Source organism: Triticum dicoccoides, chromosome 5A, assembly GCF_002162155.2.
Source record: "Triticum dicoccoides isolate Atlit2015 ecotype Zavitan chromosome 5A, WEW_v2.0, whole genome shotgun sequence".
Classification (NCBI taxonomy): Eukaryota; Viridiplantae; Streptophyta; class Magnoliopsida; order Poales; family Poaceae; genus Triticum; species Triticum dicoccoides.
In genome coordinates this window covers 345,609,433-345,681,075 of record NC_041388.1, presented here as the reverse complement: position 1 = coordinate 345,681,075, position 71,643 = coordinate 345,609,433, and the positions used below count along the sequence as shown (strand labels likewise).

At 44.5% G+C, this 71,643-nt stretch overlaps 3 protein-coding genes across 4 annotated transcripts; all 3 read right to left on the bottom strand.

Moving 5' to 3' along the window:
• Positions 1 to 18,601: 18,601 nt before the first annotated feature.
• LOC119301432 (MND1-interacting protein 1-like) lies at positions 18,602 to 23,038 on the bottom strand. Its single transcript, XM_037578392.1, has 2 exons — positions 21,431 to 23,038; positions 18,602 to 19,415 (listed from the first exon to the last, which is right to left on the bottom strand). Exons 1-2 carry the CDS (start codon positions 22,886 to 22,888, stop codon positions 18,894 to 18,896), a joined length of 1,980 nt encoding a protein of 659 aa, XP_037434289.1. The 5' UTR covers positions 22,889 to 23,038; the 3' UTR covers positions 18,602 to 18,893.
• A 7,196-nt stretch (positions 23,039 to 30,234) lies between these two features.
• LOC119301433 lies at positions 30,235 to 35,200 on the bottom strand. 2 transcript variants are annotated; one of them, XM_037578393.1, is made up of 4 exons: positions 34,991 to 35,200; positions 32,603 to 33,630; positions 31,070 to 31,934; positions 30,235 to 30,616 (listed from the first exon to the last, which is right to left on the bottom strand). In XM_037578393.1, exons 2-3 carry the CDS (start codon positions 33,569 to 33,571, stop codon positions 31,077 to 31,079), a joined length of 1,827 nt encoding a protein of 608 aa, XP_037434290.1. In that variant the 5' UTR covers positions 33,572 to 33,630; positions 34,991 to 35,200; the 3' UTR covers positions 30,235 to 30,616; positions 31,070 to 31,076. The 2 variants fall into 2 exon arrangements, with proteins under 2 accessions (XP_037434290.1, XP_037434291.1); XM_037578394.1 differs by having other exon boundaries at positions 35,006 to 35,200.
• A 719-nt stretch (positions 35,201 to 35,919) lies between these two features.
• On the bottom strand, positions 35,920 to 41,344 carry LOC119301434 (serine-threonine kinase receptor-associated protein-like). Its single transcript, XM_037578395.1, has 7 exons — positions 40,928 to 41,344; positions 39,084 to 39,219; positions 38,034 to 38,115; positions 37,613 to 37,788; positions 37,365 to 37,502; positions 37,140 to 37,279; positions 35,920 to 36,528 (listed from the first exon to the last, which is right to left on the bottom strand). The coding sequence occupies exons 1-7, from the start codon at positions 41,043 to 41,045 to the stop codon at positions 36,296 to 36,298; spliced, it is 1,023 nt and encodes a 340-aa protein (XP_037434292.1). The 5' UTR covers positions 41,046 to 41,344; the 3' UTR covers positions 35,920 to 36,295.
• Positions 41,345 to 71,643: the final 30,299 nt, after the last annotated feature.

The following is a 71,643-nucleotide window of genomic DNA, read 5'->3' as shown; positions in this document are numbered from 1 at the left end:
ATATTACTTAGCATAAGTTGTTGGTGCACATAGGTGAGCCTAGTTGTTTTAGGTTTTGTGCTTGACAAATTAAACGCTAGTTTTATTCCGCATTTGTTCAAGCCTAAACCATAATTATTTTAAAGTGCCTATTCACCCCCCCCCTCTAGGCGACATCCACGATCTTTCAATTGGTATCAGAGCCTCGTCTCTCTTTATTAGGCTTTACCGCCTAGAGAGTAAAGATGTCGACTAGGGGATTAGGATTCTCTGGCACTCTTAGTTTCGATGGCACAAATTTTTATGTTTGGGTAATTCGCATGCTTAATCTCTTTAGGGTCATGGACCCAAATTTAGAGCGAATTGTAGATATGGATTTTTCTCCTCCAAAGGATCCCCAAAGATTATCTTTAGAGGATGAGAAAAACTCTTATCTCAATGCTCAAGCTTCTAATGTGCTTCCATGCTTTGAGCAATGTAGTTATATTTCAACTCATGCTGTTCTGGGATGCTCATGAGTTGTGGACAAAGATTCAAGATAAATATGGCGTGTCCAAGTTTTGTGGGGATGATTGTCATCCCTCCACCTCCGGCCCTGTTGTGTTCTCAACTTCTTCTACTTCACCTACATATGGTTTGCCACAAGGTAATGACATGGTGAGTAGTGGTGTTCTTTGCAATGATGATAGTGGGCTTGTTGTTGATAATCCTTCATCACTCCCTTATTGCAATGCTTCATCTTTGGACTTTAGCACTTCAAGCACTCCAAATGTTTCACATGCTTGTGTTGATAGTCCTTGCATATCATGTAGAAATTGCTTGACTAAATCTCATGATGATATGCTTACTATGTCTTGGTGCCATGATAAAAATGCATATATTTCCTCGAATTGTTGTGCTAACAATGTAGAGGAAACCCAACACTCCATGGAACAATATGTGGTCTTGAATGGTGCTTCAAGAGATCCTACATCATCATCTATTGCATTTTGCCTTATGGCCAAGGCTTCAAAGGTATCTCCCACTTTGAATCCCAATATATCTTGTGATGATATTGATGATGGCAAGAGTGATGATGATGTTGATTATGATGAAGAGAATGATGATGTTGCCTCCTTAAAATTAAGGGGGAAATGATTTTTAAAGCTCTTCTTAAGAATAACATTGCTCGTTCCAACTTCATGGAAATCATGTCTATTGCTATTGAGGGCAAGAAATATATTGATGAGTTGGAATCTCGTCTTGAGGAGCATGAGGTCACCATTGATAAAATGGAAGGTCATGAGCGTGATTACGCTAATGAGATTGCGTACCTCTCTCAAGCTCTTGAATTTGAACAAACCACCAAGGAATCTCTTGAGGAGACTTTTGCTCTAGAATTATCTAGAGTGAAGGAATCTCATGATGGAGCTCTTAAGGTGGCCAGTGTTTTTGAAACTAAAAATGCTAAGCTTGAAGTTGCTCATGCTAGACTCCTTGAGGATTTCGAGCACCTCGAAAATGGCTCAAGGTTCATAAGGGTGGGCTCATCAAACTCACCGAGTCTCATGCACAACTTAAAGCCTCATATTCAAAAGATCCTGTAAAGTTGCCTTCTCCGCTTGCTATTATTGATGATGCTTGTGCTACTAACTCTATTACATGTGAAGCATCCATTTTGAAGGAGAATTTTGAGCTATGATCTCAACTTGAGTTGCTATCTAGCAATTATGGGAAATTTGAAGAAAGCCATGAAAAGCTCTCAAGCTCGCATGATGATCTTCTAGTATCCCATAATGTGCTAAAGATAGCTCATGAGGACATGCTTGCTAAGGTAACATCTAGTGAGCCTCATGTGGATACTAGCACTAGTTCTAGTCAAAATGCTATATTGCCATGTGCTAGTCCTTGTAATTCATCTACTCATAATGTTGGTACATCTTGTGATGAATTGCTTTCCTTGCCTTGTTGCTCTAATGATGAAGCTTATCCTTCCTCTAGTACTTGTGTTGAGACTAACCGTGTAGAGGAAATCAAAGAGCTCAAGGGCCAAGTTACTTCTTTGAAGAAAGACTTGGAAAAGAGTCATGAAGGGAAATTTACTCTCAACAACATCTTGAGCGTGCAAAAATCCCCCAATCACAAAGGTGGACTTGGATTCAACTCCAATACGAAGAAGAAGTCCAAGAGCAACAAGAAGAAGGGCCAAAAACAAGTCAAGAATTCGGCCAAGATCATTTGCTTCAAGTGCAAAATTGAAGGACATCATGTTAGATCTTGCCCTTTGAAGAAGAAGGCCATTAGTGACAAGCAACAAGGGAAGCGGCCACAAGTTCATTCTCATGCTCAACCTCAAGTTGAAGAAAGGCCTCTTCCCAAGAAACCTCAAGCTAGTGCTTCTCAAGTTGAGAAATCAAGTGAGAAGATAGTGAAGAGTAGACGTTGCTACCTATGTCGTGAGAAAGTTCACCTTGCCTCCTCATGCACTAGTGGTAACTTATCCAACCCAATTATTATTGATGATATCTATTCTCTTGGGAAGGATAAGGGTGGCAATGTGTTTGCCAAGTTTGTTGGTACTCAAAGTGGTGTCAAGCAAAGAACCATTTGGGTAGCCAAGCCTATTGTGACTAACCTCCTTGGACCCAACTTGGTTGGGGACCAACTAGCTCAAACTTGATCAATAGGTGTCTACGGAGGGCATTGGAGACTTGGCTACATTATGAAGAATTAAGGGGGTTTTAACCATTCATATTGTCTCAAGCCAAGTCATTCGGATTATCAAGTTTCTATCTTATATCCAATGTTCCTCCTTACGGTAACTTGTACTTAAATTGCTTACATTAAAAGTTACTTGTCCCCTTGCATGTTTTGGTTTTGTTCCTTGCATGTGTTTGTATACGATGTGTCTCAAATTGCTTTTGTGTATGTTGGTTTGCACATCATGTACATGTGTGTCGTTCGTTGAGCCTTTGTGCATCTTGGTCATATCTTAGTTGGCTCTTGTGAGAGATTAATGGAATATCGGGAGTGATGTGCTTTGTGCACTTCACAATCCTATAAAGGTGGGTACATGGATAATACCACTTGGTATTAATATTACAAGATTATCTAGTCGCTATGTGGTATGTCTTCTCATGAGAAATTCAAATTCTAAATAGTCCATTAATTATCTCTTGTTGGATCCTTTTAATTGCCTCTTGTCTATCTTTTATTAGTATCACATTATGGGGGAGTAATGTGCTATGTGCATATTACAAGCCTAAAATTGTGTACTTTTGAGATATTGTCACCTAGAATTGATATTGTAACTTATCTTTTTCCTAGGTGGCATGTTAGCTCTACAAGTTGCAATTTGGTTGTATTTGGTGTAAATATGATGTTGGATATCCTTGCTATCTACCACCGGGAATTATTTCCAAATACTTCTTGTCTTTTGACAATGGGTACTCTCTTATGTGTGGTAGAAATTTTTGATCATCTTTGCATTGGCCTTTGCTTTTATTTGCCTTATCTCTTGCCTAGGATTATGTCAACTCCCATTGTATTCCATACCACTTGTGGATCTTATTATTTCCTTGAGCTTGTCTAGTGTTTTTTAGATATAGTGAAAGTGGTGATCCCTGTTGGGGAACGTGGCAGAAATTCAAAATTTTCCTACGTGTCACCAAGATCTATCTATGGAGAAACTAGCAGCGAGGGGAAGGAGAGTGCATCTACATACCCTTGTAGATCGCTAAGCGGAAGCGTTCAAGTGAACGGGGTTGATGGAGTCGTACTCGTCGTGATCCAAATCACCGATGACCAAGTGCCGAACGCACGGCACCTCCGCGTTCAACACACGTACAGCCCGGTGACGTCTCCCATGCCTTGATCTAGCAAGGAGAGAGGGAGAGTTTGAGGAAGACTCCATCCAGCAGCAGCACAACGGTGTGGTGGTGGTGGAGGAGCGTGGCAATCCTGCAGGGCTTCGCCAAGCACCATGGGAGAGGAGAAGGACTTGGGAGAGGGGAGGGCTGCACCAAAGGCAAAAGGTATGGCTGCCCTCCCACCCCCACACATATATATAGGGGCAAGGGAGAGGGGGGCGCAGCCTTGGCCCTTCCTCCAAGGAAGGGTGCGGCTAGGGAGGAGTCCCTCCTCCCCAAGGCACCTCGGAGGTGCCTTCCCCCTTTAGGACTCTTCCTTTCCTTATCCCTTGGCGCATGGGCCTCTTGGGGCTGGTGCCCTTGGCCCATATAGGCCAAGGCGCACCCCCTTACAGCCCATGTGGCCCCCCGGGGCAGGTGGCCCCACCTGGTGGACCCCCGGGACCCTTCCGGTGGTCCCGGTACAATACCGGTGACCCCGAAACTTGTCCGGTGACCAAAACAGGACTTCCCATATATAAATCTTTACCTCCGGACCATTCCGGAACTCCTCGTGACGTCCGGGATCTCATCCGGGACTTCGAACAACATTTGGTAACCACATACAAACTTCCTTTATAACCCTAGCGTCATCAAACCTTAAGTGTGTAGACCCTACGGGTTCGGGAGACATGCAGACATGACCGAGACGTTCTCCGGTCAATAACCAATAGCGGGATCTGGATACCCATGTTGGCTCCCACATGTTCCACGGTGATCTCATCGGATGAACCACGATGTCAAGGACTTAATCAATCCCGTATACAATTCCCTTTGTCTATCGGTACGATACTTGCCCGAGATTCGATCGTCGGTATCCCGATACCTTGTTCAATCTTGTTACTGGCAAGTCTCTTTACTCGTTCCGTAACACATCATCCCGTGATCAACTCCTTGGTCACATTGTGCACATTATGATGATGTCCTACTGAGTGGGCCCAGAGATACCTCTCCGTCACACGGAGTGACAAATCCCAGTCTCGATTCATGCCAACCCAACAGACACTTTCGGAGATACCCGTAGTGTACCTTTATAGCCACCCAGTTATGTTGTGACGTTTGGCACACCCAAAGCACTCCTACGGTATCCGGGAGTTGCACAATCTCATGGTCTAAGGAAATGATACTTGACATTAGAAAAGCTTTAGCATACGAACTACACGATCTAGTGCTATGCTTAGGATTGGGTCTTGTCCATCACATCATTCTCCTAATGATGTGATCCCGTTATCAACGACATCCAATGTCCATGGTCAGGAAACCGTAACCACCTATTGATCAACGAGCTAGTCAACTAGAGGCTTACTAGGGACATGGTGTTGTCTATGTATCCACACATGTATCTGAGTTTCCTATCAATACAATTCTAGCATGGATAATAAACGATTATCATGAACAAGGAAATATAATAATAATCAATTTATTATTGCCTCTAGGGCATATTTCAAACAGTCTCCCACTTGCACTAGAGTCAATAATCTAGTTCACATCGATACGTGATTAACACTCAAGGTCACATCCCCATGTGACTAACACCCAAAGAGTTTACTAGAGTCAATAATCTAGTTCACATTTACCATGTGATTAACACTCGATGAGTTCTGGGTTTGATCATGTTATGCTTGTGAGAGAGGTTATAGTCAATGGGTCTGAACCTTTTAGATCCGTGTGTGCTTTACAAATCTCTATGTCATCTCCTAGATGCAGCTACCACGTTCTATTTGGAGCTATTCCAAATAACTGTTCTACTATATGAATCCAGTTTACTACTCAGAATAATATGGATTAGTGTCAAAGTTTGCATCGGCGTAACCCTTTACGACGAACTCTTTTACCACCTCCATAATCGAGAAAATTCCTTAGTCCACTAGTTACTAAGGATAACTTTGACCGCTGTCCTGTGATCCATTCTTGGATCACTCTTGTACCCCTTGACTGACTCATGGCAAGGCACACTCCAGGTGCGGTACACAGCATAGCATACTGTAGAGCCTACGTCTTAAGCATAGGGGATGACCTTTGTCCTTTCTCTCTATTCTGCCATGGTCGAGCTTTAAGTCTTAACTTCATACCTTACAACTCAGGAAAGAACTCCTTCTTTGACTGATCCATCTTGAACACCTTCAAGATCATGTCAAGGTATGTGCTCATTTGAAAGTTCCATTAAGCATTTTGATCTATCCTTATAGATCTTGATGCTCAATGCTCAAGCAGCTTAATCCAGGCTTTCCATTGAAAACACTTTCCAAATAACCCTATATGCTTTCCAGAAATTCTACGTCATTTCTGATCAACAATATGTCAACAACATATACTCATCAGAAATTCTATAGTGCTCCCACTCACTTCTTCGGAAATACAAGTTTCTCATAAACTTTGTATACACCCAAAATCTTTGATCATCTCATCAAAGCATACATTCCAACTCTGAGATGCTTACTCCAATCCTTAGAAGGATAGCTGGAGCTTTGCATACTTATTAGCATCTTTTAGGATTGACAAAACCTTCCGGTTGTATCACATACAACCTTTCCTCAAGAAAAATCGTCGAGGAAACAATGTTTTGACATCCTATCTACAAGATTTCATAAATAACGCAGTAATCGCTAATATAATTCCAACAGACTCTTAGCATCGCTACGAGTGAGAAAGTCTCACCGTAGTCAACTCCTTGAACTTGTCGGAAAACATCTTAACGACAAGTCGAGCTTTCTTAATGGTGATACTTACCATCATTGTCCGTCTTCCTTTTAAAATCCATCTATACTCAACAGCCTTACGACCATCGAGCTGTTCCGCCAAAGTCTACACTTTGTTTTCATACATGGATCCTCTCTCGGATTTTATGGCCTCGAGCCATTTATCGGAATCCGGGCCCACCATCGCTTCTCTATGGCTCGTAGGTTCATTGTTGTCTAGCAACATGACTTCCAAGACAGGATTACGTACCACTCTGAAGTAGTACGCATCCTTGTCATCCTACGAGGTTTGGGAGTGACTTGATCCGAAGTCTCATGATCAATATCATAAGCTTCCACTTCAATTGGTGTAGGTGCCACAGGAACAACTCTTTGTGCCCTGCTATACACTAGTTGAAGTGACGGTTCAATAACCTCATCAAGTCTCCACCATCCTCCCACTCAATTCCTTCGAGAGAAACTTTTTCTCGAGAAAGGACCCGATTCTAGAAACAATCCCTTATTGCTTTCGGATCTGAGACAGGAGGTATACCCAACTGTTTTGGGTGTCCTATGAAGATGCATTTATCCGCTTTGGGTTCGAGCTTATCAGCCTGAAACTTTTTCACATAAGCGTCACAGCCCCACACTTTTAAGAAATGACAGCTTAGGTTTCTCTAAACCATAGTTCATACGGTGTCATCTCATCGGAATTACGTGGTGCCCTATTTAAAGTGAATGTGGTTGTCTCTAATGCCTAACCCATGAACTATCGTGGTAATTCGATAAGAGACATCATGGTATGCATCATATCCAATAGGGTGCAGTTATGATGTACGGACACACCATCACACTATGGTGTTCCAGGCTATATTAGTTGTGAAACGATTTCCACAATGTCTTAATTCTGTGCCAAACTCGTAATTCAGATATTCATCTCTATGATCATACCATAGATATTTTATCCTCTTGTCACGATGATCTTTCAACTTCACCCTGAAATTACTTGAACCTTTCAATAATTCAGACTCGTGGTTCATCAAGTAAATATACTCAACATCTACTCAAATCATCTGTGAAGAACATAACGATATCCACTATACGCCTCAGCACTCATTGGACTGCACACATCAAAATGTGTTACTTCCAACGAGTTGCTATCTTGTTCCGTCTTACTAAAACGAGGCTTTCAGTCATCTTGCCCATGTGGTATGATTTGCATGTCTCAAGTGATTCAAGATCAAGTGAGTCCAAACGGTCCATTTGCATGGAGTTTCTTCATGCATATACACCAATAGACATGGTTCGCATGTCTCAAACTTTTCAAAACGAGTGAGCCCAAAGATCCATCAACATGGAGCTTCTTCATGCGTTTTATACCGATATGACTTAAGTGGCAGTGCCACAAGTAGGTGGTACTATCATTACTATCTTATATCTTTTGGCATGAACATGTGTATCACTACGATTGAGATTCAATAAACCATTCATTTTAGGTGCAAGACCATTGAAGGTATTATTCAAATAAACAGAGTAACCATTATTCTCCTTAAATGAATAACCGTATTGCGATAGACATAATCCAATCACGTCTATGCTCAACGCAAACACCAAATAACAATTATTTAGGTTTAACACCAGTCTCGATGGTAGAGGGAGAGTGCGATGCTTGATCATATCAACATTGGAAACACTTCCAACACATATCGTCAGCTCACCTTTAGCTAGTCTCCGTTTATTCCATAGCTTTTATTTCGAGTTACTAACACTTAGCAACCAAACCGGTATCTAATACCCTGGTGCTACTAGGAGTACTAGTAAAGTACACATCAACACAATGTATATCCAATATACTTCTATCGACCTTGCCAGCCTTCTTATCTACCAAGTATCTAGGGTAATTCTGCTCCAGTGGTTGTTCCCCTTATTACAGAAGCACTTAGTCTCGGGTTTGGGTTCAACCTTGGGTTTCTTCACTAGAGCAGCAGTTGAATTGCCGTTTCATGAAGTATCCCTTCTTGCCCTTGCCCTTCTTGAAACTAGTGGTTTCACCAACCATCAACAATTGATGCTCCTTCTTGATTTCTACTTTGGTGTCAAACATCGCGAGTATCTCAAGGATCATCATATATGTCCCTGATATATTATAGTTCATCATGAAGCTCTAGCAGCTTGGTGGTAGTGACTTCGGAGAAACATCACTATCTTATCTGGAAGATCAACTCCCACTCGATTCAAATGATTGTTGTACTCAGACAATCTGAGCACAAGCTCAACAATTGAGCTTTTCTCCCTTAGTTTGCAGGCTAAGAAAATCGTCGGAGGTCTTATACCTCTTGACGTGGGCACGAGCCTGAAATCCCAATTTCAGCCCTCGAAGCATCTCATATGTTTCGCGATGTTTCAAAACGTCTTCGGTGCCTCAACTCTAAACCGTTTAGCATTATGCACTGAACTATCATGTAGTCATCAAAACGTGTATGTCAGATGTTCGCAACATCCACAGACGACGTTCGAGGTTCAGCACACTGAGCGGTGCATTAAGGACACAACCTTCTATGAAGCAATGAGGACAATCCTCAGTTTACGGACCTAGTCCTCTTAATTGCTACTATCAACTTTCAACTAATTTTTCTCTAGGAACATAACTAAACAGTAGAACTAAAGCGCGAGCTACGACATAATTTGCGAAGACCTTTTGACTATGTTCAGGATAATTTAGTTCATCTTATGAACTCCCACTCAGATAGACATCCCTCTAGTCATCTAAGTGATTACATGATCCGAGTCAACTAGGCCGTGTCCGATCATCACGTGAGACGGACTAGTCAACATCGGTGAACATCTTCATGCTGATCGTATCTACCATACGACTCATGCTCGACCTTTCGGTCTTCTGTGTTCCGAGGCCATGTCTGTACACATGCTAGGCTCGTCAAGTCAACCTAAGTGTTTGCATGTGTAAATCTGTCTTACACCCGTTGTATGTGAACATTGGAATCAAACACCCGATCATCACGTGGTGCTTTGAAACAACGAACTGTCGCAACGGTGCACAGTTAGGGGGAACACCTTCTTGAAATTTTAATGAGGGATCATCTTATTTACTACCATTGTTCTAAGCAAACAAGATGCATAAACATGATAAACATCACATGCAATCAAATAGTGACATGATATGGCCAATATCATATTGCTCCTTTTGATCTCCATCTTCGGGGCTCCATGATCATCATCGTCACCGGCATGACACCATGATCTCCATCATCATGATCTCCATCATCGTGTCTTCTTGAAGTTGTCTCGTCAACTATTACTTCTACTACTACAGCTAATGGTTAGCAATAAAGTAAAGTAATTACATGACGTTTATGTTGACACGCAGGTCATAAATAAATTAAGACAACTCCTATTGCTCCTGCCGGTTGTCATACTCATCGACATGCAAGTCGTGATTCCTATTACAAGAACATGATCATCTCATACATCACATATATCATTCATCACATCCTTTGGCCATATCACATCACATAGCATACCCTGCAAAAACAAGTTAGACGTCCTCTAATTGTTGTTTGCATGTTTTACGTGGCTGCTATGGGTTTCTAGCAAGAACGTTTCTTACCTACGCAAAGACCACAACGTGATATGCCAATTGCTATTTACCCTTCATAAGGACCCTGTTCATCGAATCCGATCCGACTAAAGTGGGAGAGACAGACACCCGCCAGCCACCTTATGCAACTAGTGCATGTTTGTCGGTGGAACCGGTCTCACGTAAGCGTACGTGTAAGGTTGGTCCGGGCCGCTTCATCCCACGATGCCGCTGAATCAAGATAAGACTAGTAATGGCAAGCATATTGAACAAAATCAACGCCCACAACTACTTTGTGTTCTACTCCTGCATTTAATCTACGCAATAGACCTAGCTCATGATGCCACTGTTGGGGAACGTAGCAAAAATTCAAAATTTTCCTACGTGTCACCAAGATCTATCTATGGAGAAACTAGCAATGAGGGGAAGGAGAGTGCATCTACATACCCTTGTAGATCGCTAAGCGGAAGCGTTCAAGTGAACGGGGTTGATGGAGTCGTACTCGTCGTGATCCAAATCACCGATGACCAAGTGCCGAACGCACGGCACCTCCGCGTTCAACACACGTACAGCCCGGTGACATCTCCCATGCCTTGATCCAGCAAGGAGAGAGGGAGAGGTTGAGGAAGACTCCATCCAGCAGCAGCACAATGGCGTGGTGGTGGTGGAGGAGCGTGGCAATCCTGCAGGGCTTCGCCAAGCACCACGGGAGAGGAGAAGGACTTGGGAGAGGGGAGGGCTGCACCAAAGGCAAAAGGTATGGCTGCCCTCCCACCCCCACACATATATATAGGGGCAAGGGAGAGGGGGGCGCAGCCTTGGCCCTTCCTCCAAGGAAGGGTGCGGCTAGGGAGGAGTCCCTCCTCCCCAAGGCACCTCGGAGGTGCCTTCCCCCTTTAGGACTCTTCCTTTCCTTATCCCTTGGCGCATGGGCCTCTTGGGGCTGGTGCCCTTGGACCATATAGGCCAAGGCGCACCCCCTTACAGCCCATGTGGCCCCCCGGGGGAGGTGGCCCCACCTGGTGGACCCCCGGGACCCTTCCGGTGGTCCCGGTACAATACCGGTGACCCCGAAACTTGTCCGGTGACCAAAATAGGACTTCCCATATATAAATCTTTACCTCCGGACCATTTCAGAACTCCTCGTGACGTCCGGGATCTCATCCGGGACTCCAAACAACATTCGGTAACCACATACAAACTTCCTTTATAACCCTAGCGTCATCGAACCTTAAGTGTGTAGACCCTACGGGTTGGGGAGACATGCAGACATGACCGAGACGTTCTCCGGTCAATAACCAATAGCGGGATCTGGATACCCATGTTGGCTCCCACATGTTCCACGATGATCTCATCGGATGAACCACGATGTCAAGGACTTAATCAATCCCGTATACAATTCCCTTTGTCTATCGGTACGATACTTGCCCGAGATTCGATCGTCGGTATCCCGATACCTTGTTCAATCTCGTTACCGGCAAGTCTCTTTACTCATTCCGTAACACATCATCCCGTGATCAACTCCTTGGTCACATTGTGCACATTATGATGATGTCCTACCGAGTGGGCCCAGAGATACCTCTCCGTCACACGGAGTGACAAATCCCAGTCTCGATTTGTGCCAACCCAACAGACACTTTCGGAGATACCCTAGTGTACCTTTATAGCCACCCAGTTACGTTGTGACGTTTGGCACACCCAAAGCACTCCTACGGTATCCGGGAGTTGCACAATCTCATGGTCTAAGGAAATGATACTTGACATTAGAAAAGCTTTAGCATACGAACTACACGATCTAGTGTATGCTTAGGATTGGGTCTTGTCCATCACATCATTCTCCTAATGATGTGATCCCGTTATCAATGACATCCAATGTCCATGGTCAGGAAATCGTAACCATCTATTGATCAACGAGCTTGTCAACTAGAGGCTTACTAGGGACATGGTGTTGTCTATGTATCCACACATGTATCTGAGTTTCCTATCAATACAATTCTAGCATGGATAATAAACGATTATCATGAACAAGGAAATATAATAATAATCAATTTATTATTGCCTCTAGGGCATATTTCCAACAATCCCATCTTGTGCTTTTTGTATTCAAATGATAAAAATCCTCGATCTTTCAATTGGTATCAGAGCTCGTGTTCTTCCTCCATTGTTGACCTTCTTCGAGCTTGCTAACTCTCAATCCCTTCATGAATTCTTGCTAGTTTTTTAGGGAAAAGAGAGAGGAGATCTAGATCCACATTTCCACCAATCACTTTCTCTTCTATGTGAGGGGAACCCCTTGGATCTAGATCTCGGAGTTCTTGGTGTTCTCCATCTTGTTTATTTCTTGATCTTGTCTAGTGTTTTCTAGATATAGTGAAAGTGGTGATCCCACCTTGTGCATCCTGTATTCAAATGCAAATTCTCTATAATGCACCAGTCTTGGGGAAGATATCCTATTTTCTATAAAACACTCATCTTGCGATCCTTATCAAGTGTGTGTTGGTGGAAGGCAAGCCGTTTTCGTTTTGGTACTTTGTGCCATCATGAAACTTTGTAGAGAGCTTGGTTTGTTTGGAACCATCCTCTCTTTTGGGAGTTTGATATCTTTTATTTTGAGTGTATCAATGGATATCTCATTCCTTGATATATCTTTTATGGATATCCTCCAAGTGATGTTTTATTCATTTGGTATCTTTTTTTCACTTGGTTTTTCTTTGTCTTTTGGTTTCGGTCCTTGAAAGTCTTGAACATGCATATTAACTTCATGTAGTCTCTTTGGCATGATTTCTTTCTTTTCTTGACCCAATATATAGGGGAAACTCCACCAAGTCTCAAATTGGATGAGATGTGCATGAAATTCTATTTCATTTCAATGTGCACATATTTATGTAGAGTTTGTACTATGTATTGGTGTTTCTAACTCTATGGTCCCAATGAGTTTGAATGTCATTTTGTTTGTGTTGTTGTTCTAGGAACAATTGGAGATGTATTGATCAATAGGTGTCTACGGAGGGCATTGGAGACCTGACTACATTGTGAAAAATTTCAGGATGAAATGCATTGAAATGCGACTAATAAAAAAGAAAAATTCATGGTATGTGAGGATGAATAGTATCAGTGTTAAAAAGTCCTAGATTTGTCTTTTTCTGCACACACCTCATTTCAACGTATTTCATCCTGAAAATTTACACAACTGTAAACCATGCTTTCATCTATCTCTGCATTTTTTAGAATTTTTTGAAATGTAAAAATATCTTTTTTATGAATTTTGAATTTTACATTTGAAGGCCTCCATGAAACTCGGCCTCCAAAAGCAATTCAGTTTTTTCAACATCGTGTAAATAGGTTTGCAGTGTACCAACCATGGTGAAACTTTCGGTATACGAAACCATGGGACGTCGTTGGCTTCGCTGCCAAGGCTTGGGGAGGCCGAGTTTCATGAAGGCCTTCAAATGTAAAATTCAAAATTCATAAAAAAAAATCATATTTTTACATTTCAAAAAAATCTAAAAAATACAAAGATAGATGAAAGCATGGTTTACAACTGTGTAAATTTTCAGAATGAAATACGTTGAAATGAGGTCTGTGCAAAAAAAAAAACAAATCTAGGACTTTTTAGCACTGATACTATTCATCCTTACATATCATGAATTTTTTTTGTATTGGTCGCATTTCAATGTATTTCATCCTGAAATTTTACACACATATGCCTCACATCCTTGTTTACTTGTATAAAAAATGATTTTCTTGAAACCGAATTTTTGAATTTTGAGTTATCCGAAAAAACGGCGAGGCCGAGAGCCGAAACGCCATTCCCGTGAAAAAATCTCTTTAGATGACTACTGTACGTCTCAGCTGCACCAGCACCACGCTCTCTCTAAATCGAGCAAGGTGCTCGATGTTTGCAATTGGGAAACACTAAACACAAGCCGGGATTAGTACTCCGTCAAGCGTAACCGCTACGTAACCGTTCATTATGGGGAGCCTTCATTATGCGGTCTTAATCGCCGGAATCATTTCCCTTTTCACTCCTTGAAATACGGCGATAATACCATGCGGAGACGCAAGACTCATTGGCGACACCCATCGTCGACGACGAGGCCACCGTCGCAGCTGCAACCTGCAATGGACGAGGGCCCCGCCGACCTCGTGGTGGAGATTCTGCTGCGGCTCCCACCGAGCGCCCGGCGACGGTTCCGCCTCGTCTCCCACCTCTGGCGCGACCTGGTCGACCGGCGGACCGCCGAGATGCGGAGCCGCCCCAAGGCCCTCGTGGTCGCAAGGGGCGCCGCGTACGTCGCCGGCGTGGCGGAGCAGGGCCGCAGGGAGCTGTGGACAAGCGACGAGGACCACCCCTGCGGGCGCATGGAGGTGGTCGGCACGCGCAACGGCCTGCTCTGCCTGTGCGACAACACCAAGCCCGGCGGCGCCATCGCTCTGGCCAACCCGGTCACCGGAGCGGTGCTGGCCATCCCGCCGTTGCCGTGCGACGGCCTGTTCACGAGTCAAGCCCAGAGCTCGCATGAGGCGTACAGCTTTGCGTACCACCCGGTGATCGGCAGGTACGTACGCCGTCGTCCATGTCCCGTGCAGCTTCGACCGGCTCTGGGAGTTCGACAAGGTGCAGACGTTCACGCTAGGGGAGAAGTCGTGGCGCGATGTGGCGGTGGCCGTGCCTAGGAGCACGAGCTGCAGCCTCGCCGTCGGGCTCACGAGCGTCGACGGCTCGACGTACATGGTCACGGAGGGCACCGAGAAGGTCATGTCGCTCAACCATGAGGACGAGTCCGTCACGTTCATCAAGCCACTACCCAAGCCGGCCAAGCTGGTCGACCTCCACCTGACGGAGGTGCGCGGGAGGCTGGGCATTGCCGTCACCCACGACACATGGACATTGAAGAACATCGAGGTAGACCCAGCATTATCATCAAGACGAGACACCACCATATGCATCATCTTCAAGCTAGAGTTTGTGCGGACGCGGATCCCAAGGCCTCGGTGGAACTGGTGGCAGCAACTCGCGCTGCCGCATTTTCTTCATGGTGATTAAATACGTCCTAACGTGTGGACGGAACCATGATAGGAATTCCGAATTTACTTTTGTGTTGTGCAAGCACAGGCCGAGCGATTCGAGGAGGTATCGAGCGGGTGTAGTTCTGATTGTCCATCATCGTTAACTAAAGTTTCGTGTGATTATATTGTACTAACACGTGCGTTGCAACGACACCGATAATTGTCATGGGGTCTGTCTAGGACACGTCTAGATGTGACATAATTATTTCACATCTAAGCTGATGTTCATTCTGTTTGTGGTCTTTTTTTTGTTCTAGTTTTTTTTGTTTCTTGTTGATGCATTATATATATTTGTGGGAGCTTAGATGTGGCATCCTTAAAAAACATCTAAATGTGAATTAGACAAACTGATTGTCATGTGCATCAAAATATCCATCGATGTGATGGGGCAACATCGGGTAGGTGTCCACTAAAACGGCATCAACACGGCACGACAACATCCATCGGTGCAGCAAGGAGGCGCACATGAAAGTCTTGACGAAATGTATGTCGGCGACGCATTAAGACACATGCTACACATACAATACTTTCAGTAGTACGATTTTTATACAGTAATTTTGATCACACCATACAATATAATTTATTCCGTGTTCACAAGTCGTAATACACAAACAAACGCCAAATCCATTTCAGTTAAAACGAACCGAATTTATAGTCTGGTGTGTTCCTAGCACATTGATGTTGTTTTTTACACTCTGACACCACAAAGACTTTCTCAACACTGTCTACAAGGTAGTACGTAAGCCTAGTGTCCAGGCAGCTAACACCTACGAGGCCTTCCGAAGACTTCGAAGCTAAGCTAGGTCCCCTGGCTTCTGTATGTACAAATGTTTCACCGTTGCTGAAATGCCACAAAATGCCCACGTTTCAGGTGAAAAAAAAGGCAGGAATGAAACCTCACACAACATCATGAGACCTTCGCAACTAGTCCACCTGCCATGGTAAAACATAACAGAAGAAACCACCCACCGTGCGACTGAGACAACAATGCTTTCTAGCACTTGTTTGAAACGCACCAAACTGATTGTAAAGAACTCTCGTGGTTTCAAATGCGTATACATAAGAGCATCTACAACCGGAGCCTATATCCCCCAAATGTCCGGTCAGCCTACCCGGTCATTGTCTGAAAGAAAATTGCCATCCAACCTGGCAAATGCATCCTAAATGTTCGGGTTGACGGGTGTCTCCCATACCTGATCCATATGTAGGTAGAATATACTGAAACTCCTGGACGCGTCCGCCACGTCAGGGTTGACGGATGGGCCCACACTGAAACCCGTCGGTCTGATGGACGCCTCCTCCAGCTAGTTGAGGACACATTCATGTCGCTGCTCCGGCGCCCCGCCTGAGGGACAAGTCTAGCTATTTAAGTCAGACGGCGACGCAACCCTAGACCCGTCCCATTCTCATCCCTCATGTTTGCGTTGTCGTTGCCCCCTACTCTCTCTCTCTATTCCACTTTGAATCTAGGGTCTGCCAACACCGACGTCGTCCTGGTCCGCAGCAAGATCACCTACCACAAGCTCCTGACGCCGGATCGTCGGGCGGAAATCCAGACGGAGATGCACGCCGTCGAGGAGGCCCGCTCCACACGTTGCATCGCACACATTGCGGTCGGCCGCCCTCCGGATAGTCCGAACGAGGAGGTGTCAGAGCATGAGAAGGTGGAGCCACCAGCACGAGAAGGTGTTGTCGGAGCAGAAGGAGGTGGGACGGAGACGGTGGCGCTAAAGCAAGAGGAGGAGGAGCCGCCATCGGACGAGGAGGAAGAGGCATGGACGCCGAAGTAGGCTGAATTGGGGATAGAGGACGCGCTTGTGGAGTTCGACCTCGCCCAATCGAAGGAGGCGACGGAACAGCAGGCCATCCTCGACTCCATCCGGTCCAAGACGAAGGTCGAGGCAAACCATCGCTTCCTCCACGAGTCACACATGGAGCTTGAGGAGGCCTTCGCATCCGAGGAGGACGACGAGGCCAGCGGCTCCAGCACGAATGTCATCGACATATCTGATAACGAGTAGTGTAGGTGGTAGTGAACGTGGTGTTTTGGCTCTCGGTGCACCCAAGGTGAACAGTAACTTTGTTTAAAATGGTAAAAAATCAAAATATTTGATTATTTTTTTTGTGATGCTAGATGCTTATGTGCGTGAAGTATGTGTCAAATTTCGTCGAGTTTGGACATTTCAGTAGCTCTCAGAAAAAAATAGATAGATTTTGGGGCTGTAAGAAAGTTTACTGTCCCGTAGTGTTTTGACCAATTTTGTCATTTTGCCGTGAGCCCCTCAGATGTTCGAACAAGCTGAAATTCTGCACGAAGAACACGCATTGAAACATCTTCCACCTAAAAGAATTTCAGATTTTTTGAAGAAAAAAATAGTTTTTTAAAATTTATTGTTTACCGAGTGCAGATGAGCCTGGGCATCGAATTGAATATCTGAGGTGATAGTTTGCTAGTTTCTACTACTCACTCCATCCCATAATATAAGACATTTTTGCAAGCTAACATAGCTTGCATAAATGCCTTATATTGTGGGACGGAGGCTATGTGATCATAGATGTTGCATGTCTTTGTATGAAAATGGAAATCCTCAAATTATGGGTGTGCTTGTGATGTGTAAAATATAAGGGAAGTGAGTGTGGTTGTGATGTGTGAAATTTAAGAGGTGACCGGGCGTTGTCCGTGAACGCGACCGGACACGTTGCGAACATTTGTTGGCTCACTTGCTTTTGGGGGGAATTCAGATATTTTTATTCAACAGAAACCGCCCCATCATCATCTGCTAGGGGGCAAGTTACAAGTAGGCGTAAAGTTCATCCCGCAAATCTGTGACCTCCAGTGTGCTTGCTTGTTTGGCATAAAGGTGGGCAACAGTATCAGCTGTTGAACACAAAAAGAAATAAACGATCCCCAGTTTCATCTAAGATAGGCGCCATTGAACTTCTCGAATCAAGGCAATCAGTCTGCATAATTATCTTTCCATAGCCCCGGAGCTTGGCAAAAATAATACCATCGCGAAGAGCCAAAGCTTCAGAAATAAGAGGGTCAGTAGTAATCCCTAGGTAGTGTTTACACCAATCAACCAGCAGAGTGGAGCCAGTTCTCGCCACTCCCCCGCCCCTCCTCTTCTTGCGTCCACTGCAATGCTACCATCTGTATTGATCTTTATGTAGCCTTCATCTGGAGGACACCCCCATGGCCATGGCCAGGCAAAACGCAAGCGCGCAGGTGCGTAAAACAAGAATACCTGCTTTACAGTCACCATCGACGGCAAGGAGAGGCCAAGCTCCTCACTACCAAAACCTATTTCCTCAGGGTACAGCCTGCGCGAGATATCTCGCCCAAAATTTCCCCGCCAGCAAGAACATCAAGCACATCTACAAAAATCAAGCAATAAACTAGAGAACAGACACACCAGTTTAAGTTCAATTGACTCATATCCCCAAGGGTTCCTCAGTTCCTGTTCAACTTCTCGACCAAAAAAGGTTTGGCATGTACCCATATACCCCGACAGAACTGCAGCATTCAGCATATATCCATGAACAGCTGAACCAGGTAAAACTTATGAGACGGAGGTGACTCTTTCTTCACAAAGGTAAAAAAAGAAAAGGCAAAGATGACCACGAGTTCAGTTTTTCTTTGCCCCAAGCGAAACCAAGTCTGCAGCAGCAGCATCACCAGGTGCCTCAGTTGGAGGAGGCACCGAAAACCCTGATCCTCTCCTCGATCTTGGCGTTGCAGCTGGGGCAGCGAACTGCGCCTTTCTCCTCATGCTGCTTGTTGCAGCCGACACACAGCACCTGGTGAGCACACTGCAGCAGCATCACGCAAGCCTCCTCCCTCTTGCAGATAATGCAGCCTCTGCGGCAGCCTGTATTCTGGATAGGCTCCTGCTGCCTGTTGGATGTGGGCGGTGCCTTCTGGTTGGACTGCTTGGGTGCCCGCGCTGTATTGCGGTCAGTCATAGCCGGAGGATAGGCTGATGGAACTGTCGGCGCATTTGCACCCATGGACTTCTGCAGACGGGATAACTGATCCTGGAGCCTCCGGAGGTCATCTTTGTAGCACTGGGACTCTACTTCTGTCTTCCGGCGAATTTCTTCAAGTCGGCGATCAGCATCAGCTTTCGCAGATTCCCGCTTCCCACGTTCCTGTTCTGCAAGTGCCAAGTTGTCTTCTGTGGCCTTTGTGTCTTCTCTTATTTTAACCTACATACCAAACACATGTTACAAATCAATCTGTCAGACAAATAAATACCCAAAATGTGCGAGACACATTGAAAGCATAGAAGTGTGATATCAACAGTTTCAAAAATGAAGTTATGGTACAATGTAGCATTTGTGTAGATAATGAACTTATTACTCCCTCCGATCCATATTAGTTGTCGCTGATCTAGTTATATTATAAACCAGGAAACAAGAATAACAGTTTTAAATCCCCAATAGGGATTTCTGAGACACGTAAACTAGTTAATGGTGCAATAACAATACTGTAATGTGCACAAACCAATAATAAACTCTAGTGGAAATAGAGGAAGAAGGTTTGTGATAACTGATCAAATTAACATGAAGTTAAGAAGCATGAAAGGAAACAAAGAAATTAGAATTACAGATATCAAATAACCCTGTTTAGTACCTGCCGCTTTGAAAGAAAACTTAACAACTGTACTTCTAACCTAAGATTACAATGGATAACTGGTGCGATCAATATTTTGTTCTGAAAGGCATTAACAGGCAATTAGCATTAACTACATTCTCGCTGCAGTATCACAATAAATAAAAGATGGTGGCACATTTTTATTTCTGTGATCAATCAAACGGCTGAAAGAATTTATGATGGTGTGGACGAGAACGCAGGAAAATCAGGTAGTGGGGGCTACTATTTAGATATAGTAGATTCAAACAGCAAGGCCAGCAAAGCAGCCAAGGCTATAACGTAGAAAGAAGCAACAATTTACAGTTGACAAATAAGGCCCATAACCTCTGAGTTAAAAACATGGTTTTCGAGTCGATGAGTCGTTCTGGGGTAGCGATTCGTGACGAGTCAAGCCTGACCAATTGACTAATCACGACTAGTCGCGACTAGTTGAGGGGTTTGAATCAACCCTGGCAGTGCGACTCGTCGACTAGTCGCGTGACTCAAAAACAGTGGTTAAAAAACAAATGCTAAAGTTCCAAAGCAGCGAGAATTTGAGAAAGCATGTGCAATGTTCTAACAGAACACACCACAAAGGTATTCTTTTGTCCAGGTAATGAATTTACCAAAAAGCTACCATACAATTCTATTTTATATTCTTTTTCAACTATCCAAAGGTTATATACATTAAATAATTATATACTGATTTGCGAATTTAAACAAGTAATTATATTCAGAACAGAAACTGAGGGAGGCGATCTAACATGATTCCCAATTTCTCATGGTATAACCAGGCCAGCGCAGAAGATCAAAATGCATAGCACGCCACAAGCAGAAAAAAAATGGCAGGGCATAGGCTTGTTCTATGTGTTGTTCACACTATTTTTCAGGATGACGAGTTTTGACATTATGATTTTGACTAACAAGATAAAAGCAAGACGAATCATTAGTAAAGCATGTAACAATACTGGCCCTCGCAGCAAAGCAAGAAAGTTGCAGTTACTAAGCAATAGCTTACAGTTATAGATGAACGCTGATGCTGGTAGCTGCATGACACAAATTTTTTAACAAGAACAGTGATGAATGATGGCTACACCGATGCTGATTAACAAGTGGCAGGGTCCCCCAGTAACTACCATCTAGCACCAACAGACGAGTACATAATCACTGACTCTGTGCTTGTTCACTATTAAGCCTGACCATCTTGTGATTATGCCTAAATATTTTACTCCCTCCGTCCCAAAATATAAGAGCATTTTTTACACTAGTGTAGTGTCAAAAGCGCTCTTATATTTTGGGACAGAGGGAGTACTTCTTATCAAATTAGGCTTTTACCACTAGTTGTACTCCTATAAGAGGGTACCATAGCCCATCAGGATCATTACTACTTTATAAGATGACCAGCTGAGCATGAAGCGTAGTGGTTAGCTCCAATGCAGCTACAAATGATCTAAACCCAGCACCTCTCCTAGTAGGAAGGATGTGCTTGTGACCTGTTTGTAACTGCTAGCTAATAAAAAGTAGAAGCACATAAAGCTTATAGACACTAAAGCAACAATCATGATATACTGTGCAAAATCAATCTCACCTCCATATTTCTTATTGACTTGTTGACCCCAGCCAGCTCCTTATCTGCCTGTGCGATCTTTGCCTTGCATTCAGCAATCTCCTCCTGCAGCTTGGCCTTTTGCCGCTCCCACAGCTCAAGCTTTTTGCTGTCTTTCTTCTCTTTCTTTAGCAGTATCTGGCATTGCCGTTCAGTCTCCGATGCACTCAGCTTCGCGGCTTCCATCTCAGCACGTATTTCCGCATTCTCCATTTCCAGTTTCTGCACACTAGCATTACTCCGGTCAAGCTGCCCACTCTTCTTCTTCAGCTCATACTCCAGACGAGTGAGGCGCTTCATTGTCTCATCCTCCAGTGACTGCTTATCATTCTTCCGCCGCTGGTTATCGTCATGCTCCATCCGCAGCATGCGCAACTCAGTGAGATCATTGCCAAGTTTACGAGCAGCCTGTACCGCCTTCTTCTGGGCCCACTCCTTGCGCTCCTTGAGCTGCTCCTCCATCTCCCGTGTCTGTTTAATGAGGTCACGCACCATCTCATTCTTGGGATCAGGCTTCTCCGCAGGAGGGTCCTTCTTGTCAATGTCCAGCGACTCAAGCTCCATCACCACAGACTCAATGAGATCATCGGTGGACACCTTCATAGCAAAGGACTGCTTGGGCTGCCCCTGCCCATCTGGGGCAGCAGGGGCCGGAGCAGCGCTGCCGCCGGACCGTGACCATGTATTCTTGACGCAGGAGACCACGCCGGCAGTGCTCTCAGTGTGCGGGCGCGTGCTGTCAGTGTGGGCGCGCATCGCAAGACGCATGAATGTTTCAGGGTCAAACATGTGGTTCTCTGTGGCCGTGGTCGCATGGAAGTGGCAGTAGCCACGCTGCCCTGGGACGGGTGCGGCCGGGGAAGGCGCCTCACTCTCGGCGGTGGAGAAGCCGGAGTGGGGCGACTTATCGGTGAAGGAAGCTCCCATGTTGATGGCCTGCTCGAGGCGGAGATCGTTGGCGAGGAGGCACCACATGGCCTCGACACGGGAGATGGTGGGGCGGCTGCTCTGAAGGAGGCAGACGAGGCCCGCTAGGGAGTACTCCTCGAGGCGGCGGAGGTCGGCGAACCCGCCGGCTCCGCCGGGGGCGTCTGGATCGTTGAGGAAGGAGCGGGCGTTGGCGACGATGTTATCGACAGGGTCGTCAAGCTTGCCGTAGCAGTGGCCCGCGCGGAGGACGGCCCGGAGCGCGGCGTCCTCGGCGTAGCCGAGCTCAGCGAGGCCGGCCAGCGCCGCCGCGTAGGCCTCCTCCAGCCTCTTGAGGAGGCGGTCCTCCAGCTCGTCCTCCGTTGAGCGGCCCCACGGAGAGACGTCGTCGGAGGCCTGCGCGGACAGATCGGGATCGGGGGTGGGGTTAAGGGCGAGCAGGGTCGCTGGCGTGCGGACGGGGCGGCCCTTGCGCGCGGCACGGGAGCCGCGTTCGCGGGGCTGGCCGGCCATCGGAGGGGCGACGGCGGCCGGAGGTTTTAGGGTGGGGCGGAGGCGATCGGCGATGGGATCGGAGTTAGGGTGGATGGGCGGCGCGGATAGCCGGATACCACGTCGATGGGTGTGCCTAAATGGTGACCGGGTCTGGGGTGGAGTGGTAACGGAAGAGGAAACAACGAAGGGGAATGGCTTTGCTTCTGGGCTTCGTGGGGCCTTGCCCTGGTTGGGTTATCTATGGGTTTTTAGGGCTTTGGCACAATCATGTGTGAGAGGCCTGATACAATGTTCACCATTATGCTCAAAATAAAAATGCCACTGACTTTCTTGTCTCGGCTCCTCAGATCTAAATTTGTCTTATCAATCATCTCATGTGTTATAGTCTCCATTTTTTTATTGACATTACTGTTGATGACGATCTTAACCTTATCGTATTCACTACATATCGAATTCAATTAGTTGTCATCTTTGCACCATAGCCTATCAAAGATCTTAAATGTCTTTGATTTTCGTTCAAGAAAATAAGATGAATGGTAAGTAAATGGCTAATGGAAGTGGCCACTAATGTATTTCTTCTAACTTGTCATTTTTCATCACCTTCTCTCAAAGCTCTTTTTTCGTATTCAGAAATTATTTCGTGTAAAAATTCAGTTATACCATACCGCCACACGTCATTGATCTTACTTGCCGCCCAAGAATATAAGGCAAAGGCGGTAACGTACCCGGGAGGTGAAGCTCGTTATTCTCCTCATTATTCTTTTGGAGGTATACGTGTGTGGCTTCATGATTAATTAATACTAACCAAAAACACCATTTTTTAAAATAAAAATATTACTTGTCACTGATTGTAAGTCTATGTCAATTTTGGTTATAGGGACAAAATGAAAGCACATTTTCAGAACATATTGGTTGGATAGCCATGGAATAGAATGCACAATAATGGAGGCGGAGAAACCATAAGGCGAGAGAAATCTACGCGAACAACTTTGTCTCAAGACTTGAAGAGGTGCTAGACTACTCGGTTGTTGAAGATTTTGGGAGGTTGCTATCGTCCTATATATCGACTTCCAATATTTGCGACTTTGCGAGTGGCATCAAAAACCTACCGCCATGTATTTAGATTCCTAGAAACCTTTTATTTCCACCTTAAATATTATGGTCTTTGCCTCTAAAATCTTACTTGTTTAGTCCTTTTCTTACATTGCATTTCCGCTATGACATGCCTAGCAACATCATAGTGGACTTTCCACCACCCGTCACAAACTTTGTATTGTTCTAGAAGATAAGGTCGGTGCTTAGCGAACCCCTGATTTCTAGGGTATCGGTTGGTGAGTAGTTCCATTGTGAACTAATTCCATTCCTAATAGGTACCGAATTCCTAATATGTGACATAGTGAATCATGCAGTCGAAATTCTCTAGTTTTAACTTGCAACACGCAACAATATATCGTGATTGAATTAGATGGAAATAATGTTATATATTTGTCATTAAAAATCGAACTGTAGTTGTTTATCTCTTTTTTTACCGGAGACGTATAAAACCAATGTCCAAAATTGCATCTTAATTGTATGGAACAGCTGGGGCTTGGGGAATGACCCGGCAGTTCGAGGCCTTATGAGATTACAGAAGGAGGAGGACCCCGACATCATTTTTTTGTCAGAGACAAAGCCTGATAGGGGGAGGATGAGTAAGTTTAGGGATAAATTAGGTTTATACCACATGGAAGTGAAGAATAATGTCGGAATGAGTAGTGGTTTGGCGCTCTTTTCGAGGCGTGGAATAAATGTCACTATTAGATGGATGGGAAGGATGCATATTGATGCGATCGTTGAGGGGGAGGATGGGTACAAATGACGTCTGAATGGCATCTACGGGGAGTCACAGATGGAGAAGAAGTGGAAACATGGTGGTTGTTGCGTACTCTGCACCACCAAATTCAACTCCCGCGGGTATGCTTGGGTGATTTCAACAAGATCATGTTCAACCATGAGAAGCAAGGAGGTGTCCCTCGAGCCCATGGATAAATGCAGAATTTTCGTGTTGCTCTTGACTATTGTAATTTGCATGACCTCGGTTTTGAGGGAGATGTTTTTACATGGAGGGATAAAAACTATCGTGTTCAGGGCTGTATTCGTGAGTGTTTAGATCATGTTGTTGCAACTCCGGAGTGATGTGCTCATTTTCTAGCGTACAAAATAATGAATGGGGACCCCCGCCACTCTGATCACCGCCCTGTGATGCTGTTGCGGGATGGGAGCCCTCATGTGCAGCACCCAACTGGGGGTGAACGCTTGCTACGCTTTGACGCAAATTGGATGATAGAGGAGGGTTGTGATGGAATAGTCTAGGAGGCCTGGGATGGAGCGACCGGTCCTACTGTTCGGCAAAGGTTGGGTGATGTTGTTAAGGCTCTGAATACTTGGAGTAGAGAGGTGCTTGGAGATCTGCGGAAGAGAATAAAAAATTAAAGGCGGAGCTGGAGAAAGTCGGGAGGGAACCAATCTCAGATAGTCAAGTTCGAAAGGAACAAACAATTAGTTTTAGGATTGAGAGGCTAGAAGAACATGAAGACCTTGTTTGGAGGCAGTGAGCTCATGTTAATTGGCTGACCAAGGGTGATCGTACACGCTACTTCCAAGCTTATGCCTCGTAGAGAAAGAAGTGAAATACCATTCAGAAACTAAAAAGGGAGGATGGAGTGGTAGTGGAGGATGAAGAGGGCATACAAAATCTTATTACTAACTACTTTACCTCTCTCTTTACCCTCGTGGTAGGTGTTGATGCTAGTAATATCCTAAATCACATTTCTCCCAAGGTCACACCGCAAATGGATGACTTCCTGGGTGCGGAGTTCACCCCTGAGGAGGTCAAATCTGCTTTAGATGACATTGGTGATCTTAAGGCGTCGGGGATGGGCGGTCTGCCGGCCATCTTCTATAAGCACTACTGGCACTTGGTTGGCGATGATGTGGTACGGGAGGTGCTACATGTGTTGCGTGGCGGCAATATACCGAAGGGATGGAACAATACTCTTGTAGTACTTGAAGGAAATATGCCCTAGAGGCAATAATAAAGTTGTTATTTATTTCCTTATATCATGATAAATGTTTATTATTCATGCTAGAATTGTATTAACCGGAAACATAATACATGTGTGAATACATAGACAAACAGAATGTCACTAGTATGCCTCTACTTGACTAGCTCGTTGATCAAAGATGGTTATGTTTCCTAACCATAGACACGAGTTGTCATTTGATTAACGTGATCATATCATTAGGAGAATGATGTGATTGACATGACCCATTCCGTTAGCTTAGCACACGATCGTTTAGTATGTTGCTATTGCTTTCTTCATGACTTATACATGTTCCTATGACTATGAGATTATGCAACTCCCGTTTATCGGAGGAACACTTTGTGTGCTACCAAACGTCATAACGTAACTGGGTGATTATAAAGGTGCTCTACAGGTGTCTCCGAAGGTACATGTTGGGTTGGCGTATTTCGAGATTAGGATTTGTCACTTTGATTGTCGAAGAGGTATCTTTGGGCACTCTCGGTAATACACATCACTTAAGCCTTGCAAGCATTGCAACTAATGAGTTAGTTGCGGGATGATGTATTATGGAACGAGTAAAGAGACTTGCCCGTAACGAGATTGAACTAGGTATTGAGATACCGACGATCGAATCTCGGGCAAGTAACATACCGATGACAAAGGGAACAACGTATGTTGTTATGCGGTCTGACCGATAAAGATCTTCGTAGAATATGTAGGAGCCAATATGAGCATCCAGATTCCGCTATTGGTTATTGACCGGAGACGTGTCTCGGTCATGTCTACATAGTTCTCGAACCCATAGGGTCCGCACGCTTAAAGTTCGGTGACAATCGTAATTAGGGTTTTTGTGTTTTGATGTACCGAAGGTTGTTCGGAGTCCCGGATGTGATCACGGACATGACGAGGAGTCTCGAAATGGTCGAGACATAAAGATTGATATGTTGGAAGCCTATATTTGGATATCGGAATCGTTCCGGGTGAAATCGGGATTTTACCAAAGTATCGGGGGGTTACCGAAACCCCCCCGGGGGTTAATGGGCCTACATGGGCCCTAAGGGAGAAGAGGAGGGCCAGCCCAGGCAGGCCGCGCGCCCCCTCCCCCTAGTCCGAATAGGACAAGGAAGGGGGGGCGGCGCCCCCCTTTCCTCTTTCCCCCTTCCCCTTTCCTTCTCCAACAAGGCAAGAGGGGGGAGTCCTACTCCCGGTGGGAGTAGGACTCCTCCAGGCGCACCCCTAGGGGCCGGCCGCATCTCCCCCCTCCCTCCTTTATATACGGGGGCAAGGGGGCACCCCATGACATAGAAGTTGATCTTCGTGATCGTTCCTTAGCCGTGTGCGGTGCCCCCTTCCACCATATTCCACCTCGGTCATATCGTAGAGGTGCTTAAGCGAAGCCCTGCGTCGGTAGAACATCATCACCGTCATCACGCCGTCGTGCTGACGAAACTCTCCCTCAACACTCGGCTGGATCAGAGCTCGAGGGACGTCACCGAGTTGAACGTGTGCAGAACTCGGAGGTGCCGTACGTTCGGTACTTGGATCGGTCGGATCGGGAAGACGTATGACTACTTCCTCTACGTTGTGTCAACGCTTCCGTTGCCAGTCTACGAGGGTACATAGACAATACTCTCCCCTCTCGTTGCTATGCATCACCATGATCTTGCGTGTGCATAGGATTTTTTTTGAAATTACTACATTCCCTACAGTACTAATTCCAAAGGTTTAGAACCCCGAGACTCTAAAATACTTACGCCCTATTAGCCTATGCAAAGTGGTGTACAAACTCATGTTCAAGGTCCTCGCAAACAGACTCAAGTGCATCTTAGGGGAGATTATATCACCGAATCAAAGTGCTTTTGTGCGGGGGAGGCTCATTTCTGACAACACCATCCTGGCTTATGAGATGACACATTTCTTGAAGAGGAAGAGGTCCGGAAGTGCTAATTATGATGCGTTAAAACTAGACATGAGTAAGCCTACAAACAGGTGGAGTGGGTTTTTTTTGTAGAAAGTGATGAGGCAACTTGGCTTTGCACCAAGGTTTGTGAGTCTAGTAAGCAAGTGCATTAGGCCTGCGCGGACAAATCGGGATCGGGGGTGGGGTTTAGGGCGAGCAGGGTTGCTGGCATGCGGACGGGCCAGCCCTTGCGCGTGGCGCGGGACCCGTGTTCGCGGGGCTGGCCGGCCGTTGAAGGGGTGACGACGTCCGAAGGTTTTAGGGTGAGGCCAAGGCAATCGGTGATGATCGGAGTTAGGGTGGATGGGTGGTGCGGATAGCCAGATACCACGTCTATGGGTGTGCCTAAATGGTGACCGGGTCTGGGATGGAGTGGTAACGGAAGAGGAAACAACGGAGGGGAATGGCTTTGCTTCTGGGCTTCGTGGGGCCCTGCCTTGGGTTGTCTATGGGTTTTTAGGGCTTTTGCACAATCCTATTTGAGAGGCCTTGTACAATGTTCACCGTTGTTGCCACTGACTTTATTCCTTATCAATTTGTCTTACAAAGCCCTCAAAATCAATTTGTCTTATCAATCATATCCTTTTTTGCGGGGTGAAAGGGATTTTTATTCCAAAATAATAGAGTTACAGTGAAGAGGCGAGAATTCCTATGTACATGGTTTTATCAATCATCTCATGTGTTATAGTCTTCATTTTCTTACTTTGACATTATTGTTGACGATCTTAAGATGTAATCTGCAGTATCATTGACCTTACGTGTTTCAGCCTTATCTCACTCACAACCTATTAATTTCAATTAGTCGGCGTCTTTGTGCCACCGCCTATCACTGGTATTAAATGTCTTCGATGTCATTCAAGAATATAAGACGAATGGTAAGTAAATCGCTAATGAAAGTAGCCACTAATGTATTCCTTCTTACCATGTTTCATCGCCTCATCTCAAGGCTCTTATTCCCTATATGAAAATCAATTCATGCAAACAACTCCATTATACCATGTCGTTACACATCATTGATTTTTCTTGCCGCCCAAGAATATGAGGTAGGAGCAGTAATGAACCCTGAAGGCGAAGCGTCGTTATTGTCCTCGTTATTCCCTGGAGGCGAAGCGTCGTTATTGTCCTCGTTATTCCCTGGAGGCGAAGCGTCGTTATTGTCCTCGTTATTCTTTTGGAGGTATATGTGTGCAGTTGCGTGGTTAATTAATACTAACCAAAATACCTAATTTTTCAGAAATAAAAAATATTACTTGTCATTGATATGTAAGTCTACGTTAATTTTGGTTATAGGGACAAAATGAAAGCACCTTTTCAAAACATCTTGGTTGGGTAGGAATGGAACAAAATGCACAATAGTGGAGGCGTAAGGCGAGGGAAATCTATGTGAACAACTTTGTCTATAGACTTGAAGAGGTGCAGTGAGATCTATGCAATACACACAATAGTGAGATCTATGCAATACACACACACACACACACACACAAATAACTACAGTTGCACGATCCAAGACACTCTCATACTCGTCGTCGTCTGCATGCGCGCTATATTAGTGTTGTAGATGGTCCCGAACCACTACCGAGTATGGCATAACCGTCGGTGTCACAAACTCCATTAATCATCTGCATGGATGCTACGTCGAATGGTCGCCAACCACTGTCGGATCTGTCATGCATGGTGTCACAAATTCCGCCGTAGTTGGCTCCTACCTTCCTCTTTCCACCGGGTCGGCACTACCATGAAGACACAATCCAAGCAACATGATGGTTGAGAGGGAAAGTGTGAGCTCCTATATTTGTAGAATTTTCACTTACACCTTATTTTCAAAATAGTGGACTAAGACGGCTAGGCTAGGATGTTAGAATGTTTTTATGTGACTTTTCAGGTTCAAAAGTCTAGGGCGGAAAGTTTATGCATGAATTTGGAGGTTGAAACATCTAAGACCAGACAACCGCATGGATGCAAAGATTACGCATAAACAGATCAAATTCAAGAAGAAAGTAGAAAAACATGTCTTTCGACAGTCACCAAAACATTGGTGCAGTGAGATCTTCAACAGTGCACTAGGTGGCCAGCAACATCACAGTTTGAACAGGCTGATTTTTTCTGTTCTTTATCATGGTTTTGCCAGCAACATCACAGTTTGAACAGGCTGATTTTTTCTGTTCTTTATCATGGTTTTTACCCTATATCATCTGTTCGTGCCCATTCATCAAACTATTCCACTGCACTGCAAATAGAGCAAAGATATCTCAAAGAGTAAACTGGAAAAAGGTTTCCTGTTGTGATCGAGCACTCGATCATCTGTGCCACACGAATGGAAATTTCAAGACGCACAGAAGTATCTTCAAGGTAAAGCTCATTCACAAATTGATGATGTTTAAGATAGAACTAAGGTACTGTTCTGTTCAATTTACAACACCAATCAAGAGCAAGACAACATTCTCAATAGTCTGTCACAGCAACTCACACAGATCAAAGAACATGGCGAGGGCAACGGCTAAATTTTGGCCTTGCCCTCCATGCGGACAATACGGTGACACCAGACATACTTTTGAAAGCTGCATTTTTATGAGCTTTCAGTAGCAGACTCACATAGTTTCCACAACTTAATTTAGCTTTGGTAGGGCAGCAGGCAAGCGGCTGCTTCTGTTGTTGTTGCTGCTTCCGACGACAAGCACAATGAGAGCAAGCTTACCAAATAACAATCAATAGCACCAAAACCTGAAAGACAACAGATGCCTGGATCAGGAAGGCGCCATAGTTGCCAGTTGTTTGTACCAGCCATAGTGAAACATCACCTTTCTAAAGTCAGGAAAAGGTAAACAAATCACCGATTGCTAATGATTACATGTGTACCATAATATAGATTGAGCACTGAGGCAGGAGAATTTCTAATTTATTTTCTTAAAGAATATCTTGGGGGTGGCTACGGTACATACAACCTTTAGTCATAATTTTGTTTAAAAACTGTTCTCCTATCACTATTTGCCCACTACACCACTCCTGTTTGTAGGATAATTAGGCGATGGTGAGAAAAGTTGTTTAATTTTCACATCGTAGCTATTCTTCAAAAATTCAAATGTTCTTACATGCATTACACTACACTTATTAGAAGGAAACCACAGCTTAAATAAATTAAATAAATAAAAGGAAAAGCATTTTTTGTCTGCAAACCTGTTTCTCAGCTTTTTTCGTATGCATCTTCCCTGTGACCACCACTCTTCCATTCAGTTTCATCATCTGCTTCTCTCCTTTCATCATCCTCACCATCGCTTTCACTCACTGTCTCCCACTCAGAGTCATCAGCCTCTTGACCAAATGCATCACTAGCATCTCCCTCACAATGGATTCCACCATGTTTTAGGGATGATTCCCTGAATAACCAAGCAGCACGCATCTGCTTCTTCACCAATCGCTCAGCGTAATCAGGAACCTTGTTTTGCCTCAAGGATAGGTCAGGATCACTGGACTGAGAGCATTCATTTATAAACAGAATTGCATCCAGCAGGCTCTCTTTTGCTAAACCAAGCATATCATATGCTTGGGCTCTTCTCCACAAACTTTTGGCGTGTCGATTCAACGGACTATGAAGGCACAATGCACGGGTAGCATCACTGATGGCAGCCAAAGGTTGCTGCAGGAGAAGATAACACTGAGCTCGGTTGCTATGAAGCACCACTCTTTCTTTCTTGGACTTCATTGGACACAATGCGAGTGCTTCAGAGTACTTCGCTGCAGCTCCTTCAATATTTCCTGAGGAGAACAGGGAATTTCCTTCCAATTTTACAACCAATGCTGCAGCTTGTTTTATATGAAGATCCTCCTTTGGCATATTCTTTTCCGATTTCAGCTTCTGCTTGAAGCTCAAGAGTTCATCAATTTCTTCTTTGGTGTGACTACTAATTGAATTCCGTGAATTCCCATTTTGTTGCATACACTCTTGGAGGACTGTGACAATAGTGTCACCCAGCCTTTTGTAATCACCGAGTGTGGAAATATCCGCTAAATCTATCAGTGTCGGGGCAATTTTATCTATAACCTGTACACATGGGAAAAGCAACTAAAGTTGTAAAAACCAAAGCTTAACAAACAATTATAGGTTGCATCCCGACAGGACCACAGTAATGATAGCTTTTTTTTGCTAATAGTCAGCAAGAGTAACCATTCTGAACTAGCATTAACAAAAAGAAAGCAGACAACGCAGCTTGCACCAAACAATATCTGAAATGCTAAACAGACAATAGATGCAGCATCCTAAGCTTAACAATAGTATTTAAAATAATAAAAATAACCAGAAATGGATAGCTCAAAATACTCAGCTCTTCATTTCCAAAGGTTTACGAAGAGTTATGTAATTTGCAATTATCTCCAGAGAAATTTAATGTTACAATTCCAATATAGAAAGTGAAGTTTAATATCAGTTCTCAAAAATTGTTAGCTCAAAGTACTCGTTCAACCCTTCATTTCCTAATGTTTATCAGAAATTACGTAATTTACATTTAAACTGTACAAATTTTCTTGTTATCAAGTCCAAAGGATAACAGATGCTTGTTAATATCTTTAAAGCTCAAGCAATTCAACAAATATAATCCAGGCTATTTCAATTAGGACATGGGAATGGGCACCAAGCGACAAGACGCTAAATTAGAATTCTTGATCATGTTTAAGCATCCCTTCAAGCATTGTGCAAAATTTGGAATGTCTTACCTTATGATATGTGCTAGGATCCTGCACTAACCAGAGTAAACAATCAATGGCCATGTATTGCCAGTCATCTGAAGAGCGAGCAATGTTGCATAAAGCTTCGATGACACCAGAAATATTAGCAACATGACCTCGGCCAAGCTTGCTCTGGCAGATTGTTCTTAGTAAACCAACACCAGCAGGTGAGTTCTCATTCACAAGTCCACCCCACATACCAGGTAACTTAGCTAGAAACTCAGGCTTGCAGATATCATGAAGAAACTCAGGCTTAAATGCAAAGCAGTTTATGAGCTGCAAAGACCAGCACTGCAGTTGGCTAGCCCATTCCTCAGCTTTACGAGATTCCATTTCAGCACCACCCATACCACGTGTAAGAAGATCACAGTGGTAGCCAAGTCTTCGATCTACGAATTGGTAAAAATGAGAGTACACAATTTCTAGAGAGCTTGAGGCAAGTTGAATTGCAAGTTCAAGCACTTCTCCATGATCAGCAACAGCAGGGAATGTACTAGGGTATGTAGCCAAATGCCCCAAAGCTCTGACAGCAACTCTTTGCTCCACCCAGGTGAGCCTACCTCTTAAGAGTTCAACTAATGGAGGTATTACTCCGGCACGAACAGCGCGTTCTGCAAACTCCTCCATATTCATCGTATAGGATCCAATAACATGTGCTGCATAATATGGGATGTAAATATTCTGATCATGTGAAAGCCAACGCCTGTTTTTCAGGCCCTTCCATATTAGAGCTGCCATGCACTCAAATATTCCCAAGTTGATGAATTCAGGGTCATTTGGGTGTGCCATGGCAGTGTTCCAAAGGCCACTAATAGGGAGAACTTGGCCATCATCATCTTGGGAAGGAAGTTCTCTAAAGAATTTCAGCACACTTGCTCTTCTTTTGCTAGGGTTTGCTTCCTTCATAACACAGAAGAAACATCCAGGATAAGGGCAATCAGCAGGTATTTTATCCATTAAGAACAGGTCGATCTTGTGTGCTTCCTTAGTCAGATCCTCCCAAATTATACTTCAAACTGCATCATTCAACCATAGTATCAGCAAAACGAAAGGAAAAAAAAACTCCCAGGAATAAAGCATATAAAAATTATTTGAATTAGCATAGTCCACCAGATCATTTAATCCACGGTCAGCATATAAAAATAATTTGAATTAGCAAATTAATATATCATGCTTGATAGCTTATCTTTTATCTCCCCTCCCACCACTCCTTAAGTTTGGGTATTGAACAAGTTATAACTACGTGAAGTTAACTGGCAAAAAATATTCACTACCAAAAAAGGGCAAAAATTACCAACACAACACATACTGGCAACTCCGCCAACGGAAAGTGAGATTCACCCAAACATGTTGATGTTATACAGGACATGTTCTATTTATTTGCAAAATCTAGCAAAGAGGTGCATGGGAACTGTGCATTTGGTTCGAGCATGGGTGATAGATATATAGCCTACTTCTTATAATCACTAGCAAAATTCCATCTAACGAGTATAAATGTACACTAAAGTGACAAGGACGTCCAAGCAGTGAGTAAATTTAACCTACAGCACTGAGTTCATATTTATGTGATAATGCAAACCATCTTCTCGGGCTCATTTATCTAACCCTAATAACCCAACATTCCTGTTATACCCCCCCTCCCCAAGACCTACTCCGGAATCTTCCAAAAAGGAAACACCATAACAACAACAAAAAACAACAAAATTGGCACAATAAACATCAAACAGCACCATTCCGCCGCCTCCCCGCTCATCACCGCCAACGGGCGAGACCCCCGGGAAGAGAGGACACGACTTCCGGAGTCCAATTAGAGATATATAGCCTACTTCCTATAATCTCTAGCAAAATTACATCCAATTAGAGAAATGTACAGTAAACTGATAAGGACGTCCAAGTAGTGAGTAAATTTAACCCGCAGAACTGAGTTCATATATATGTGATAATTAATGGAAAGCATCTTCTGGGGCTTATCTATCTAACCTAATAATCCCACATTCCTGTTATAACCCCTAGAGCTACTCCGGAATCTTCCAAAAGGGTACAGAATGCACTAGATGTGACGACCTAGCTACCGTTGGAATCTCACAGCAGGGAAACAACATGGAACCACCATGACAAGAAAAAAAATACAACAAAATTGGCACACTAAACCCCAGTGAAACAGCAGCATTGCGTCGCCTCCCCGCTCATCACCGCCAAGGACCGAGACCGAGGGGACGCGACTTCCGGAGCCGAAACCCTACCGCGTCAGCCCCGCGCTCTCGCCCCCAGCGCGAACCAAGCAAGGAGCGCCCCAGGAACGCCCAGAACTGCAACACGGCGCGGAGAAGAGCGGCACTGAAGGCAGGCAGGCAGGGGGGAGGGAAGAGAACGGACCGAAGAGGGGACGACCCGGCGCCGGCGACCGGGGCCCCTCGAATGCAGGCCGGGAGGCGGCCGCGCCGGATCGAACCGCGGGCGGAGGCGGATCCGGCGGGGAGGGGTTCCTGGCCGGTGTTCCGGGGAGGAGCTGGTTGATTTGGCTCCGGTTTGATTTGATTTTGGAGAGAGAGAGAGTGTGGGGGGAGGAAAGGAAGGGGGAGGCGGGGCCTATGATGAAATGAAATTATCAGCGCGGCGTGTACCGGCGCTGCAAAGCTGCAAGTTGCGAGCAGGGAGGACCCCCCGCCCCAGGCATGAGGATCCTCTACCGTTCGGCAGCCTGCCATTCTACCACTGACATGTGGGCCTGTGGAAAACCTGGCCCACATGTCAGCGGCCCAACGTCACCTAGCGCACGGCAGAGGAGCCGTGTCCCCGCCCCAGTGCCTGTCCGTCCTTTGTGTCCACGGCGCCGACGGGCCTGACTGACTGCCTGCCTGCCTGGAGTCTGGTCCAGTGCGCGCGTGCTTGTCCACGGATCTCCCGGTTTTACCCCTCACGGGATGGGGTGAGCGGTGCCGTCGCACAGTATCTCCGGGCACCACCCTCACATTGGAATATGGAAGACCTGCTAGTAAATCAACGAGTAGCCTCGGGCAGTAATTTCTTTACTGACTGACTTCAACTACCCATGTGTCAAGGGGCCTAGTTAACCTGGAAGGAGGGAGCAGTTGGTTGATAGTTTACGGAGGGAGTACTTATCTCGTGTGACGGCGAGCTCAGTAAGAATGTAGCCGTTGTTTAATTCACCTGCTGCACAAAGGCATTGATATGCGCACTTCTAGGGTATCTAAACACGGTCGGCAACAAAGTAACGCCACAAACAGGCGATGTTACCACTGTAATGCAGTTTACTACTACTAGTTGCCAGCAACACGAGGCAGTGGCGCTGGAAATGTCATTTTGTTTTTCTGCCATGTTCTCCAGCGAATATCAACCAAAACAACACCATTTCGTCTATCATCGTCAACACAAAAGGGTGGGACAAAAATGTGTCAACACAAAATACACAATGGCATCTCAATCTAATCCTGATCAACACCTCATCCACAAAATGTTCTACCCTTGGCTTATTTTCGGTGTACCAAAAAATCCCTAGCATTTGCTCGATGAAGGGCAAGATTTTTCCCACGGCGCAGTTAACTACTCATACAAGCCAGCCACACTTGCGTCGGACACCGGCTTTGACGAACAGACGCAAGGCAAGACGGAAAGAGCAGCTTTGAGGATAACAACAGCATCTCATCCAACGATGTAATCCTACTCCCCGGCCTTCTCCTCCTTGGCAATGTGGAAGCCTTCAATCTTACACGCAATCTCCTCTGCTCCAGCCTTGGGCTTACCATTTGTATCGATCGCCTCCTCAGCATCCGCGTTAGGTGGGCTCAGCTGCCAGATCCGAATAGTACCATCTTCCGACCCTGAGGCGTATGATTCACCACCAGGTGCAAACCGGACGCAGTGAACTGGACCATGATGCCCTTTGTTACAAGCTGCACAATACAACAATACTCGGCTATGTCAGCATGGCAAAGTGTAATTGATAGAAAAAGGAACCAATAATAACTTCTGAAAAGTATACAATTGAAGCACAATCAAACCAGTAACATGACAATACTGCAACATAAATACCATCAAATAGTCGATGCAGAATATCAAAAAACACATGAAATAATGATGAGTGAAAATAGTACTCCAACATATTGATGAATCTCATCATTGAAATATAGAACAACATCTTTGATCCATTTCCAATGTTCCTTTTCAACTGCTTTATCTATAATACAGATATCGCAGCAATAACTACAAGGTGCAACAAATTGTACTGCATGAATTCCTTTTCAGAGTTAATGACAAGTGAAACAAGAATGACCAGCTAAATGTAGAATAAAAGCTCGCCATTCAAGGAGATTAACTTCTGAACGCAGAATTTCAGTTTCATGGTCTTAATTGTAACTGACAGCAGATTTCATGTGCGGAAGCTACAGATAAGATGAAACCAAAGTAACATGTGGTTCTGGTGTTTCTGTTTGGATAATGCAAAGTTGCAAACCACGCTGATTGAAAAGAATGGACGATTAAATGTTCAAATAGATTGACTTACTTATTTCTTCACCAGTAAGGAAATCAAATACATGAACCCACATATCTTCTCCTCCAGCAATGAATTTGCTCCCAGACTTTGGTTCAAGTGAAGCCGACTCCACAATAAACGACATATCATAGCTTTTAACAAGCCCAAAGCTGCAGGATAACCACCAAAAGGTTTGTACGCAAGGAATCGGTCTATTCATATGGTGCAGAAAAATGTCAACAGAAAAAGACTTACTGATTAGCATCCCAAAATTTTACACTTGAGCCATCAGCTGTGGTGATGAACCTGCCATCCTGGCTTACTTCTGCACTGGTAACAGGTCCCTTGGTTTCAAGAGTTTGGACAATTTTTTCACTCCTCACATCCCATAACCTGTCAAAACCCAATAGTAGTTATTCGAGACGGACAATGCTACATAGCCAACCAGTACATGTTTAGGATACCAAAATAGAGGCATTTCCTCCACAGACACACAAACACACCTTACTCCACCCGTATCAGTGCAGGAACTCAGTATAGTTTGGTCATTATGAAGCCAAGCAACAGTTCGGACAGAACCAGGTGATTTGTCAAGTTCTTTCGGAGCAACATCTGGTTTGTTCAAATCATATACACGCAAAATCTTTTCCATACCTCCAGTAAGCAACAGGTGGGTATCCTGCAGTGACATTTGCAATTTAATTAGGTTAAAAACTGCTCATGGAAGACAACAATTGGGTAAAACATGTAAAACGGTCCAGATTTCAGAAACCAATGTTCACTTTTGATAGCTAATATATTTTAGGCAGGAATGAAAAATTAGATTAGATCAGGCTCTAATTTAGTAGACCATAAAGGTGTTATAACAACCAACATTAGGAACAAAAAGGGATACAGCAGGGCATCAGTTTGAACAAGCAATACCTTAGAAAAGGCACATGCACGGACTATATGCTTGTGTTCAAATGAATGTAGTTCATCACCTGTTAGTGCATCCCATACTTTACTGAGAAGAAAAGAAAATGGAGAAGGTGTCAATGGATATGTCAATGAAAACAGCAAGCTAAACTCAGGAATATGAAGATGGGGCAATCTATGAGTATTAACATTAGAGAACTATGGTGCTTGCTGCATTATTTCTTGCAAACATGCTTGTCTTATTGTCCTGCACACACTTGCAACAGATCTTTCATTGAATCCATTTTGTACTAAGCCCTGGTTTTGCATCTAGAATATATACTTGCAACGGAAGAAATTTGAGAGAACAATCTGTGATTTATGTATATGCACATTGACCTACTTATGAATGCCCATTAATTCCTAAGTAGACTTAAGTAGTACTACAATATTTTACTATGCTGTTTGATTCTTTGGGCCTTTGTACCATAAATGCAGCCAACAGTGGACAAGACTACCAAATTAGCATACCATGTGCAGTTTAATGGCTATAAGTGGAATTTGGTTAAGTAACTTTGCAATATTCCAATCAAGATGCAAGAAAACATGCAGTTATTGCGGTACCAGACACACATTAGTGCACTATCCATACGTTTCGTCCACGGACGTAGCCTCTTTCCCACCCCCGCCTCCACACAACCTAACTGGCTCACATACGACCCGCCACCACCTTCAATCCCGCGTCCGATAGCACCATCAACACCCACACCCTAATTTAGTATTACAGTCCAGGCCTCAAGGATCCTGGTGAACCAGCCCTATCAAATTGGACCTCAATCCTAACCCTGCCACCAGCAGCAACTTTTGTCTAAGAAGAACACTGCCATTGCGGGAGAAGATAAGGAGCGGAGAGGTGGCAAAACGACTGAGCGAACATGCTACCACCAGCACAGAAGCATTACACAGAAAATAAAAGGACACAATACATAGAATAAGCATCAATTGATACAGTAATAAGGATATATTCCACTTATGAGTAAACTAACTGGAACCAAACAATGCATAAGAAAATCATACGCTGAAAAGTCTGCTGAACCAGAGGCAGCACGCAGAGCATTTGTGTCAAGGCAACAGCTCCAAACAGCACCTTTATGACCTTCAAAAGTCCCAATCCAATCTCCAGTCTCACCATTACGAAGCATTGGATTTGAGTCTGCAAAGGAAGTACACAATATTAGCTATATTTGATAGCCAGCAATCAAACAAGACAGTACATTTCTCTAACACATATTTAAGTTTACTACAGGGTAGAATCTCAAGTGATATGCTTTAAAGCTTACATTTCTCTCTTTTCCAGTATTTGTAGTATTAATATCAAGCAAAAATTGAAACAAAACATCTTCTATCATTCATGTTACAATATCCCAATACTTATAACAAAATACATGTATTGGTTATTGTTCAACTCAAAGACAAAAACATCTTTTAATCATTCACTTATTAATTCAAAATTAAAATAATTCGTGTAAATCTAGAAGATACATGCATTTACATTCACTTATTAATTCAAAATTAAAATAATTCATGTAAATCTAGAAGATACATGCATTTACATAAAAACAAATGGGATGACATCTGCTAGAGATGCAAATAGATGCAGATCCAGTCCCTCTTTTGTCAAATATGGGAATATTTGTTTTGAATCTAACACTGTTCAGTGTATATAGATTTTGCAGCAGTACAAGTTTGAGACATCAAAATACACAACCAGATCAATGCACAAAATAGATGTTTAATAATCTATGTATAGTTATCCATAACTTAGTATTTTATACCTGTCCTCATAGGTCCATGTTCATTTTTAGTATTAGTGTTCTTATATTGCTTGTAGCTATGGACACAAACATGGCTTTCATACTTGTATGGTTTGACTCCATCACAACTGTGACAGCTTAATGGCGTGTACGAAAAATGAATGGTGAGTATAACACACAATTACAAACCCTCGTTTGAACAGACTTGAATTTACTACTTTCCGGACAATTCAGGAACAGAATAATTCTGTCCAACGTAATAACCATCAATAAGTAGGCGATCCAAACTAATTCTTTAGAGCTGGCATCTAGCCTTGGAGACTACGAGTACACATGTGAGCTTGTGTGTGGTTGGTGGGGCGGGGATTTGTTGCTTCATAGATATCTTGACTAGCAGTGTGGCCATAAGACTTAAAAACATACAAATAATTTGAGACGAGTCACAAACTAAGAGGCCACAACTAGAACAAGAGTGACATGATGAGTACATTGAGACGCTTAGTCCTCCAAATCTGACCTACATGGTAAAAACTGCGCTACGTGGCAACAAACAAACGCAAGATACACTAAATGAAAGCAATAAATATAGCATCACCATCGGCGTAATAAACTGTTGAGATATCACGTAACATTCCACCCTTCCTATCTCAAATATCTAAGTTCACATGATTGTGGGATACAGTAGTCATCCTACTTACCAAAATTACAAAATATCAACACATTAGGTAACCATAATCCCTACTAGCTTCCACCCTTCCTATCTCAAACATTTCAAGTTCACATGATAAAGGAAAGCAGTAGCCGTCCTACTTATCACCCAAATTACAAACTATAGAATATCAATACATTGGATAAAGTTACCATTCATATTGGTACAAACCACCTTTAACTGGACAATCAATCGCAATGAGATAACTAAATGGAACATTAAATCCCGATAGAACCCACGGCACTGGCCATTACTCATCCGCCAAAACAGAATTCGTCTCATCACAAGCACACTAGCGAACGCATCATCCATTCCACTGCGCAATAGAATCGCACAACTAACTGTTGCCCTCGCATCACAAGCCACGGCTAGAGCGGGCGAGAGGGCGGATGGCTTACCCTTGCTGGCGCTGATGAGGAAGTAGCCGTCGGGCGTGACGGGGCTGTAGAACAGGTCGACGACCGGCCGCGAGTGGCCGTGGCAGACCAGCGGCACCGCCGCCTTCTTCTTCTCCATCTCAGCCCCTCCCCACTCTAACCCTAACCCTATCGACCGGCTCCGGCGGCGCGCGATCGGCTCCCAACCCTAGCCCCTACGAACGAACCAAGAGAATCGAATCGAAGCAAGATAAAATTGGGGGAAGTCAGATGTGAATTGTGGCGCGGATCGGCGGCGGGGGCGGATGGGGACGAGGATGATCTGGGTCAGTGGGGGTAGATTTGTACGCGGATTTATTATTTGTTAGAGCAGTGGGTTCGAGCCCGGAGGCCGGCCTAGGGGCACTAGGCGAAAGGGTGGGGAAGGAGGAGCGAAGGGGGGAGGCCGCTTTATATAGACCACACCGACTAGCGCCGAACTTGCTGGGAGATGCTGTTGCCCATTCGCGGCCGTGCAGTGCACAGGATGCTCGGCGTTTGGGGATCTTCGGAAAACAAGAAGAAGAAAACATACTACTCCCTTTCTTTCTTTTTACTCCCTCGGTTCCTAAATACGATCGACTTTAATGCAAGGAGCAATGATAGCCATGCGGCTACCCCGCTCCAAGCGCCTCCAAGCTGGCCGCGGCTAGGCTCCACCCCTCAAATCCTAACTAAATATGCTTTGTTAGGTCCCAAACCAAAGCCTAAAACTTTAATGCAAGGAGCAATGATAGCCATGCGGCTACCCCGCTCCAAGCGCCTCCAAGCTGGCCGTGGCTAGGCTCCACCCCTCAAATCCTAACTAAATATGCTTTGTTAGGTCCCAAACCAAAGCCTAAAACTCTAGTCGATGACTAAATTGAATGTGTGAATGGTATAATCAATGTGTTAATCGACTGCGAGAATGGTAATCAATGCGTAAATCGATGCCATCAGGAACAGAGCCCTTGCCGCCATTGATGAATGTGTGCCTGAGGGGTGATGAACCCGGTGGTCATCGTCCAGATCTTGCCTTTGATGCTCACCGCCACCGCCTGTCGTCCAGATCTTGTGCTCGTCGTGGCCGACGAGAGAGTGGAGAGAGGCGAGAGTAAGTGGTGAGAGAAGGGTGAGGTGGTTTACGATGTGGCTTCGGAAAACAATGTGGTGTCTCACGTGTGCCTCGCGCATGCAGCCGCCTCCACCCATGTGGCCTGGGTTGCATCGCTTGGGTCTGACTTGCTAGAAATGGCCCATTCGAGCATTCCTCCATAGCCAGACCTAGAGGCGCTTTAAGTTCCGTTTTGGCCAAGATCTTCATGCAGGCCAAGCATCCAAAACAATCCAAAAACTATCATCCAACGTGCGGTAGATGCAATATACCAAACGACTCGTAGTTGCTTTTCAAGTGTACTAGCTTAATATCCGTGTGTGATCATGAAATAGCTTTCATTGATCAGACAACAATAGATTAAAAATCTCACTTTTAATAGTCATCCCAAATCCCTGTTTTGTTAAAATGACAAAACAATACAAACAAAAGGAGTTTCCACTTGTCCATGATTTGAATCTAGATTGCCGAATTAAATATAGAAAGGATCATGTCATCACGCAGACGACGAGGTTTTTCAACAACAATGCCTTCAGAAAGGAAGCGGTGCTCAATCGTCGTCGTCACTGGATCCAATTAGAATCTAGGTTTTCACCCCGAAGAACTAGTCTAAGCATATCTGAGCAATGCCTTCAACAAGGTAACAACATAGAACATCGCCATCGTCAGGTATAATAAACACATGTCAGACCTAGGCTTTCGACCTAGAGCTTGAGACCGGGTGCTTGAGCAGCAACACTGTGAACGTCACTTATGTGTTGTCACCATGCTTTTCCACGATCCAGCAGGTACATGCAATGTGTGATCATCGCCGCTACACAACCATCCCTGTGCGTCAAATGATTGTCCATAGTTTACAACTCTCCACCGAAGTCAACCTCCAGATATAGAGGAAGGAACCTCGTGAAGACCTTTAGGCGGCTACAACAATCTGCAAAGAGTCTGGTGTCGTAGGCTGAGGTGGCGTAGATGATTGAGTGCTCCATAACAAGATGATGAACGCCACTACCATCAAGGGATCAACAGTCCCACATTGGATCCGCTCCTGACCTCCAAGGCATGGTGGCGCCGTCATCACGCTGGAGCCCCATGAAGCAGCTCCCCGATGGCCGAGCTGCCTCCAATCATTATGGATACAGCGACGGCGCCCACGCCCGATGTAAGCTCCGATGGCATTGGCAGATCGAGCAGAGTCGAGATACAACCACTTCGCACCTAGCATAGATCGAGCATAATCAGAATCCAGCCACTCCACCGCGACGCCCATGTCGCTGGTCCAGCCCACGGTCTCCCGCATTGCCGCAACCCGGAAGCCACGACTTGCATGCCACGCCCCACCGTACGACCCCACGACCTTCCCTCCCGGCACCTTCGGCGGCAAGAGGGCCCGCCGCCACCGCAACAACGGCCGGCGGAAGCGGTGGTTGGCGAGGACTACCCGATGGCAGATGTGTTTCCCTCGAGTCGCCCGAAGCAAGAGTGAGACGGGGTCAGGACGGTTTCTGAGGACCACGAGTTAGCAACGAAATGGAATACTATCTCTTTTTCCGTGAGTACGCAAATTGCGCGACATAGCTTTATAGAAGAAGACAATTGCAAATACAAGACGACTACCATTTGCTGCGAACAACGAGTGTAGTACAACTCCACATTCGGCTAGTCCATGAACTGTTGGGGAAAGTAGCATACAATTTCAAAAATTTCCCTACGCCCATGCAAGATCTATCTAGAAGATGCATATCAACGAGAGGGGGAGAGTGTGTCCACGTATCCTCGTAGACCAAAAGCGGAAGCGTTTGACAACACGGTTGATGTAGTCGAACTTCTTCTCGTTCCGACCGATCAAGCAATGAACGTACGATACCTTCGAGTTCTCCACACATTCAGCTCGATGACGTCCCTCGAACTCTTGATCCAACAAAGTGTCAAGGGAGAGTTTCGTCGGCACGACGGCATGGTGACGGTGATGATGAAGTGATCCACGCAGGGCTTCACCTAAGCACTACGACAATATGATCGGAGGCGTAAACTGTGGAGGGAGGCGCCGCACACGACTGTTCAAGCGATGCCCCCCCTCATATATATAGGTTGGAGAGGGAGGAGAGGCAGCCAAGGGGGCGCCCCAAGTAGGAGGAATCCTATTTGGGCGCCTCCCAATTCGGCCTCCCCCCTTCCATATCCATCCGGAGCGGGGAGGAAGGATGAGGGAGGAGGGAAGGAAGGGGGAGGCCGAATCCCTCCTCTTCCTTTCTCCCTTCTCTTCTTTTCTTCCCCCTTATTTCGGCCTACATGGGGCGCACCAGCCCCTTAGGGGCTGGTCTGTCTCCCTCTTGACCCATTAAGGCCCATGTAGTTGCCGGGGGGATGCCCGGAACCCCTTCCGGTGACCCGATATGCACACGGTGCCTCCGGAACACTTCCGGTGTCCGAATACCATCGTCCAATATATGAATCTTTACCTCTCGACCATTTAGAGACTCCTCTTCATGTCCATGATCTCATCCGGGACTCCGAACAACATTCGGTCACCAAATCACATAACTCATATAATACAAAATCGTCATCAAACGTTAAGCGTGTGGACCCTACGGGTTCGAGAACTATATAGACATGACCGAGGCACCTCGCTGGTCAATAACCAACAACTGAACCCGGATGCTCATATTGGTTCCCACATATTCTATGAAGATCTTTATCGGTCATACCATAATGATAACATACGTTATTCCCTTTGTCATCGGTATGTTACTTGCCCGAGATTCGATCGTCGGTATCTTCATACATAGTTCAATCTCGTTACTGGCAAGTCTCTTTACTCATTCCGTAATACATCATCCTGCAACTAACTCATTAGTAACATTGCTTGCAAGGCTTATTATAATGTGCATTACCGAGAGGGCCCAGAGATACCTCTCTGATACTCAGAGTGACAAATCATAATCTCGATCTATGCCAACCCAACAAACACCTTCGGAGATACCTGTAGAGCATCTTTATAATCACCCAGTTACGTTGTGACATTTGATAGCACATGTCGTGGAATTGTCACGGCAGATGTCCTAGCGAAAGGACTTAGTCGTAGGGCCATCGCAACTAAGAAGCTTAAAGGGGTTAATCGGGACAAAGGACACGAGAGGTTTTATACTAGTTCGGCCCCTTACGATGAAGGTAAAAACCTACGTCTAGTTGTGTTGGTATTGCTGGGGTTATTGGGGAACGTAGCAATTTCAAAAAAATATCCTACGCACACGCAAGATCATGGTGATGCATAGCAACGAGAGGGAGAGTGTTGTCTACGTACCCTCGTAGACCGAAAGCGGAAGCGTTAGCACAACGCGGTTGATGTAGTCGTACGTCTTCACGATCCGACCGATCCAAGTACCGAACGCACGGTACCTCCGAGTTCAGCACACGTTCAGCTCGATGACGTCCCGCGAACTCCGATCCAGCAGAGTTTCACAAGAGAGTTCTGTCAGTACGACGGCATGATGACGGTGATGATGTTGCTACCGACGCCGGGCTTCTCCTAAGCACCGCTACGATATGACCGAGGTGGAATATGGTGGAGGGGGGCACCGCACACGGCTAAGAGACGATCAACTTGATCAACTTGTGTCTAGAGGTGCCCCCTGCCCCCGTATATAAAGGAGCAAGGGGAGAGGTGGCCGGCCTAGGAGGAGGGCGCGCCAAGGGGGGAGTCCTACTCCCACCGGGAGTAGGACTCCTCCTTCCCTTGTTGGAGTAGGAGAGAAGGAAAGAGGGGGGAGGAACAAGGAAAAGTGGGCTGCACCCCTTGTCCAATTCGGACCAGAGGGGGGCGCGCGCCTCCTTCCTTTTGGCCTCTCTCCTCTATTCCTGTATGGCCCAATAAGGCCCATATACTCCCCGGCGAATTCCCGTAACTCTCCGGTACTCCGAAAAATACCTGAATCACTCGGAACCTTTCCGATGTCCGAATATAGTCGTCCAATATATCGATCTTTACGTCTCAACCATTTCGAGACTCCTCGTCATGTCCCCGGTCTCATCCGGGACTTCGAACTCCTTCGGTACATCAAAACTCACAAACTCATAATATAACTGTCATCGAAACCTTAAGCGTGCGGACCCTACGGGTTCGAGAACAATGTAGACATGACCGAGACACGTCTCTGGTCAATAACCAATAACGGAACCTGGATGCTCATATTGGCTCCCACATATTCTACGAAGATCTTTATCGGTCAGACCGCATAACAACATACGTTATTCCCTTTGTCATCGGTATGTTACTTGCCCGAGATTTGATCGTCGGTATCTCAATACCTAGTTGAATCTCGTTACTGGCAAGTCTCTTTACTCGTTCCCTAATACATCATCCTGCAACTAACTCATTAGTTGCAATGCTTGCAAGGCTTAAGTGATGTGCATTACCGAGAGGGCCCGGAGATACCTCTCCGACAGTTGGAGTGACAAATCCTAATCTCGAAATACGCCAACCCAACAAGTACCTTCGGAGACACCTGTAGAGCACCTTTATAATCACCCAGTTACGTTGTGACGTTTGGTAGCACACAAAGTGTTCCTCCGGTAAACGGGAGTTGCATAATCTCATAGTCATAGGAACATGTATAAGTTATGAAGAAAGCAATAGCAACAAACTAAACGATCAAGTGCTATGCTAACGGAATGAGTCAAGTCAATCACATCATTCTCCTAATGATGTGATCCCGTTAATCAAATGACAACTCATGTCTATGGTTAGGAAACATAACCATCTTTGATCAACGAGCTAGTCAAGTAGAGGCATACTAGTGACAGTCTGTTTGTCTATGTATTCACACATGTATTATGTTTCCGGTTAATACAATTCTAGCATGAATAATAAACATTTATCATGATATAAGGAAATAAATAATAACTTTATCATTGCCTCTAGGGCATATTTCCTTCAGTCTCCCACTTGCACTAGAAGCAATAACGCGAGCTATTGATCTACAACATAGATATGCAAATACTATCAGGACTAAGTTCATGATAAATTAAAGTTCAATTAATCATATTACTTAAGAACTCCCACTTACAAAGACATCCCTCTAATCTTCTAAGTGATTACGTGATCCAAATCAACTAAACCATAACCGACCATCTTGTGAAATGGAGTAGTTTTCAATGGTGAACATCACTATGTTGATCATATCTACTATATGATTCACGCTCGACCTTTTGGTCTCAGTGTTCCGAGGCCATATCTGCATATGCTAGGCTCGTCAAGTTTAACCTGAGTATTCTGCGTGTGCAAAACTGGCTTGCACCCGTTGTAGATGGACGTAGAGCTTATCACACCCGATCATCACGTGGTGTCTGGGCACGACGAACTTTGGCAATGGTGCATACTCAGGGAGAACACTTTTATCTTGAAATTTAGTGAGAGATCATCTTATAATGCTACCGTCAATCAAAGCAAGATAAGATGCATAAAAGATAAACATCACATGTAATCAATATAAGTGATATGATATGGCCATCATCATCTTGTGCTTGTGATCTCCATCTCCGAAGCACCGTCATGATCACCATCGTCACTGGCGCGACACCTTGATCTCCATCGTAGCATCGTTGTTGTCTCGCCAATCTTATGCTTCCACGACTATAGCTACCACTTAGTGATAAAGTAAAGCATTACAACGCAATTGCATTGCATACAATAAAGCGACAACCATATGGCTCCTGCCAGTTGCCGATAACTCGGTTACAAAACATGATCATCTCATACAATAAAATTTAGCATCATGTCTTGACCATATCACATCACAACATGCCCTGCAAAAACAAGTTAGACGTCCTCTACTTTGTTGTTGCAAGTTTTATGTGGCTGCTACGGGCTTAGCAAGAACCGTTCTTACCTACGCATCAAAACCACAACGATAGTTTGTCAAGTTTGTGCTGTTTTAACCTTCGCAAGGACCGGGCGTAGCCACACTCGGTTCAACTAAAGTTGGAGAAACTGACACCCGCCAGCCACCTATGTGCAAAGCACGTCGGTAGAACCAGTCTCGCGTAAGCGTACGCGTAATGTCGGTCCTGGCCGCTTCATCCAACAATACCGCCGAACCAAAGTATGACATGCTGGTAAGCAGTATGACTTATATCGCCCACAATTCACTTGTGTTCTACTCGTGCACAACATCAACGCATAAAACCTAGGCTCGGATGCCACTATTGGGGAACGTAGCAATTTCAAAAATATATCCTACGCACACGCAAGATCATGGTGATGCATAGCAACGAGAGGGAGAGTGTTGTCTACGTACCCTCGTAGACCGAAAGCGGAAGCGTTAGCACAACGCGGTTGATGTAGTCGTACGTCTTCATGATCCGACCGATCCAAGTACCGAACACACGGTACCTCCGAGTTCAGCACACGTTCAACTCGATGACGTCCCGCGAACTCCGATCCAGCAGAGCTTCACGGGAGAGTTCCGTCAGTACGACGGCGTGATGACGGTGATGATGCTGCTACCGACGCAGGGCTTCGCCTAAGCACCGCTACGATATGACCGAGGTGGAATATGGTGGAGGGGGCACCGCACACGGCTAAGAGACGATCAACTTGATCAACTTGTGTCTAGAGGTGCCCCCTGCCATGTATATAAAGAGCAAGGGGAGAGGTGGCCGGCCTAGGAGGAGGGCGCGCCAAGGGGGGAGTCCTACTCCCACCGGGAGTAGGACTCCTCCTTCCCTTGTTGGAGTAGGAGAGAAGGAAAGAGGGGGAGAGGAACAAGGAAAAGTGGGTTGCACCCCTTGTCCAATTCGGACCAGAGGGGGGGCGCGCGCCTCCTTCCTTTTGGCCTCTCTCCTCTATTCTCGTATGGCCCAATAAGGCCCATATACTCCCCGGCGAATTCCCGTAACTCTCCGGTACTCCGAAAAATACCCGAATCACTCGGAACCTTTCCGATGTCCGAATATAGTCGTCCAATATATCGATCTTTACGTCTCAACCATTTCGAGACTCCTCGTCATGTCCCCGATCTCATCCGGGACTCCGAACTCCTTCGGTACATCAAAACTCATAAACTCATAATATAACTGTCATCGAAACCTTAAGCGTGCGGACTACGGGTTCGGGAACAATGTAGACATGACCGAGACACGTCTCTGGTCAATAACCAATAACGGAACCTGGATGCTCATATTGGCTCCCACATATTCTACGAAGATCTTTATCGGTCAGACCGCATAACAACATACGTTGTTCCCTTTGTCATCGGTATGTTACTTGCCCGAGATTTGATCGTCGGTATCTCAATACCTAGTTGAATCTCGTTACTGGCAAGTCTCTTTACTCGTTCCCTAATACATCATCCCGCAACTAACTCATTAGTTGCAATGCTTGCAAGGCTTAAGTAATGTGCATTACCGAGAGGGCCCGGAGATACCTCTCCGACAGTTGGAGTGACAAATCCTAATCTCGAAATACGCCAACCCAACAAGTACCTTCGGAGACACCTGTAGAGCACCTTTATAATCACCCAGTTACGTTGTGACGTTTGGTAGCACACAAAGTGTTCCTCCGGTAAACGGGAGTTGCATAATCTCATAGTCATAGAAACATGTATAAGTTATGAAGAAAGCAATAGCAACAAACTAAACGATCAAGTGCTATGCTAACGGAATGAGTCAAGTCAATCACATCATTCTCCTAATGATGTGATCCCGTTAATCAAATGACAACTCATGTCTATGGTTAGGAAACATAACCATCTTTGATCAACGAGCTAGTCAAGTAGAGGCATACTAGTGACAGTCTGTTTGTCTATGTATTCACACATGTATTATGTTTCCGGTTAATACAATTCTAGCATGAATAATAAACATTTATCATGATATAAGGAAATAAATAATAACTTTATCATTGCCTCTAGGGCATATTTCCTTCAGGAGTTTCGATCACCAAGAGGCTTAACTCGCCGGCTTGGTTATCGATCTCTTGTTTCTTTCCCTAAGCCGCCACCGGGTCGTCCCCTTATATACACGGGTTGACGCTTGGTAGCCTATAGAGTCCCAGCCGGCTCATAATCGTGTCCGGCTCGGTGACTTCCTTTACATGCCTTTCTTTACAAGCCTTTCCTTACATACGGTGGTTTGCAATATTGGGCCTTAAGCCACCTCTAGGCCTTTGGGCCTTCTATAAGATTTGATAAATTATCATCTTAATGTTTATTGGGATTCTTGTGTAACCCGCCATTGGGGCTGACCCGGCCCCTCCTGGGCGGGTCATAACTGATAGCTACATCCCCAACATTAGGCCCCAGGTTGACATTGAACTTCGTTCTTTGTCAATCTTCAACACTTAGACAAAATCCATCTTCTTATCCTCGCAGAAGTTTTTGTAACCCACCATGACGTCATTAACGGATCTTCATCTTTAATGTCTTCCGAGAATCGAGGCGTCTGTGTAGTTGGATAACCATTATTCGGCTCCCCCTCGATTTTCGTGCCCGTCTGTTCATATTTTTCCTTATAAATAGGCACGCCTCGGCCTTCCTCATTCTTCTCTCTCTCTCTCTCTCTCTCTCTCTCTCTCTCTCTCTCTCTCTCTCTCTCCGTCTTCTTCCTCTCGCAACCCTCCTGCCGCTCGAGCCTCACCACTGTCGCACTTCTCCTCCGTCTCCGTCGACCTTGGCCGCTGCATCAACCCGAATCGGTCCAGAGAACGGCGGCGACCTCCGCAGGAGATCCGTGGTTGTAAGTGTTCTCCTTTTCACTTCTCAGATCCGCATTAGGATTTCCAGACTTCTTCGTGTTCTTCATAGTTCATCGCAGTTCTTCGTAGTTCTTCCACCGCAGGCCTTTTCTTGATCCAAAAAGATATATACGCTTGTGCGGTAGTGTTTCTGTGCCTACTCTTGATGCCCACAAATCCCTTTCTCTGGTTCAAAGATCTCATTAGAACTCACAGACTTATCTGCGCTAAACTTTTTAGGTCTAGAATTTTTCCCATTTTTGAATAGCCATTTGATCTGAAATAATACCAAGCAGTTTAGGAAATTTGTTTGTCTCAACACTTAGCTGAATTTGCTTTTCTCAAATATCTGTAGTCATGGCGGCTTACTGTGCCGGCTTACATTAGCCCCCAAGTGCCAAGTGTTGTTACTTTGTAAAGTACTTGGGACTTAAAGTATGTCTTTAGAGTCATAATAAATTGTTTTGGCATACATTAGCCCCCAAGTGTCAAGTGGTTTTTTGTAAAGTACTTGAGACTTGAATCTTGATTTTTGAACTTTAAGCGAAATCTTGACTCATCCGGGTACGTTTTTTGTAGGATGCCTTATCTGAACTGAACTCACAATTGACTGAGGCGAAGACCCGGCTAGCAGGTCAGGAGGCAGAAATCCAGTCTACTAACTCCAAATTGCAAATAAGTCTCTCTGAGACGGAAAATTTGAAGACTAGCTTCACTGCCAATAAGAAAACATGGGCAAAGGAAAAAAACGCTTCTGACACAACGCGCCGAGAAGGCCGAAGCAGCCCTTGAAGAAGTTTCAACAGAGCTGAACAGTTTAAAGGGCCAGGTGTCTCAAATGGTGGCTGCCATCTTTGGTAAGCCGTCTGTCTTTAATCTTGTGTACTGTTTGCTGATCCAGAATATAACCCGCCAGCTGACTTTGTTTACAAAATATGTGCAGGCCCACGAAGCAAGAATCTAAGCCAAGATCATGTGATTAAACTGAAGGCAGTGTATACCTTAGTGGAGCAACTGTATATTGGCGCACAACGGGCACTTGCTGCCATCTCTCTTGCCAATCAAGGACCCAACTGGCTCAGCGATGTTTTAAAGAAACTGTCAATTATGCCCGTCAGGTTCCAAGAGGTTAAGCGCTCCTGTGCCAGAGCCAGAGCTTTGACTGCCCTGAGCCGCTCCAAGGCTTGGGTGCCAGATCTAGACCCGGCTGATGTAGCCAGAGGGTACCCCACGGTAAAGGAAGACGGGTCACTGTTTGAACAGGACGACTTCGTTGCTTGCATGAGGAAGGTGCGACCTCAGGCGACTATTCTTGGAGATGAAACCAACATCGACAAGTATCAGCCAGGTTTTGATGTTGAAAATAAGAGGATGGCAACTCCCTCGTACAAGGTGACAGATTTAATCCCGCCTGTTCGTGAAAATACATTTGCCCGGAAGTTGACCCGGTCGGCCTGATTGATGAAGAAACAGAATTTGTCGCCGTGAATGGTTTTGACTGGTCAAAACCCAGCTTCTAGTCAATAGAGGGTGGTGAACCGGCGAGGGAGGAGCAATAACCATCTTCATGGGCTTATAAAAGCCTTGTAATAGTTTAGCTGTGAAAACACCGCATGCTTTGCTTATGCCATCACGCATAAAACACTTGTATGTGATTCTGCGTTTCCTGATGTCAATATATGCATCATATTTATGGTTGTCCATGTAATACTTCAGCTCTGCTCCTGTAAATACAAGAGAAAAAACTGGCTTGGCGGCTTAGTACCGAACGGGTTAAAACACCCGGCTTATAGCCAATATGTTTACCATAATAGAAAACAGAAAGAGATATAAAAAGAGAACAAGGATGAAGCTAACCCTTTGGTTAACGCAGCAGGCAATTGCGTATAAACAATAGTCATACTTGTACCTTTGATCCTTAGACCACCGGTTTAAATAACCCGGGTAATGAAGTTGATAACTCCATCTTTGTGAGAAGTCAATACTTCTGAATACTTAATGATCATCATACCTTGGTGGCTTCGTTGTCGAATAGTCCAGCCGGCGAAAAAGACCATGCTAATTATTTGTGAAATTAAGACAACAAAGAACTAAAAGGTAAATAATAGGTAATAAATATGATTTAACCTTGTATTTGAAGGTTGGGGGTTTCTGATTTGAATACGATCAGTAAACCAGACCAAAGGGGTTAAGCTAAGGTTCGAGTACGACCATATAGCCCCCAGTGGCTTTGGCGTTGCGCCGATCAAGAGGGTACCAACAGCTATGTTCTCTTTGGTTCGAATATGACCTATGTTTGAACAGGAAGCCCCCAAATGACCTTGAGAGGTTTTTAACGACCCTGATTCGAATACGATCCAAGTCGGACCCAAAAGGGGTTAAGCTATGATTCAGATATGATCAAGAAGCCCCCTAGTGAGTTTGGCCTTAAGCCGATCAAGAGGGTTACGACAGCTATGTTCTCTTTGGTTCGAATACGACCTATGTTTGAACAGGAAGCCCCCAAGTGACCATGATAGTTGTAGCTAGATTCGAATACGATCATAAGCCGGACTGAAAAAGGGTTAGACTTGATTCAAATATGATCAGCTCCTTAATAGTCATTTGAAAATAACAAAGATGCGCAATCTTTGAAAAAAAAGAGACCGATGGTCCTGCTTTATTACTTATCATGGTATATACAATGTTAAAGTATGTACATGATGAGAGCCGGTGGCTCAGGTGTAGTATGGCCGAAGTTGAGCAATGTTCCACGGCCGGCGGGTCTCCTCTTCCGACTTACGTGAGTCTTTGTGCTCTCGAACGTCAATGAGGTAATATGACCCGTTGTTTAAGTTCTTGCTAACCACAAAGGGTCCTTCCCAAGGTGGGGATAACTTGTGTGCATCGGACATATCCTGGATGAGCCGGAGCACCAGGCCACCTTCCTAAAAAGTCCTGGATTTAACCCGGCGGCTGTGATAACGACGCATGTCCTGTTGATAAATTGCTAATCGAGCCACTGCTAAGTCTCTTTCCTCATCTAACAAGTCAAGTGCATCCTATCTGGCCTGTTCATTATTAGCTTCAACATAAGCTGCCACACGGGGCGAGTCATGACGGATGTCACTAGGCAACACTGCTTCTGCTCCATACACCATGAAGAAAGGTGTGTAACCTGTAGACCTGTTAGGTGTGGTGTTGATACTCCACAGCACCGAGGGTAATTCCTCTACCCAACAACCCGGCGTTCGCTATAAAGGAACCATAAGCCGGGGTTTGAGACCTTTTAAAATGTCCTGATTTGCTCTCTCAGCTTGACCATTGGATTGAGGATGAGCTACAGAAGAAACATCAAGCCGAATATGCTCACGTCGATAAAACTCCTCCATAGCCCCTTGGGATAGATTAGTGCCATTGTCAGTGATAATGCTGTGTGGAAAACCAAAACAGAAGATCACCTTTTTCATGAACTGAACCGCCGTGGCCGCATCACACTTACTCACCGGCTCTGCCTCAACCCACTTTGTGAATTTATCAACTGCCACTAAAAGAGGTGTCTTTTTATCCTTAGACCTTTTAAAAGGTCCCACCATGTCAAGCCCTCAGACCGCAAACGGCCAAGTGATTGGAATCATCCGGAGCTCTTGAGCCGGCACATGTGCTCTTCGTGCGAACTTTTGACATCCCTCACATCTGCTGACCAGATCCTGTGCATCGGCATGAGCCGTCAACCAGTAAAAACCATGACGAAAAGCCTTGGCCACCAGAGATTTTGACCCGGCGTGATGACCACAGTCGCCTTCATGGATCTCACGAAGTATTTCTTGGCCTTCTTCAGGGGAAACACACCGCTGAAACGCTCCAGAAATGTTGTGATGGTATAATTCTCCATCAGAAATCGTCATTGACTTAGACCGCCGGGTTATCTGTCGAGCTAGGGTCTCATCCGCTGGCAACTCTCCCCGGGTCATGTAAGCCAAGAACGGCACTGCCCAATCTGGGATGACATGAAGAGCCGCCACCAACTGTGCCTCCGGGTCAGGAACGGCTAGATCTTCTTCTGTGGGTAACTTAACAGACGGGTTATGCAAAACATCCAAAAAGGTGTTAGGTGGCACCGGCTTACGCTGAGATCCCAACCGTCTTAAAGCATCAGGTGCTTCATTCTTCCTACGGTCAATGTCTCCACTTGATAACCTTTAAAATGCCCTGCAACAGCATCAACTTCACGTTGATAAGCTACCATGACAGGATCTTTGGAATCCCACTTACCTGAGACTTGTTGAGCCACTAAATCTGAGTCGCCAAGACACCGGACCCGGCTCAGGCTCATCTCTCTAGCCACCCGAAGACCATGGAGTAAAGCTTCATATTCCGCTGCGTTGTTAGTGCACGGAAACATCAGCCGCAACACATAACAAAACTTGTCACCTCGAGGGGAGGTTAAAACAACTCCAGCCCCCGAGCCTTCCAGTTGTCTGGATCCATCAAAGTGAATAGTCCAATATGTGTTGTCTGGTTTCTCTTCCGGCATCTACATCTCTGTCTAGTCATTAATAAAATCAACCACTGCTTGAGACTTGATCGCAGTATGTGGTACATACTTCAACCCATAAGACCCAAGCTCAATGGCCCACTTGGCGACTCGTCCAGTGGCTTCTCTGTTTTGAATGATGTCTCCCAAAGGAGCGGAGCTAACCACAGTGATTGGGTGACCCTGAAAATAATGTTTAAGCTTTCGGCTCACCATGAACACCCCATATACAAGCTTCTGCCAATGTGGATATCATTGTTTGGATTCAATCAACACCTCCACTGACATAGTAAAACAGGTGTTCCTTGCCAACCTCCTTGCGCTCCACCACAATCGCCACACTAATAACTCGTGAGTTGGTGGCTACGTATAACAACAGCGGCTCTTTCTCAACTGGAGCAGCAAGGACCGGCGGCTCAGCAAGCTGTGTCTTCAGATCTTCAAAACCAGAGTTTGCAGCATCGCTCCAAACAAAATCATCTGTTTTATTCATCATCTGATACAAAGGAATCGCCTTCTCCCCTAACCGGCTTATGAACCGGCTCAAAGCAGCAACACGACCTGCCAGCCGTTGAACGCCATTGATGCACGTTGGTTTGGCCAGGGATGTAATTGCCTTGATTTTCTCCGAGTTAGCTTCAATACCTCGGTTGGACACCAGAAAACCCAAGAGCTTGCCGGCTGGGACTCCAAAAACACACTTAGTCGGGTTAAGCATCATTTTGTAGACCCAGAGATTATCAAAGGTCTCTTTTAGATCTGCGACCAAGGTTTCCTCTTTTCTGGATTTTACCACTATATCATCCACATAAGCATGAACATTACACCCAATCTGATCATGAAGACAATTCTGCACACACCGTTGGTAACTCGCCTGGGCACTCTTAAGCCCAAAAGGCATAGACACATAGCAGAAAGCTCCAAAAGGAGTGATAAAAGCCGTCTTCTCCTGATCTTTGACTGCCATCTTGATCTGATGATAACCTGAATAAGCATCCAAGAACTCAACCATGCGCAACCCACCGTAGCATCAATGATCTGATCAATACAAGGTATCCCTCCGGTATCTGGGAGTTGTATAATCTCATAGTCGAAGGAATATGTATATGACATGAAGAAAGCAATAGCAATAAAACTAAACGATCAATATGCTAAGCTAACGGATGGGTCTTTTCCATCACATGATTCTCCTAATGATGTTATCTCATTCATCAAATGACAACACATGTCTATGGTTAGGAAACTTAACCATCTTTGATTAACGAGCTAGTCTAGTAGAGGCTTACTAGGGACACGGTGTTTTGTCTATGTATCCACACATGTATCAAGTTTCCAATTAATACAATTCTAGCATGAATAATAAACATTTATCATGATATAAGAAAATATAAAATAACAACTTTATTATTGCCTCTAGGGCATATTTCCTTCAGTCTCTCACTTGCACTAGAGTCAATAATCTAGTTCACATCGCCATGTGATTTAACACCAATAGTTCACATCTTTATGTGATTAACACTCATAGTTGACCTTGCCATGTGACCAACACCCAAAGGGTTTAATAGAGTCAATAATCTAGTTCACATCGCTATGTGATTAACACCCAAAGAGCACTAAGGTGTGATCATGTTTTGCTTGTGAGAGAGGTTTAGTCAACGATTCTGCCACATTCAGATCCGTATGTATTTTGCAAATTTCTATATCTACAATGCTCTGCATGGAGCTACTCTAGCTAATTGCTCCCACTTTCAATATTTATCCAGATCAAGACTTAGAGTCATCTAGATCGGTGTCAAAGCTTGCATCGACGTAACTCTTTACGATGAACTCTTTATCACCTCCATAACCGAGAAACATTTCCTTAGTCCTCTTTAGGTACCTAAGGATAATTTTGACCGTTGCCTAGTGATCTACTCCTGGACATACTCATGGCAAGGCACACAACAGGTCTGGTACAAAGCATGGCATACTTTATAGAACCTATGGCTGAGGCATAGGGAATGACTTCCATTCTCTCTATATATTCTGCCATGGTCAGGTTTTGAGTCTTACTCAACTTCACACCTTGCACAGGCAAGAACCCTTTCTTTGACTGATCCATTTTGAACTGCTTCAAAACTTTATCATGGTATGTGCTTTGTGAAAGTCCTATCAAGTGTCTTGATCTATCTCTATAGATCTTGATGCCCAATATATAAGCAGCTTCACCGAGGTCTTTCATTGAAAAATTCTTATTCAAGTATCCTTTTATGCTATCCAGAAATTCTATACCATTCCCGATCAACAATATGTCATCCACATATAATATCAGAAATCCTACGGGGCTCCCACTCACTTTCTTGTAAATACAGGCTTCACCATAAGTCTGTATAAAACCATATGCTTTGATCATCTCATCAAAGCGTAAATTCCAACTCTGAGATGCTTGCACCAGTCCATAGATGGATCGCTGGAGTTTGCACACTTTGTTAGCACCTTTAGGATCGACAAAACCTTCTGGTTGCATCATATACAACTCTTCTTTAAGAAATCCATTAAGGAATGCAGTTTTGACATCCGTTTGCCAGATTTCATAAAATGTGGCAATTGCTAACATGATTCGGACAGACTTAAGCACCACTATGAGTGAGAAAATCTCATAGTAGTCAACACCTTGAACTTGTCGAAAACCTTTTGCGACAAGTCGAGCTTTGTAGATAGTAACACTACCATAAGCGTCCGTCTTCCTCTCGAAGGTCCATTTATTCTCAATGTCTTGCCGATCATTGGGAAAGTCCACCAAAGTCCACACTTTGTTCTCATACATGGATCCTATCTCAGATTTCATGGCCTCAAGCCATTTATCAGAATCTGGGCTCATCATAGCTTCTTCATAGTTCATAGGTTTGTCATGGTCTAGTAACATGACTTCCAGAACATGATTACTGTACCACTCTGGTGTGGAACATGCTCTGTTCAACCTACGAGTTCCACTAGTAACTTGATCTGAAGTTTCATGATCATCATCATTATCTTCCTCTCTAGTTGGTGTAGGCATCACGAGAACGGATTTCTCTGATGAGTTACTTTCCAATTCGAGAGAAGGTACAATTACCTCATCAAGTTCTACTTTCCTCCCACTCACTTCTTTCGAGAGAAACTCCTTCTCAAGAAAGGATCCATTCTTAGCAACAAAGATCTTGCCTTCGGATCTGTGATAGAAGGTGTACCCAAAAGTTTCTTTTGGGTATCCTATGAAGACACATTTCTCCGATTTGGGTTCAAGCTTATCAGGCTGAAGCTTTTTCATATAAGCATCGCAACCCCAAACTTTAAGAAACGACAGCTTGTGTTTCTTGTGAAACCACATTTCATATGGTGTCATCTCAACGGATTTAGATGGTGCCCTATTTAACGTGAATGCAGCTATCTCTAATGCATAACTCCAAAACGATAGTGGTAAATCAATAAGAGACATCATAGATTGCACCATATCTAATAAAGTACGGTTAAGATGATTGGACACACCATTACGCTGTGGCGTTCCAGGTGGCGTGAGTTGTGAAACTATTCCACATTGGTTTAAATGAAGGCCAAACTCGTAACTCAAATATCCGCCTCCGCGATTAGATGGTAGAAACTTTATTTTCTTGTTACGATGATTCTCCACTTCACTCTGAAATTCTTTGAACTTTTCAAATGTTTCAGACTTGTGTTTCATCAAGTAGATATAGTCATATCTGCTCAAATCATCTGTGAAGATCAGAAAATAATGATACCCGCTGCGTGCCTCAACACTCATTGGACCGCATACATCGGTATGTATTATTTCCAATAAGTCATTGGCTCGCTCCTTTGTTATGGAGAACGGAGTTTTAGTCATCTTGCCCATGAGGCATGGTTTGCAAGTATCAAATGATTCAAGTGATTCCAAAAGCCCGTCTGCATGGAGTTTCTTCATGCGCTTTACACCAATATGACCTAAACGGCAGTGCCACAACTATGTTGCACTATCATTATCAACTTTGCATCTTTTGGCATCAATATTATGAATATGTGTATCACTACGATTGAGATTCAATAAACCATTTACATCGGGTGTATGACCATAGAAGGTTTTATTCATGTAAACAAAAATAACAATTATTCTCTGACTTAAATGAATAACCATATTGCAATAAACATGATCCAATCATATTCATGCTCAACGCAAACACCAATAACATTTATTTAGTTCCAACACTAATCCCGAAGGTAGAGGGAGTGTGCGATGGTGATCTTATCAACCTTGGAATCACTTCCAACACACATCGTCACCTCACCCTTAAATAGTCTTTGTTCATTCTATAACTCCTGTTTTGAGTTACTAATCTTAGCAACTGAACCGGTATCAAATACCCTGGGGTTACTATGAACACTAGTAAAATACACATCAATAACATGTATATAAAATATACCTTTATTCACTTCGCCATCCTTCTTATCCGCCAAGTATTTGGGGTAGTTCTGCTTCCAGTGACCATTCCCTTTGCAGTAGAAGCACTCAGTTTTAGGCTTAGGTCTAGTTTTGGGCTTCTTCACGGGAGTGGCAACTTGCTTGTCATTTGTAGGATCGAAAGTATGTCTAGAGGGGGGTGATTAGACTGCTTGACCAAATAAAAATCTAGCATTTTCCCAATTTTAGTTCTTGGCAGATTTTAGCAACTTCACACAAGTCAAGCAATCAACCTACACTTGCAATTCTAAGAGTATAGTAGCGGAAAGTAAAACAGTTGCATATGAAGGTAAAGGGAGGAGTTTGAGAGAGCAAACGCAATGTTGACACAGAGATTTTTTATCCGTGGTTTCGATAGGTGGTGCTATCATACATCCACATTGATGGAGACTTCAACCCATGAAGGTTAACTGTTGCGCGAGTCCATGGAGGGCTCCACCCATGAAGGGTCCACAAAAAAGCAACCTTGTCTATCCCACCATGGCCGTCGCCAACGAAGGACTTGCCTCACTCGGGTAGATCTTCATGAAGTAGGAGATCTCCTTGCCCTTACAAACTCCTTGGGTCAACTCCACAATCTTGACGGAGGCTCCCAAGTGACACCTAGCCAATCTAGGAGACACCACTCTCCAAGAGGTAATAAATGGTGTGTTGATGATGAACTCCTTGCTCTTATGCTTCAAATGATAGTCTCCCCAACACTCAACTCTCTCTCATAGGATTGGATTTGGTGGAAAGAAGATTTGAGTGGAAAGCAACTTGGGGAAGGCTAGAGATCAAGATTTATGTGGTAGGAATAGAATATCTTGACCTCAACACAAGTGTAGGTGGTTCTCTCTTAGAAAATGTATGTTGGAAGTGTAGGCATGTTCTAATGGCTCTCTCCACGAATGAAGAGTGGGTGGAGGGGTATATATAGCCTCCACACAAAATCTAACCGTTACACACAATTTACCAAACTCAGTAGGACTGAATCATGAAACTCGGTCGGACCAATTTAGTTCAAAATGTGAACGTTAGGATTTTCGATGGGACCGACACGTCAACTCGGTGGGCCCGATTTCTTTAGGGTTAGGGCATAACATAATCTCGGTGAGACTGATTACACAAACTCGGTGAGACTGATTTTGGTAATAGACTAACTAGAGAGTTGGTCAGGCAAACTCAGTGGGACCGATTCGCTCATCTCGGTTGGACCAAAACGTTACGAAAGGGAAACAGAGAGTTTGCATTGCAATCTCGGTGGAACCGATCGCTCATCTCGGTTTGACCGAAACGTTACGAAGGGAGACATAGAGATTACAATCCCATCTCGGTGAGACCGAGATCCCTATCGGTGAGACCGAAAAGACTAGGGTTTCTGGCAGTGGCTATGTCAAGAGAACTCGGTGGCGCCGGATAGAAAGTTTCGGTAGGGCCGAGTTTGACTTTTGGTTTGGGACATATGTGGATATGAGAAAGTAGTTGAGGGCTTTGGAGCATATCACTAAGCATTTTGAGAAAGAAACTCATTAAGCAACACCTCACCCCCTCTTGATAGTATTGGCTTTTCATATGGACTCAATGTGATCTTGGATCACTAAAATGAAAAATGTAGAGTCTTGTGCTTTGAGCTTGAGCCAATCCTTTTGTCCTTAGCATTGTGAGGGGTCCACTTTCTAATCCATGCCATGCCAATCATTGAGCTTTCCTGAAATATTTATCTTGAAATAGCATTAGCTCAATGAGCTATATGTTGTTAGGAATTACCAAAACCACCCAGGGATTGTTGCACTTTCAATCTCCCCCTTTTTGGTAATTGATGACAACATATGGATCAAAGCTTCGACAAATGATAATAAGATTGAAAAACATCGCCGCTTTGAGAAGTATGTGATAAGCAAGAGCTCCCCCTAAATTTGTGCATTATTTAAAAATTGCTTTTGAATGCAAATGCACAATCGATTAGGATCATGGGTTACTCTTCCATGTCACATACATTTTGGTGGAGCGCTCAAAATGATAGAAATTAAAAGCATGCACTCATCACCAAGCAAGTGAATGATCATATAGGATATAAGAGATAATATCATCCAACAAGCATTAAGGATAGCATATGATCAAGCACATGATCAAACAAGTATCTCACAAGAACATAAAGTATCTCACACAAGCACACAATAAAGAAGTTCAACCAAAAACAAGAGAGATAAAAAGCAACACCCTCTCTCGAAGCCTATGATCTATACATTTTTCTCCCCCTTTGGCAACAAGTTACCAAAAAGTTCAAAAATGCATAGTGCTAAACCTCTCTCAGGCTTGATCATCGGGAGGTGGTGTAGAGAGAACTGCAAGGACGAAGGCATCAATTAAAGTAGCTGGAGTTGATGGAGTGGATGCTGGTGGTGGCACTGGAGCTGTAGCTGCTGGTGCTGATGTTGTAGCTCTAGTATCTGTGACTGGCACTGCAGCAGACCTCTGGCTTCGGGGCACTCTAGCAAAAGCATCTGTAGTGACTTGCCCTTCTTCTCCTCCACTTCCTCCTGAAGTTGCTCAACTGCTGACTGAATCTCAGTTACTTTGACATCAAGATCATAGAATTTCTGCTCAATGATCCTCTCCAAACTCTCCTGGTTTTGAGTTAGGGTGGCCAAGCCCTTCTCAATCCTCAAAGTGGATTGGATCAGATATCCAAGCTGATCTTGCTTGGTCTTCAAGAACACTTGAGATGCCTCTTCAACAGTTGGCATCCTTGCAGCTTTCTCAGCTTTAGCTTTGGCTTTCTTCTCCTGTGCTTGAACTGATGATGGTTCATTCTCATCCATCACAACTGTGTTGTCTTCAAATTCATGGTATATGGCCAGGTGCTCCTTATCCAATAGATATTTGCATGTGCCCATCTTGGAGTTGATGAGCTCCTGAATTTGTGGGGCATACCCACATCTTCTCTTCTGATCAGCGGCTGTCCTTTTGATTGTCTCTAGAATTAGACTCATGACTTTGAACTTTTGAGGCACATCAAACAAATGTAGCAAATTGATAGCATGTCCTCTGATCATCTTGTGATCACCTGACTTGGGTAGCAATGTGTGCCTTAGGATCCAGTTGATGGTAGGCAGACCAGACAACAAGAAGTGGACAGATCCAAACTTATGAGTCTCTAAAGCATCATCTGGGATCTCTCTGTACATGTGTGCCATATTGTTGTGGTCTTTCTTCTTCTCGGCATAAACATCCAAGTCATCCTCATGTTCTTCTAGGACATTGATCAACTGAGCCCATTCTTCAACAGTGGATTGGTACCTAGTACCTTCAGACATCCAAACTATCCTTCAATCTGGATAGAAGTGGGTTGTGGAGTAAAACTGCATGATGAGCTCATCATTCCACTTGGTGATCTTCTGGGCAACAAATGTATCAATTCCACATGCTTTGAAGCTGTCATATACTCCTGGATAGTGATCTTCATTCTCTTTGATGTACTCCCAGTCAACCCATCTCATGTCACACCCAAAGGGCTTCTTGTCAAGTAGGACAGTCTCATAAAAGTCTTGTTGTTCCTTTGTGTGGAACCTGTAATCCACAGCAGTTCTCCTCCCGACAGCATATCGATCAGACTGTCTCCATAATCTCAGTCCTGAATCCTTCCTGATCTTCATATTTTCTGCAACAGGGTGTGCATCATTGTGGTCAGGGATCTTGGGCTTGAGCTTCCTTGGCACTTGGGCTTCATCATCTTCTTCATCAACAGTCTCAGGCACTGGGGCCTTGTTCTTTTCTGCAGCTGGAATCTTTCTAGTGCTTCTCTTTGGAGCAGACTTCTGAGCTGGAGCTTTGGGAGAAGACTTGGGCTTTGATGGAGCAGCCCCTGACTTTATAGCATCTCCCATAAGCTTCTGAGCTTTGGGTGCTGGAGCAGCATCCTCTTCCTCTTCTTCATCATCTCTCATCATTGATGGCTTGCCAATAACTCTGGCAATGGTCTTCTTGACCCTTTCTTTCCTCTTCTTGCCTTCACCTCCTTCTTTGGGTTCAAGAGTGAACTCCATTGTTTCTTGAGTGGAGGCTCTGGCTTTTGATATTGGAACTCTTCTTGCTGCAGCCTTTGTTTTCAGTCCTGGCTTACTTGCAGCAGCTGTGCCATACTCCTTTTCAGCACCTTTTTCCTTGAAGTGGCTTCATCCTCAACAGCCACATAATCCTCATCCTCAAATCCGAGGTTTTCTTCTTCCTTGTCCTGGTAGCTGCCTTTGGCAGGTTACTAGGTGTGCTCCTGGTGCCCTCATCATAGCTGCCTGAGGTACTAGTGCCCTCACTCATCTGAACCTGCTCTTCAGACTTGTTCTAACTATCACTTTGATCAGACATCTTCAGGCAAACTATCAGCAGACCCCTAGAGCGGCGAGTGTTCGCTACAACAGCAACGGTGGGGCAGATTACCGTTGACGGCGGCGGGAGGTCACTGGCGCCGAGAGGACGATCCAGAGACCTGAATAGGCAGAGCAGGTTACGCGTGGGTGAAGGGTTTTGGAAAAATTTCCAAAATTTGACCCGTCAGTATATATAACCTGACCCTGTAGGCGTGACTGAGTGGAACAACTCGGTGGCACCGAGATGCAAAACTGCAGGCAGTTACTGCAACTCGGTGTGACCGAAAGGTTCTAATCGGTTGCACCGAGATTGAAAACCTAGATCAACTAAGCGATCTCAGTAGGACCGAAAAGGATGAATCGGTCAGACCGAAATGCACAAAGAGGTTTTGGAAGTTTAAGTCTATGACGAATCGGGGACTCCGTGTGCTCCTCACGTAGAGTGGTTCGAATCTGACTCGATCAAACTTTGTGATGTAGCATGAATAGAGTTTGAGACGAGGAAAGCATAGATAGCTAGAGGGAGTTCTTAGGCATTCTTGTCCATCCATTTGGCAAAAGAGAAAAAGCCAAACAATCAAAGCAACAAATGGATGCCCTCGAATGAGAGAAATATGCATCCAACATGCTCACACAATAAAATGGCAAATGAAATATGTGACAAAGCATGCACAGACACTCTAGCATCTATCAAGCAATTGGCGATGACTAGGTCATCTATATATGAGTATATTGGCTTAGGAGTCAAATGAGAACATTTGATCATAGGTCATACTCATCGTTTAAGCACAAGTGGGGTTACCACTTTTACATAAAGCATTGTTGTGCTCACACCATTAGAGTTGCTTTAGCTCAATTTAGAGTAAAGCCCCCCCTAGATGTGATGTCCCCCTAAGAGGGATGAACTAACCTTGGGTTTTGTCGATGATGACTTCATGTAGGTAATGAAGATGTGGATGCTCAATGTTGATGTAGATCATTTGGAGCAATCCTTTGCAGTGAGTTGCACTTTCAATACCCACACGGGTTAGTCCCACAAGGAACAAGCAAGGATATCCATAGACATAGAGTGATGTATACACAAGATGATGTCCATGAAAGCATTATGTTACCTTGTCCCTTGTCTTACCAACAAGAGGGTTTGTGACTCCTTGAACTAGTGCAAGATATGGAAGTTGTTTGCACTTGTCCTCGCCAAAATGATAAGAGTGAAGTATGTTGGCGGAGTCACCCTCAAGAACTCTCTAGTTCTTCTTCTTCGGGATCCACACCATCTTGATGGGAATCCTTGGAGTTTTAGTCGTACTTGATGAAGTAGAACTTGGTGTAGTCTTGGGAACCCACTTGACCAAGGCCTTAGGTGCTTCTTCAAATGCATCAATCTCCTCTTGAAGCTTGTCCCTGCCTTTTTGCTTGTGGTCTTGTGGTGGAAGATCATCTTGAGCTTGTGTTCCTTTGAAAGAAGTAGGATCATACTTCTCTTGTTGAGGAACAAACTTCGTCTTGGGGTATTGATCTTCTTCCCACTCAACTCCATTGGCATTGAACTTTCGTTCAAAATGAACACCTTGATTCTTCCGGTGCTTTCCTTGCTTGCGTACAATTTCCTCAAATTGTTTACTTCTGGCAAGGCTCTTGTACACACCTTTCTCTATAATTCCCTTCAATAAGCTATTTTCTTTCTCAAGTGTAACTTGGCTAAGAGAATCATTAGTGGAATCAAGAGAACTGCTAGAAGCAACAACATTGGATTTAGCATGATTGTTGTTACTACTAGATGAAGAATCTTTCTTGTTCTTGTTGCTAGATTTAACTTGTGGCATGTAAGTAGACAAGAGTAAATGCTTGGCAATGTAAGAAGAACTTTTCTTGCGAAGATCATCATTGATTGCCTTTAAAAACTCATGCTCTTGCTCAAGGTTAAGCTTTTCAAAGCGTAGCTTCTCATGAGTCTTTAAAAGTTCTCGATGATCTTCCAAGGTAGTTTCATGATCTAACTTAAGAGTGTTTAGTTCTTTATTTAGACGCTCAATCTCCTTCTTATCATCGTCATTCATTTTATCTTGATTAACATGATTAATAGCAAGTTCCTCATACTTCTCATAACTAGAGTTGTCAACAAGTAAATCATCATCTCCTAGCAAATCATCTTCATCACTATTGAAATCAACATACTCGGGGTGTGTTACCTTTGGACCTTTAGCCATGAAGCATCTTCCAATTCCTTCATTTGGTGAGTCAAATATGTCGCAGGAGTTGGTTGTCACAAGTGCTAGTCCGGCAACACCATCATCTTGAGTATATTCGGAGTCGGAGTGATAACTTCTTTCGGAGAGATAATCGGAGTCGGAACCGGATACCCATTCACCAACATGAGCTTGATGTCTTCCTTTTGTGTAGCTCCTTGATGACTTATCCTTCCTTTCCGAATCCTTGCTTCTCCGAGAGGGTCTTCGTTCATAACGATCATCCCTACTCCTTCTTTCTCTTGGTGGTGATTCTTCTCTTCTACTCCTTCTTTTGGGAGAATCTTCTCTTCTTTTATAGGGAGCCATACACTCATTGGAGTAGTGTCCGGGTCTTCCACAATTGTAGCAATTTCTTTCGCGACTTGAAGATCTCTTGTCATTGTAGGATCTTGACTTGGAGCTTCTTTCCTTGCTCCTTCTCTTGTAGAATTTTTTGAAGTTCTGCACCATTAGACTCAATTCTTCATTGAAGGTTTGCTTCTCACTTGATGATGTGGGAGTTTCACATGAGGCTTTGTAAAGCACCACTTGACTTGTTGTGGAGCTCTTCCTTATCCTTGAGTGACATCTCATGAGCAACAATTCTTCCAATGACTTCTGTTGGCTTGAGATCTTTGTAATTGGGCATCATTTGGATCAATGTGCACAGGGTATCATATTTTCCATCCTAGGCTCTTAAGATCTTCTTGATGATGAATCTATCAGTCATATATTCACTTCCTAAGCCGACAATCTCATTTGTGATGAGAGCAAGCCTAGAGTACATTTCAGGACGCCTTCACCATCCTCCATTTTAAACTTGTCAAGTTGACTTTGAAGCACATCCAATTTGGATTCCTTGACGGAGTCGGTACCTTCGTGCATATCAATCAAAGTATCCCAAATTTCCTTTGCATTCTCAAGACGGCTGATTTTGTTGAATTCTTCGGGCACAATCCGTTGAAGAGAATATCACAGGCTTGAGCATTGTATTGCAGCCTCTTCAACTCTTCCGCGGTAGCTTCACGATTTGGTTCTCTCCCATCAAAGAATTCACTTTGCAAGCCAATACACACAATAGCCCAAACGGCAGGGTTATGTCCAGGAATATGCATTTTCATCTTACGCTTCCAACTAGCAAAATTTGTACCATCAAAGTAAGGACCTCTATGGTGGTAATTTCCCTCGCTAGACGCCATACTCTCCTAGGTTGTGAAACCAAGGCTATGACCACCAAAAGCTATGGAAATCAAAGCAAATGGAGACCAAAGCTCTGATACCACTTGTAGGATCGAAAGTATGTCTAGAGGGGGGTGATTAGACTACTTGACCAAATAAAAATCTAGCCTTTCCCAATTTTAGTTCTTGGCAGATTTTAGCAACTTTGCACAAGTCAAGCAATCAACCTACACATGCAATTCTAAGAGTATAACAACGGAAAGTAAAACAATTGCATATGAAGGTAAAGGGAGGAGTTTGAGAGAGCAAACACAATGTTGACACGGAGATTTTTTATCCATGGTTCCGATAGGTGGTGCTATCGTACATCCACGTTGATGGAGACTTCAATCCATGAAGGGTAATGGTTGCGCAAATCCACGGAGGGCTCCACCCACGAAGGGTCAACAAAGAAGCAACCTTGTCTATCCCACCATGGCCGTCGCCCATGAAGGACTTGCCTCACTCAGGTAGATCTTCATGAAGTAGGCAATCTCCTTGCCCTTACAAACTCCTTGGTTCAACTCCACAATCTTGACGGAGGCTCCCAAGTGACACCTAGCCAATCTAGGAGACACCACTCTCCAAGAGGTAACAAATGGTGTGTTGATGATGAACTCCTTGCTCTTGTTCTTCAAATGATAGTCTCCCCAACACTCAACTCTCTCTCATAGGATTGGATTTGGTGTAAAGAAGATTTGAGTGGAAAGCAACTTGGGGAAGGCTAGAGATCAAGATTTATGTGGTAGGAATGGAATATCTTGACCTCAACACAAATGTAGGTGGTTCTCTCTCAGAAAATGTATGTTGGAAGTGCAGGCATGTTCTGATGGCTCTCTCCATGAATGAAGAGTGGGTTGAGGGGTATATATAGCCTCCACACAAAATCTAACCGTTACACACAATTTACCAAACTCGCTAGGACCGAATCATGAAACTCGGTCAGACTGATTTAGTTCAAAATGTGAATGTTAGGATTCTCGGTGGGACCGACACGTCAACTCGGTGGGACCGATTTCTTTAGGGTTAGGGCATAACGTAATCTCGGTGAGACCGACTACACAAACTCGGTGAGACCGATTTTGGTAATAGACTAACCAGAGAGTTGGTCAGGCAAACTCAGTGTGACCGAGTCGCTCATCTCGGTTGGACCGAAACGTTATGAAAGGGAAATAGAGAGTTTGCATTGCAATCTTGATGGGACTGATCACTCATCTCGGTTTGACCGAAACGTTACGAAGGGAGATAGAGAGATTACAATCCCATCTCGTTGAGACCGAGATCCCTATCGGTGAGACTGAAAAGACTAGGGTTTCTGGCAGTGGCTATGTCAAGATAACTCGGTGGCGCCAGATAGAAAGTTTCAGTAGGGCCGAGTTTGACTTTTGGTTTGGGACATATGTGGATATTAGAAAGTATTTGAGGGCTTTGAAGCATATCACTAAGCATTTTGAGCAAGAAACTCATTAAGCAACACCTCACCCCCTCTTGATAGTATTGGCTTTTCCTATGGACTCAATGTGATCTTGGATCACTAAAATGAAAAATGTAGAGTCTTATGCTTTGAGCTTGAGCCAATCCTTTTGTGCTTAGCATTGTGAGGGGTCGAGTTTCTAATCCATGCCATGCCAATCATTGAGCTTTCCTAAAATATTTATCTTGAAATAGCATTAGCTCAATGAGCTATATGTTGTTAGGAATTACCAAAACCACCCAGGGATAGTTGCACTTTCATCATTCTTCTTGAAGTTCCCTTTCTTTTCCTTTGCCCTTTTTCTTAAAACTAGTGGTCTTGTCAACCATCAACACTTGATGCCTTTTCTTGATTTCTATCTTCGCTGATTTCAACATCGCGAAGAGCTCGGGAATCATTTTCGTCATCCCTTGCATATTGTAGTTTACCACAAAGTTATAGTAGCTTGGTGATAGTGACTAGAGAACTCTGTCAATCACTATCTTATCTGGAAGATTAACTCCCACTTGAATCAAGCGATTGTACTACCCAGACATTCTGAGTATATGCTCACCGGCTGAGCCATTCTCCTCCATCTTGTAGGCAAAGTACTTGTCAGAGGTCTCAAACCTCTTGACATGGGCATGAGTCTTAAATACATATTTCAACTCTTGGAACATCTTATATGCTCCGTGGCTTTCAAAACGTTTTTAAAGTCCTGGTTCTAAGCCGTAAAGCATGGTGCACTAAACCATCAAGTAGTGATACGTCTCCGACGTATCTATAATTTTTGACTGTTCCATGCTATTATATTATTCATCTTGGATGTTTTATATGCATCTATATGCTATTTTATATGATTGTTGGGACTAACCTATTAACCTAGAGCCCAGTGCCAGTTTTTGTTTTTCCTTGTTTTTGAGTTTTACAGAAAAGGAATACCAAACAGAGTCCAATTGATGTGCCAATTTTTGATGATTTTTTATGGACCAAAAGAAGCCCCCGAAGTAAAAGAGTTGGGCCAGAAGAGTCCCGAGGCATTCACGAGGGTGGCGGGCGCGCCCTACCCCCTGGGCTCGCCCCCTGTCTCGTGGATGACTCGGAGACCCCCCCTGACGTGAGACCGACGCCCAAAATTCCTATAAATACAAGAAAACCCGAAAAGAAACCTAGATCGGGAGTTCTGCCGCCGCAAGCCTCTATAGCCACCAAAAACCAATCGGGACCCTGTTCCGGCAGCCTGTCGGAGGGGGGATCCATCACCGGTGGCCATCTTCATCATCCCGGCCCCTCTCCATGACGAGGAGGGAGTAGTTCACCCTCGGGGCTGAGGGTATGTACCAGTAGCTTTGTGTTTGATCTCTCTCTCTCTCTCGTGTTCTTGATATGACACGATCTTGATGTATCGCGAGCTTTGCTATTATAGTTGGATCTTATGATGTTTCTCCCCCTCTACTCTCTTGTAATGGATTGAGTTTTCCCTTTGAAGTTATCTTATCGGATTGATTCTTTAAGGATTTGAGAACACTTGATGTATGTCTTGCATGTGCTTATCTGTGATGACAATGGGATATTCACATGATCCACTTGATGTATGTTTTGGTGATCAACTTGCGAGTTCCGTGACCTTGTGAACTTATGCATAGGGGTTGGCACACGTTTTCGTCTTGACTCTCTGGTAGAAACTTTGGGGCACTCTTTGAAGTTCTTTGTGTTGGTTGAATAGATGAATCTGAGATTGTGTGATGCATATCGTATAATCATACCCACGGATACTTGTTGTGACATTGGAGTATCTAGGTGACATTAGGATTTTGGTTGATTCGTGTCTTAAGGTGTTATTTTACTATGAACTCTAGGGTTGTTTGTGACACTTATAGGAATAGCCCAATGGATTGATCGGAAAGAATAACTTTGAGGTGGTTTCGTACCCTACAATAATCTCTTCGTTTTTTCTCCGCTATTGGTAACTTTGGAGTGACTCTTTGTTGCATGTTGAGGGATTGTTATGTGATCTAATTATGTTATCCTTGTTGAGAGAACTTGCACTAACGAAAGTATGAACCCTAGGCCTTGTTTCAACGCATTGCAATACCGTTTGTGCTCACTTTTATCATTAGTTACACTACAAAAAAAAGACACATCCATGACATTTTGGGTCGAACGAAATTTTTTTCTGTCATACTTATGACACTTCTATGACGATAATTGTGACAAAACCCGGTATCATCATAGATGTGGTGGGCTCCTACTATGACAAAAAATCATGACAGAAAATGGGCTTTTTGTCCTGGGCGGGCCGGAGACGTAGCTGCATGACATTCTTTGGGCCGTCCATGACGGAAAAAACCGTGGTAGAAGCGAGGGTGAGGAAAATATCGGGGTGCTCCCGGTTACGGTGGGTGGCCGGGGCCGAGCGATGCACGTTTCTCTCGTACAAGCATGCGCGTGGGTGCGAGGCGTTGGACTCTAACTGAACCGAGCGAGGCGTTTGCCTACTGAACCTGAGCGATTGCACTGCAGGCTACGCGTTACTGAACCCGAGCGATCGATCGATGGCTATTAACTGAACCCGATCGAGCGATTCCTTCGCTACTGCTGCTAACTGAAGCCGATCGATGCTCCTTCTGGATGAACAG

Coding starts and splice junctions, on each gene's coding strand:
- LOC119301434 (XM_037578395.1), bottom strand. CDS start 41,045: ATGGAGAAGAAGAAGGCGGCGGTGCCGCTGGTCTGCCACGGCCACTCG. Junction 39,220..40,927: donor CCTCATCAGCGCCAGCAAGG/GTAAGCCATCCG, acceptor CTTCCTTTGCAG/ACTCAAATCCAATGCTTCGT. Junction 36,529..37,139: donor CCTTACTGGTGAAGAAATAA/GTAAGTCAATCT, acceptor TGTATTGTGCAG/CTTGTAACAAAGGGCATCAT.
- LOC119301433 (XM_037578393.1), bottom strand. CDS start 33,571: ATGGATAAAATACCTGCTGATTGCCCTTATCCTGGATGTTTCTTCTGT. Junction 31,935..32,602: donor ATCCTAGCACATATCATAAG/GTAAGACATTCC, acceptor CCATGTGTACAG/GTTATAGATAAAATTGCCCC.
- LOC119301432 (XM_037578392.1), bottom strand. CDS start 22,888: ATGGCCGGCCAGCCCCGCGAACGCGGCTCCCGTGCCGCGCGCAAGGGC. Junction 19,416..21,430: donor AGTCAATAAGAAATATGGAG/GTGAGATTGATT, acceptor TTTGGTATGTAG/GTTAAAATAAGAGAAGACAC.